Below are 66,074 nucleotides of genomic sequence, written 5' to 3' on the forward strand. Positions count from 1 at the left end.
TTTGGAAGGGATCAGCGTGCCCTGGGGACGCCGCCCCCCGCCCCCCCCCCCTCCCCCTAATCCCCTCTGCAGGCCCCAGCCCCCTCCTCCTCTTCCACCACCCTGCCGATAACAAAACGGCTGCTGCCCTCCAGACCAGCATCCCCCAGTGCCTGGCAACCGCCATTCAGAGGGACACAAAGGGGGCCGCAGCCTCAGCGCTAGGGACAGGGTGCCCAAGCAGGCAGCCAGGCTAGGGACCACCAGCCCTTCTCCAGGGCACAGTAACCCATGACACTGTGGGGGGTGGAGGCACCTGGGGGAAGAGAGCTGACCTCGTTCCCCCCCCAGCGACCCAAGGCTTCTCTGGAGGTGGCTGAAGCCCAGGGCTGCCCCCTGGGACACCCCTGAACTGCCTGACATAGGTGACAGCAGAGGCTTCTTGATCCCTCTGGGTGACACCTGAGCTGCTCTGCCTGGGAAGGGTTGGATGGGGAGGGCTGTCCTCGCCCTTCCCTGCACCCACAGCCTCCTTCCCTTCCCTCCATCCCTTCCCAGCCTCCCAGAGGATTGAGAACAAGCCGCCCCGCTGCCATGGTGACAGCCACCAGCCCCCCCTGCCCACCCACCTCGCCCTCATTACAGCCACCAGCCCCCTTCCCCCAGCACTGATCCCAACCTGCTCCACAACCCCCCGGGACAGGGGGAGGGCTGCAGGCAGCGCCGGGCAGGAGCTGCCAGGCCCTTTCTGGGTAACCGGAGGAGCTCCTGCGGCCGAGGGGCCCCAGTGCCAGGCTCAGGTAACAGGAGCCCAGCCCAGCTCTCTCTGGAAGGCAGTGGCCTTGGCAGCTCTGCAGGGGTTATTGTCACTGCCTGGGGTGGGCTGTGGAGGGAAGGTGTCCCCAGCATCAGGGGACACCCAGGGGACAGCCCCCAAATTGGTCTCCTGCATAGCCCAAAGAGGAGGCAGCAGCTGTGCCCCTGGCCAAGCCAGGTTCAGCCCTCAGCCTGCTGGGCACTTTTTGGGTGTTCTCAGGACAGGGCTGGTTTTGGCAGTGGGTCAGGTGCTTGATCTTGGCACCATCAGCCGGGCTCAGCCCAAAATGCTGCCAACCTGCAGCCCCTTCCTCTCCTCCCCTGCTGACCCCACCTTCGAGGGATGCTCTGTTGCCCTCTACTCCCTGCTCGCAGGGATCCCTCAAGGTCTGCTGCTGCCTCACTCTAAATACCCAGTAAAGAGGCCACGATCCCCCTCCCACGCAGCAGCCCTTCCCCAGCACAGCTTTGCTCCAAATCCCAGCCCCGGCAAATCAGCAGCTTCACCAAAACCCCCTCCTCAGGCTCAGCCTCCAAGCCACCAGCATGGGCTGAGACGGCGGCCAGGCAGCGCTCGGGCACCCACAACCTGTGGCACAGGGCACCCTGCTGTCACCAGCCTTTGTTTCAGGGCAGCACCAGGATGTCACAGCCTGGCGGGCACTTGGCTGCCTTGTTCAGAGCGAGTGGCGTTAGGGGAGGCTACGGCGCCGGATGAGTGCCAGGAGTGATTCTCCTCTCGCCATTCCGGCAGGGACCCCCGAGCCAGGCTGGGGACTGAGAGCTGAGTGTCTCCTGTGCCACCCCTGGAGCTGCCGCATGAGTTCTGCCGGACCAGCCCTGCCCCGGGAACTTTGCCCTGTCCCCCCGTGCTGCCCGGGGCTGGGGAAGAGCTCCCCGCCGCCCCGGGAGCATGATTAATGCGCTCTGACAGGGGCAGCCCTCGGCTGGGGCCCAGCAAAAGGAGAGCAGAGCTGGGGGGCAGCCCTGCCAGCCTCGCATCCTGCCTCGGTCGGGCACCCCCCCCCCCCCCCCGCCCAGGGCTCCGTACCCGCCCCAACCCCGGGGCTTACCGGCGTAGTCCGGGTCCACCCGCGGCGAGTAGAGCCCGAACTTGATGAAGATGGGGAGAACGAAGCCGAAGCGGACCCACTCGATCACGTAGAGCGGGGGACGAGCCTCGTGGGCGTCCAGCAGGTCGCAGCCCAGCACGGTGCTCTCCCCGACTCGCCCCACCGCGGCCCGGGACTCGCTCTGCCCGCTGCCTGAGGGACCGCGGCGGGAGAGCTGAGTCCCGCCACCGGGACCGGACCCTGCTCCAGCCCCCTCCCCAGCCGGCTGCCCCCCGCGCCCCGGGAGCAGCACCACGTGCGCGCTGCCACCGCCGCCGCCGCCACCCGCCGCCCAGGGGCCCGGCACCGGCCAGACCGGCCCCGTCAGCGGCGCGCCCGCCCCCGCCCTAGGCTCCCGCCCCGGTTGAACCGGCGGTGGCCCCTTACCCTCAGCGCCGGCGCCGGCGAGCAGGCTGAGGACGGCGGCGCGCAGCCACCACCGCATAGCCCACGGCGGGGGAACCGAGCAGCGGCGGCGGGTCGCCCGCCGGGGGCCAGCAGCTGGGTCGCTGTTGGGGGCCTGCGCGGTACCTGTGCCTTAGGGTCCGAGGACCCGCGGGCTCGGCCGCGCTACCCACGGCGCACCGGCCCCGAGCGGGGGGCGCTGGCGGCTCCGCGTCCCTCCGCTCCTCATCGCCCTCCCGCTCGGCTCCGGCCGCCGCCGCCGGGCGGCCACAAACAAACCCGCGGCCCCGCCCCCGCCCGTTGCCACGGCGACAGCCAATGGGAGGCGCCGCAGCAGGCAGCCAATCGCGGCGCAGGGCAGGGGCCCGCGGGGGCTGCTGGGAGCTGTAGTTCGGGAGGGGGGGCGCAGGCCCCAGGTGCGGGTTCGAGGCTGCGGTACCCACGGGAGGGGGGCACCGGCGGGCACCGGGCAGCGCTGCCGGCCTGGCGCACCCTTGGCAATGCATGGCCAAGGCTGAGCTGTGCCAAGCTGCTCAGAGTCCTTCCCTGCCATGTCAGAGCATGGCACAGCATAACAGACCAGGCCACGCGGCGCTGTGCCATGCCCAGCCCTCTCCTGCCATGCCACATCATGCCATGGCACCACGGCACTGTCCTGCTGCAAAGGCCCTCCAAGGCCAACACCGACCCAGTGCCCCCATGGGCACCAAACCCTGGCCCCAAGCGCCACGGCCACAGGGCTCTGGAGCAGCTCCAGGCGTGGGCACTCCACCACCTCTCTGGGCAGCCTGTGCCAGGCCCTGACCATTCTTGCAGGGCACAAATGGTTCCTCATGGCCAACCTGACCCTCCCCTGGCACAGCTCCAGGCCATTTCCTTTCCTTCTGTCACCTGAGTCCAGGCAGCAGAGCCCAACCCCACCTGGCTGCAGCCTCCTCTCCGGCAGCTGTAGAGGCCAATGAGGTCTCAGCCTCCTCCAGCCTCACCACCCCCAGCTCCCGCAGCTGCCCCTCCCCAGCCTCTTCTCCAGACCCTTCCCCAGCTTTGTTTGCCTTCTCTGGCCCTGCTCCAGCTCCTCAGTGTCCTTCTGGCAGTGAGAACCCAAAACTCAGCTCAGCACTCAAGGTGCAGCCTCCCCAGTGCCCAGCACAGGAGGACAATCACATCTCTGCCCCTGCTGCCCACACCATTGCTGGCCCCTGCCAGGCTGCTGGTGCCCTTCTTGGCCACCTGGGCACCCCCTGGCTCCTCTGCAGGCAGCCATCAGTCAGCTCCCCCCAGGGCCTTCTCCTCTGGGCAGCTCTCAGCCTCTCCTCCCCAAGCCTGAGGCTGCTGTGACCCAAGTGCAGCACTCAGCTCTTGCCCTTGTCCAGCCTCATCCTATTGGCCTCAGCTCACAGATCCAGCCTCATCCCTCTGGCCTCAGCTCATGGATCCAGCCTCATCCCATTGGCCTCAGCTCACGGATCCAGCCTCATCCTATTTGCCTCAGCTCACGGATCCAGCCTCATCCCACTGGCCTCAGCTCATGGATCCAGCCTCATCCCACTGGCCTCAGCTCACGGATCCAGCCTCATCCCACTGGCCTCAGCTCACGGATCCAGCCTCATCCCTCTGGCCTCAGCTCACAGATCCAGCCTCATCCCACTGGCCTCAGCTCATGGATCCAGCCTCATCCCACTGGCCTCAGCTCACAGATCCAGCCTCATCCCACTGGCCTCAGCTCATGGATCCAGCCTCATCCTATTGGCCTCAGCTCACGGATCCAGCCTCATCCCATTGGCCTCAGCTCATGGATCCAGCCTCATCCCACTGGCCTCAGCTCACAGATCCAGCCTCATCCCATTGGCCTCAGCTCATGGATCCAGCCTCATCCCACTGGCCTCAGCTCATGGATCCAGCCTCATCCCACTGGCCTCAGCTCACGGATCCAGCCTCATCCCACTGGCCTCAGCTCACGGATCCAGCCTCATCCTATTGGCCTCAGCTCATGGATCCAGCCTCATCCTATTGGCCTCAGCTCACGGATCCAGCCTCATCCTATTTGCCTCAGCTCACGGATCCAGCCTCATCCCATTGGCCTCAGCTCATGGATCCAGCCTCATCCTATTGGCCTCAGCTCATGGATCCAGCCCTGCCAGATCCCCCTGGCACGGTTCCAGGCCATGTCCTCTCCTTCTATCACCTGAGCCAAGGCAGAAGATTCCAACCCCCACCTGGCTGCAGCCTCCTCTCGGGGAGCTGCAGAGAGCAATGAGGTCTCCCCTCAGCCTTCCCCTCTCCAGCCTCACCACCCCCAGTTCCCTCAGCTGCCCCTCCCCAGCCTCTTCTCCTGACCCTTCCCCACCTTCCCTGCCCTCCCCTGGCCCTGCTCCAGCCCCTCAGTGTGTTTCAGCCTCTCCTCCCCCAGCCTGCACCACTCCTGCCGTTGTGGCCTCACTGCCTCCCATCCCATCAGCCTTGGTCCATGGCTCACATCCCTCTGCCAAGCTTCCTGCCCCCCAGCACAGCCTCCCAGCCCTGTGCCACCTGCAGACCTGCTGAGGGAGCCTCCATGCCCTCACCCAGGTCTCACTGATGGAGACATCAAAGGCACAGGTCCCAGTGCCCAGCCCTGGGGCACCACTGCTGACCGATCCCACCTGCAGGCATCTCCACCCCACCTTGGGCCTGGCACCAGCCTGCTCCCAGCCAGAGAAGTGCCCACAGGGCCAGGCCATGAGCAGGAGGATGCTGTGGCAGACAGTGTGCCATGCCATGCCACGTCATGTTAAGCTCTTTCCTGCCACACACCACATCACACCAAGCTATGCCATGCCATGCCATCCTGTGCCATACCAAGGTCTCTTCTGCAATACTACACCACACTGCATCAAGCCATGCCAAGCCATGCCATGCCAAGCTCTCTCCTGTCATGCCACACCACACCAAACCAAGCAAAGCCAACTCATGCTATGCCAAGCTAAGCCATGCCAGGCCAGGGTCTCTCCTGCTATGCCACACCACACCAAGCCAAACCATGCCATGCCATACCAAGCTCGCTCTTGCCACAACACACCAAGCGAAGCCATGCCATGCCAAGCTCTCTCCTGCCACACCAAGCCAAGCCAAGCCAGGCCATGCCAAGCCCTCTCCTGCCACACCAAGCCAAACCAGGCCATGCCAAGCCAAGCTCTCTCCTGCCACACCAAGCCATGCCATGCCATGCCATGCCATGCCATGCCATGCCATGCTCTCTCCTGCCACACCAAGCCAAGCCATGCCATGCCATGCTCTCTCCTGCCACACCAAGCCATGCCATGCCATGCCATGCTCTCTCCTGCCACACCAAGCCAAACCAGGCCACGCCAAGCCAAGCTCTCTCCTGCCATACCACACCATACCAAACCAAGCCAACCCATGCTATGCCAAGCTAAGCCATGCCATGCCAAGCTCTCTCCTGCTCTGCCACACCAAGCCAAACTGTGCCTTGCCAAGCTCTCTTCTGCCACACCACACCATGCCAAGCTGAGCCGTGCCACACCATGCACAGCCCTGCAGTGGGGAGTCAGCACACGTGTGGGCACCCCTGTGACCCCCCTCATGCCAGGGCTCCCCACTTGCCCTTCCCCACCCCAGATGCCTCCTCTCTAATCCCATCCTAAAGGCGTCCCTGGCACCGTGACGGCTGCCAGGGCAATGCCCCCACCCTGCCAGGCTGAGCCGGAGCTGGGCTGCCCGCCAGGCTGGGGGCTCTGGAAGGCCTCCTGGGACAGAGGTGACCAGGGAGGGGACATCCCCCACGTCCTGCCAGTGCCACGGGCCCTGGCATAGAGGATGGAGCATGGCCACGGCAGGGCATGGGTCCCAGGCTAGGCCCTGATCTGTGGCACTGCTGAGTCCTAGGAGCAGTGCTGAGTGCTGGGCATGGCTGGGCACAGCCCCCAGCCCTGGCCCCCTTGCCCTGGGCCAGGGGGTTCCTTGGTGCCCCCCCCCCCCGGGCCCGGCCTGGCCCGGCCTGCTGAGCCCAGGAGACTATTAAGGACAGAGCTAAAGTAAGAGGAGCTAAGGGCAATAATTCTGTGGGTAAGCTGCTTTGGTGCCCGCCTGGGCCCATGGGAGTGCTGCAGCTCCTGTGGGCTTAGCCACTGCGGCTGCACAGCGCTGCCCGTCCCCAGCGCCCCCTCTGCCCCCTCTGCCCCCGGCCCTGCCCCCCAGCACAGTGCTGGTTCACCTCCCCCCAGCCCCCTGTGCCTGCGGGCAGAGGGTCAGGCAGAGGTGAGCACAGCCTCACGTCCTCTTGTGCCACCACTGCCCACCAGGGCCATGGCACCGCTTGTGGGACGCAGGCACATCCCCAGTGCCCATCAGGGAAAGGCTGTGGGGCACTGGGCAGTGCTGAGCAGCTGGAGCCAGCCTGAGGCTCTCGGTCCCCCCCACCCAGCTCTCAGCAGGGCACAGTTTTGCCAGCGGTGCCAGGTGCTGCTGATTCGCTCCTGAAGGAAGGGGACAAGATTTGGGTGTTTGGGCAGCGTGGGGGCCACGGAGCTGCCTGGCAGAGGCAATGCACTGGGCAGAGGCAATGCACTGGGCAGAGGTAATGCCCCGGGCAGAAGCAATGCCCCTGCCAGCCCAGGGCGCGGGCACTGTGCTCGTGTCCAGCGAGCGCCAGGCGCTGCCGGCCCCGTGCCACGCGCCTGGGGACAGGACACTTGGGATTTAAATGCCACCAAGGTTAGGAGCAGCTGAGCAGAGATTTCCAGGATTGGGCTTTTGGATGGAGATGCCTAAATTCCATCTAAGCTGTGCCGTAAGCACCGATGCCCTGCGCCGGCCCTCGTGCGCTGCCAACCGCCCCGCTGGCATCGCCACTCTAGCGGGCAACCAGCTCTGGACCACACACAGAAGGGTCTGGGCTGGAAGGGACCTCCAGAGCCCACCCAGTCCAACCCCCTGCACTCAGCAGGGACATCCCCACCCAGAGCAGGCTGCCCACAGCCCTGTCCCAGCCTCACCTTGCCTATCTCCAAGGATGGGCCCCAAGCACCTCCCTCTGCAGCCTGCTGCAGTGCTCCAGCAGCCTCCTGCTGCACAACTTCTTCCTCACAGCCAACCTCAGCCTGCTCTGCTCTCACCACAAACCATTGTCCCTGCTCCTGTCCCTGCAGGCCTTTGGCAGCAGCTCCTCTGCAGCCTGCTTGGAGCCTCTTCAGGCACTGGCAGCTGCTCTGAGGTCTTCTCTTCCCCAGGCTGAACACCCTCAGCTCCCTCAGCCTGTCCCCATAGCAGAGCTGCTCCAAACCCCTGAGCATTTCCATGGCCTCCTCTGGGCCCTCTCCAGCAGCTCCAGGTCCTGCTTGTGTTGGGGTTCCCATGTCTGGCCCCAGCCCTGCAGCTGAGGTCTCCCCAGAGCAGAGCAGAGCAGAGGGGCAGGATCCTCTCTCTCCAGCTCTGCCCACACTGCTGTGGGTGCAGCCCAGGCTGCCCTTGGCCTGAGGTGCAGCTGTTTGTGTTCCCCACGGGCCGAGGTTAGGCACCGACCCCACAGGCCAGGATGTGGCTGCCCTCTGAACCAGGCAGCACAGTGGCCTGCCAGGGAGCTTGGCAGAGCCACGAGTGTCTGTGCTGCCCACCGAGTTCCCACAGACTGACCCAGAGAGATGCCACAGAAGAGACCTTTAATGCAGGAGGGGACAAGCAGGAGCAGGGCAGGGCACAGAAGTGCACCCTCAGGGGAAGGGCACTCCCAGGAGAAGGGCACCCCCAGGGGAAGGGCACCCCCAGGGGAAGGGCACCCCCAAGAGAAGGGCACCCTCAGGGGAAGGGCACCCCCAGGGGAAGGGCACCCCCAGGGGAAGGGCACCCCCAGCATTTCTTGGCAGCAGTCTCCATGGAGTCCATGTGGTACTTGTGCCAGGGGCACAGCCCTGCTCACACCTCCTTGCCGTCCTCTCCAGCGCTGGCACCGGGCAGGCTGCAGTGGCCAGGTGGGCTTCGGGAGCTGCACCTCCCCTCTCTGCGCCAGCCATGCCGCCAGCTGTGCCCCCCAGCCTGGCATGAGGAGGGGTGTGCTGGGCTGCAGCTACCCAGCGTGCTGGCAGAACTGGATCACTGCCTGCTCCTGCTCCTGCGTCTCGATGGAGCCAGGCCGCAGCCGCCGGATCTCGCGGATGGCATCGCTGCCACTCAGCCCCTCTGCCCTCGCCAGGTAGCAGGCCAGCATGGTGCCCGTCCGGCCCTGGCCCAGCATGCAGTGCACTGCCACAGCCTGTGCAGCACCACACGGTCAGTGGCACTGCCACGGAGGGACACAGGAGCCCTGCCGGGGGTGTCCTTGCCAGGGGTGCCCCCTTCGGGAGTGTCCCTGCTGGGGGTCTCTGTGCCAGGGGTGTCCCTGCCGGGGGTGTCCTTGCCAAGGGTGCCCCCTTCGGGAGTGTCCCTGCTGGGGGTCTCTGTGCCGGGGGTGTCCCTGCCGGAGGTGTCCTTGCCAGGGGTGCCCTCTTCGGGAGTGTCCCTGCTGGGGGTCTGTGTGCCAGGGGTGTCCCTGCCGGGGGTGTCCTTGCCAAGGGCATCCCCTTTGTGGGTGTCCCTGCTGGGGGTCTCCCTGCTGGGGGTGTCCCCTTTGTGGGCATCCCTATTGCAGGTCTCCCTGCCGGGGGTGTCCCCTTTGTGGGCGTCCCTGCTGGGGGTCTCCTTGCCAAGGGCATCCCCTTTGTGGGTGTCCCTGCTGGGGGTCTCCTTGCCAAGGGCATCCCCTTCGTGGGTGTCCCTGCTGGGGGTCTCCCTGCCGGGGGTGTCCCCTTTGTGGGTGTCCCTGCTGGGGGTCTCCTTGCCGGGGGTGTCCCCTTTGTGGGTGTCCCTGACATGGTCCCCCTCTGCTCCCAGCCACCCCCTTTGCCTGTGACAGGCGCTGCCTCCCTTGGCACTACCCCCTCGGTGTAGGTTCTACCTGAATGCCACCTCCTGACCCCGCCGCTGCCGCCCTCCCCCCCCCCCCCCCCCCCCCCCGGCCCCGCCAGGTGCCCACTGCCGTACCTCGCCGCGGGCGTTGGCATCCTCCACCAGCTGCAGGAAGCTGCGGATCTGCTCGGGGGCCGGGGGGGTGAAGTCCGGCACTCGGAGGCGGTGCAGGCGCAGGGCAGGGCAGCAGCCGTGGTGCGGCGGTGCCCGCTCGGTCAGCGACACCAGGTGCCGCACGCCCTGTGCCAGCAGGAAGCGGTAGTGCCCAGGCTGCCGCGGCATGCCCGTGCCCGCCAGCCGCCCCGCACGCACCCACGAGAAGTTGGGGGGCTCGCACGCCCCCATCGCCTGCGGGGACAGCACCGCAGCCCTGCACCGAGGCGGCCCAAGGGCACACGCATAGGGCTGCCGGCACCCCGGAGACCCCCAGGGCCGCCAGGACCCCCGGGGCAGGCCGCTCCGGACCCCCGCCCAGGCCCCCCCGATCAGGGCATTTCCACTCCCGGCTGAACCCCCCCCCCCCGGGGAGGCTGCTCAGGAGCCCTGGCCAGGCCCAGCGGAGTGCCCCCGGAATGCTCTCGGTGCCCAGAGCCGCCGAGACCCCCCCCCAAGCCCCCCTGGCCAGGCCCTTTACACGCCCAGCGGAGCCCCCCCGGGGCAGGCCGCTCCGGACCCCCGCCCAAGCCCCCTCCCGGCTGAGCGCCCCCGGAGCGCTCCCGAGTCCCTCAGGAGGCCATGCCCCGAGCCGCCGAGACCCCCCCCCAAGCCCCCCTGGCCAGGCCCTTTCCGCTCCCGGCTGCGCCCCCTCGGGACGCCCCCGCCCGGCCGCCGCCACCTCCCCTCGGCCCCCCGCGGTCCCCGGGCTCGGCCCCCGCCGCAGGCCCTGCCCCCGCCGCAGGCCGCACCGCCCGGGCCCGGCGCTCGGCTCCGCTCCGTGCAGGCTCGGGCCGCCCCCGCTGCGCCGTACCGGGGAGGCTGCGGCGGGGACGGAGCGGAGGCTCGGGAGCGTCTGCAAAGGGCGGCGGCACCGGCGGGCCCGGAACGGTGACCGAGGCGGAGCTGCACCTCCCGGGAGCACCGGAACTGCTCCGCGGGGGCACCGGGACACGGGGCTGGACCTCCTGGGGGCACCGGGACACGGGGCTGCACCTCCTGGGGGCACCGGGACACGGGGCTGCACCTCCTGGGGGCACCGGGACACGGGGCTGGACCTCCCGGGGGCACCGGGACACGGGGCTGAACCTCCCGGGGGCACCGGGACACGGGGCTGCACCTCCCGGGGGCACCGGGACACGGGGCTGCACCTCCCGGGGGCACCGGAACTGCTCCGCGGGAGCACCGGGACACGGGGCTGGACCTCCCGGGGTCACCGGGACACGGGGCTGCACCTCCCGGGGGCACCGGGACACGGGGCTGCACTTCCCGGGAGCACCGGGACGCGGGGCTGGACCTTCCGGGAGCACCGGGACACGGGGCTGAACCTCCCGGGAGCACCGGGACTGGTCCGCGGGCGCACCGGGACACGGGGCTGCACCTCCCGGGAGCACCGGGACACGGGGCTGCACCTCCCGGGAGCACCGGGACACGGGGCTGGACCTCCCGGGGGCACCGGGACACGGGGCTGCCCCTCCCGGGGGCATGGGGACTGCCTCCCGGGGCACGGTGTGCCGCAGCTGCTACTCTCGGCCGCGGTTCCCGTCCAGAGTTTCGCGCCCGCTGCAGGCCCCCTCCGTGCCCCGGGAGTGCCCATCCGCCGGGCAGAGGGTGCCCGCTCCGTGCCCTCTGCTGGGTCCCAGTGTCCGCAGCATGGCAGCCGGGCCCTGGGCAGGTTACTTTGTCCCTTCCCTGTCCCAAAGTGCCCAGGTTGGTTCCTTGGCTCAGGCTGAGCTTCGAGGGGTTCCCTGTGCCCTCATTGCCTTCCCTGTGCCCTCATTGCCTGCCCTGTGCCCTCATTGCCTGCCCTGTGCCCTCATTGCCTTCCATGTGCCCTCAGACCCTTCCGTGTGCCCTCATTGCCTTCCATGTGCCCTCAGACCCTTCCCTGTGCCCTCATTGCCTGCCCTGTGCCCTCAGAGCCTTTCCTGTGCCCTCAGACCCTTCCGTGTGCCCTCATTGCCTTCCATGTGCCCTCAGACCCTTCCATGTGCCCTCATTGCCTCCTGTGTGCCCTCATTGCCTTCTGTGTGCCCTCAGAGACTTCTGTGTGCCCTCATTGCCTTCCGTGTGCCCTCATTGCCTTCCGTGTGCCCTCAGACCCTTCCCTGTGCCCTCATTGCCATCCCTGTGCCCTCATTGCCTTCCCTGTGCCCTCAGAGCCTTCCTTGTGCCCTCATTGCCTTCCATGTGCCCTCAGCCCCTTCCATGTGCCCTCATTGCCTTCCGTGTGCCCTCATTGCCTTCCGTATGCCCTCATTGCCTTCTGTGTGCCCTCAGACCCTTCTCTGTGCCCTCATTGCCTTCTGTGTGCCCTCAGACCCTTCCGTGTGCCCTCATTGCCTTCTGTGTGCCCTCAGACCCTTCCCTGTGCCCTCATTGCCTTCTGTGTGCCCTCAGACCCTTCTCTGTGCCCTCATTGCCTTCTGTGTGCCCTCAGACCCTTCCGTGTGCCCTCATTGCCTTCTGTGTGCCCTCAGACCCTTCCGTGTGCCCTCAGCCCCTTCCCTGTGCCCTCATTGCCTTCCATGTGCCCTCAGCCCCTCCCGTGTGCCCTCGGTGCCCGTGGCTGCATCCTAAGCCCATGTCTGCGTTTATTTGAGGCTGGGTGGCTTTGGGTGGGGGTGTCACAGAACAGGGGAAGGGCTTGGGGGGGGGGACGGGACACAGACCCCCTGGCAATCGAGGCTCATCGACGTGCGCTGGCACAGCCCCGTGCCAGCCCGCAGCGCTTCAGGTGCACCTCACCCTCTGCCCGGCAGGGGAAGCTCCTCCAGCCGCCGACGGGCACTCGGTCGGGGGTGGTCTCCCATGGCCGGGGAGCGCCGAGTCGCGCAGGTACACGGAGGAGATCTCCCCCATGAAGGACTGATGAGGGTCGAAGCTGCCCCCGAGGGAGTTCTGCTCCTGCCCCAGCACCGTGGCTGCCTCCGTGCCCACCCTGTGGCCTTTCTGTAGCCCCTTGCTGGGCCAGGGCTTGCCGCTGAGCCAGAACCGACGGCACCGGGGGCTGACTCCCAGCTGGCACAGACGTGCTCGCTCCGCGCCGTGCTGCTGGCAGGGATGGCAAAGGTCGCAGGCTTGTCCCCGACGCAGAGCTTGTACTCGGTGGGCTTAGACTTGAAGAGGATCTCTTTGTCCTGCGCCTCGGTGCCGTAGGAGAAGAGTCTGGGGGGGGTGGGGGGGTGGGGTAGGAGTGAAGGCAGATGGTGAAGTTCTGCAGGGGCTGCCCAGGCTGTGCCCACACCATCGCGTGGGAGGGTTCCGTCTCTCGTGGGAGCACAAAGACCTGCACCCGCACCAGGTCTGGGACGGGGGAGAGAGGGAGAGTGGTGACTGCTGCCTGCCAAGGCAAGGGCATCCTGCCACAGCCCCCCGCGGGGGAAGCAGGGGGCACAGTGTGGCTGCCAGGGAGCCACCGCCACGCTGGAGTGGGCCTCTGGCATCGGGCCCAGGGGTGGCTTCTGACACCAAGAGCAGCCACACATGGGCTGTGACATGGGGTGCCATGGGCACAGGGTGGGAAGGACAAGCTGTGGGAAGGAGGAGAAGAGCCCTTGTCCCCCGGGCACCCCCTTGGTCCCCTCCCTGCCATCTCTCTGCAGGTCGTAGGTGGCCACGGCGGTGCCCCGGGGACCGGTGGCCGTGCAGGTGTAGGTGCCCAGGTGGCGCTCGTTGAAGGAGTGGGAATGCAGGACACTGCTGGGGTCTTCCTGCAGGGGGTTGTGGCTTCCTTCCTTGTCCCGTAGGAACTGCGGGGGCTGTGCCAGGCCAGGGGCCACTCAGGCAGGTGGACACCAGAGGGTAGCCATGCTGTGGGCTGGAGAGATGTGCAGGGACCATGATATTCCCTCCCCAGCGTCTTTTCCTCCTGCTGCCCATGCGGCTGGGGCTGCCAGGGCTGCCTGCCTCGCATTGATGCTGTGCCAGAGGCTGCCAGAGGGTGGGGAGCATCTTCTCCGGGGTCCCCCAGGATCATCTGGCAGGTCAGGGGGGGTGCTGGTTGGCAAGCAGGGCAGTCAGTGTTTCTGCAGCATCTGGAGGAAAGGGTCAGGTAGGGTAGGGGGAATCTCCCCATCCCCCTCTCCTGTGGGTGCCAGCTGTGCAAGCCTGTGAGAGCTCCATGTTGCTGCTGCCCTCCTGCCACACTGCCACCACTGCTGCGTGTCCCCCTGTCCCCACAGCTCCTTCCACTCTCCTCATGGGACCTGGAGGGGGGCCCAGTGCAGCCCCTTTGACCTCACCTTGGAGGGCAGAGAGGTTGAGAAGTGCTTTGAGGGTGCGGAGGCTGAGCCACAGCCACCCTATGGTGCTGTGGAGCCTGGCAGCTGGCACCTTGGTGGTGATGGAGAGCGGCAGAGCCAGCGTGCCCAGGCTCTGGCAGGGCCGAGTGTGACTGCACAGCAGTGATATCTGTCTGTGACCTTCATCCCCAGACGCCCATGGACACTGACCTGGGGCTGCTTGGCAATCTCAGGAGAGGCCTGGGGCTGGTTTGCCTGCCCGGGGGGACTGTTGGACCCAGCAGGCTGGCAGGGAGCCCAGGGATAGCTGGGGTGCCTGGGGATGGGCACTGGGGACGGGCACTGGGGACAGGTGCTTTGTGCTGTGCCCCTGCCTGCCCACCCCTGATCACTTCTGCTGCCTGCCGCGTGGGTGGCAGATGTTGGACACAGTGGTGGAGCTGCTGAGGACATGCAGAGCAGTGCTGGAGCCGCTGGGGACATGCAGAGCAGTGCTGGAGCCCCTGGGGACACGCAGGGCAGTGCTGGAGCCCCTGGGGACACGGAGGGCAGTGCTGGAGCCCCTGGGGACACGCAGGGCAGCGCTGAAGCCTGCCGCAAGGCAGCTCACAGGGGGTGAGGTGAGCGTCCCAGGGGACAGTGACAATGCAATCGCAGGTGCAGGTGCTCGAGGGGACCCTGCCAGCCTGAGCGGTGCCCCCAGCCCTCCCCAGTTCCACCCGAGGGGACCCTGCCAGGCTGAGCCGTGCCCCCAGCCCTCCCCAGTTCCACCCGAGGGGACCCTGCCAGGCTGAGCCGTGCCCCCAGCCCTCCCCAGTTCCACCCGAGCTTCATCGCAACAGGAGTTCCTCATTCGGGCCGTGGCGATGGCAGCTTCTCCTTGGCAGGTTGTGCAGGTGAAGATTGGGGTGTCGGTTGGGGCCAGGGAGGGGAGAGCAGGGGCCGAGGCCGCCTCCACCTTGGGTCTGGCTGTGCTTCACGGCGCCAGAGCCTCCCGCAGCCGAGCTTTCACCACTACGTCGCCCTTCACTTGGTAGCTGAGGCTCCTCCACGCCAGGGGGGCGGGCGGCAGGCGCAGGGACAGGTAGGCAGCTCGCATCTTGTCCGGGGACAGCGCCGTGTCCCACAGGTAGACGTCGGCCAGCTCCCCCGAGAAGGAGTTGTAGAAGTCGAAGCCGCCCCCGAAGGTGTCCTGCTCCTGCCCCAGCATGATGGCTGCCTCCACCCCCACCGCGTAGCCCCTCTGCAGCCCTTTGCGGGGCCAGGGCTTGCCGTTGAGCCAGAACTCGGCGACGCCGGTGGCCGACTCCCAGCCGGCGCAGACGTGCTCCCAGTCCCCGCGGCCCTCGGGGACGCGGAAGGTGACGAATTTGCCCCCGACGTAGAAGCGGTACTCGGTGGGCTTGGGCTTGAAGAGGAGGATCTCATTGTCCTGCGCCTTGGTGGCGTAGGAGAAGAGGCTGTGGGGCCGGGCGAGGTCGGTGTAGGAGCGCAGGCAGACGGTGAAGTTGCGCAGGGGCTGCTCCAGCCTGGCCTCCAGCAGCACGAAGGCGTCGCTGGGGTCCTTCCCGAAGACAAAGACCTTGCGGTAGAGGTCTGGGGGACGACAGAGGGGATGCGGTGGGAGGTTGGGAGTGTCCTACAGCCCACTCTGACTACCCCCGAGCCTTCCTCTGTCCCCTTCGGGTGACTCCGCGTCCCTGACGTCCCTTCTGCTGCCCCCAGCCTTGCTCCGGCGTCCTCCAGCGCCGCTGCCCAGGCTCTGGCACAAAGCAGAGGGCTCTGGCAGCTGCTGCCGCGTCCCCCCCGGCCCCGCCCTGTGCCAGCTGTTGTCCCCTGGCATCGCCCCTACCTTCCTGGGCCACGATCCCTGAGAGGACAGCGAGCCAGAGCTGCAGATGGGCCATGGTCCCGGGCACTGCCATGGTGCTGGGAGAGGAGTGCCCTGGGCACGGGGCAGCTGCCTGTGGGGTTTATGGGCTGGAGGGTGGGAGGGGAGCTGCGTCCCCCCAATCCCATCCCTGGCTGCTCGGCGTGCCCGGGGGCAGTAATTTCACGCTGTCATGGGGCCGTGCCACAAGACCCTGTGTCATCTGCCCACATGAGGCTCCCCCTTGGCACCCTGCTCTTGGAGCATGCCCACTCGGCTGGTGGGGGCACCTGGCCACGTGGCTTCATCTCTCTGCCCCTCCCTGCAAACCACCCACGGGGGTGACCCGGTTCGATCCCGACTCCTCCGAGAGGCACAAGGGAAGATGCCCAGGCCTGCCCTGCAGCTCCTGGGCACCTCCTCAGGCTCTGCTCCACACGTCCTGGTCAAAGGGCTGGAGCCTGAAGCCAGAGCTGTGGGCACCAGGTGGCAGAAGAAACCACAGCAAAGCCAAGTGCCAAAGGTCCCTCATCCTCTCAGGGTGTCCGTGTGTCCTGCAAGGCAGTGGGGCTGGTAGGCAGCAGGCTGTGTGCCCTGCCGAGGTGGGCGAGGGGCAGGATTTCGTCTGCTCCAGGCTGCAGCAGGATGGTGCTGGGTTAGCTGCTGGGCTGGGGGGGGTTCGAGGCTGGGGCTGTGGGGTAAGGGTGGGCTGAGGGTGACTCGTGGCAGGGCAACAGTGGGGTGCTCTTGGTTGCCTTTTGGGGGATGCTGTGGACTCGGTTCCCACCAGGTCAGTCCTCAATTCACCAGGGCTGAGCCTCCAGGTCCTGCAGGGTTGGCCCAGGTGGGGCAGCTCCTCATGGGCCACGGACTCCACGGGTGAGCAGGTCCCAGCCATGGACTTGTGCTCCTCCATCAGAGGGCCAAGAGGAGATCTCATTGATGTTTTCAAATGTCTGAAGAGTGGGATCACAGGATCACAGGACATTAGGGGTTGGAAGGGACCCAAGGAGATCATCCAGTCCAACCCCCCCTGCCAGAGCAGGACAATCCTATCTGACACAGATCACAGAGGAACACATCCAGACAGGCCTTGAAAGGCTCCAGAGGAGGAGACTCCACAACCTCTCTGGGGAGCCTGTTCCAGTGCTCTGTGACCCTTACAGTAAAGAAGTTCCTCCTTGTGTTGAGGCAGAACATCTTTTGCTGCAACTTACACCCATTGCTCCTTGTCCTATCCCAGGGAGCAGTGAGCAGAGCCTGCCCTCCCCCCCACCCCTCTCCTGGCAGCCCTCAGATAGGTATAAACATTCATCAAATCCCCTCTCAGTCTTCTCTTCTCCAGACCAAGCAGCCCCAGCTCCCTCAGCCTCTCCTCATCAGGCAGTGCCCTCCAGTCCCCTCATCATCCTCGTAGCCCTCTGCTGGACCCTCTCCAGCAGATCCCTGTCCCTCTTCAACTGGGCAGCCCAAAACTGAACACAGTATTCAAGATGAGGTCTCAGCAGGGCAGAGAACCTCCCTTGCTCTGCTGGACACACTCCTCCTAATACACCCCAGGATCCCATTGGCCTTCTTGGCCACAAGGGCACATTGCTGTGCCATGGGGAACTTGTTAGCCACCAGGACCCCCGGGTCCCTCTCCACAGGGCTGCTCTTCAGCAGATCACCTCCCAGCCTGGACTGGTGGAGTTTGTTATTCCTCCCCAGGTGCAGGACTCTGCACTTGTCCTTGTTGAACCTCATCTGGCTCCTCTGTGCCCAGCTCTGTCCAGGGCTCCCTGGATGGCAGCACAGCCTGCAGCTGTCTCAGCCAAGCCTCCCAGCTTGGTGTTGTCACAAACCTGCCGAGCAGCCTCTGTCTGTCTGTGCCCTCAGCAATGGCATTGATGGAGATGTTGAACAGGACTGGCCCCAGCAGTGACCCCTGGGGGACTCCACTGGTCACAGCTCTCCAGCTGGACCTGGCACCATTGGTCACCACCCTCTGAACTCTGTCTTGCAACCAGTTCCTAACCCACCTCATGTCTGCTCTTCCATCCCACACTGCCTCAGCTTGCTCACTAAAATGCCATGGGAGACAACGTCAAAGGCCTTGCTAAGGCCAAGGCAGACTTACAGCCACTGCTCTCCCTGAATCTACCCACTCAGTTATGGCATCATAAAATAGTTAGTGAAGCAGGACTGCCCCTTGGTAAATCCATGCTGACTACTCCTGATAACCTTCTTCTCTTCCAAGTGCCTTGAGATGCCCTCCAGCAGGAGCCACTCCACCATTTCTCCAGGGATGGAGGTGAGGCTGCCTGGTCTACAGCTCCCTGGAACCTCTTTCTTGCCCTTTCTGAAGACTGCAGTGCCATTGGCTCTGCTCCAGCCCTCAGGCACCTCTCCTGTCTGCCACCATTTGGCAAAGATGATGGAGAGTGGCAGAGCAATAACCTCAGGCAGTTCTCTCAGCACCCTTGGGTGCATCTCATCAGGGCCCAGGGACTTGTGAGTGTTCAATGTGTGTCACTGCTCCCTAGCCCAGTCTGCACTGACCAGTGGGGAGCCTTCCCTCCTCCAGGCTTCCTCTCCTTCATCCAGGGTCTGGAGTCCATAGGGAAGTTCAGCCTTAGGTGTAAAGACTGAAGCACAGAAGGCATTCAGCAGCTCTGCCTTCTCTGCACCCTCAGCTCTCAGGCTGCCTCCTGGCTCAGCACTGCCCCACACCTTCCCTGGGCTTCCTTTTGCTACTGGTGGATTTGAAGCAGCCTTTCTTGTTCTGTTTTGCTTCCTTTGCCAGCTTCAGTTCCAAGAGGGCTTTGGCCTTCCTTGTTGCTTTCTTCTTCCATGAATTGTAAGATTCCTTTCTCCCTGAGAGTTCCTCCAGCAGCTCCTTGCTCAGCCATGCAGCTCTCCAAGCACTTCTACCTGATGTTTCCCTCAGGGGCTTGGAGGAAGTGGTCTTTAAAAATCAGCAACCTTTCTTGGGCTCCTTTCCCCTCCAGAGCCTTGGCCCATGGGATTGCTGCCAGCATGGCCCTGAAGAGCACAAATTTAGCTCTGCAGAAGCCCAGGGTTGCAATTTCACTTGTTGCTCTGATTCTGTCCTGTAGAATACTAAACTCCACCATGTCCTGGTCACTGTCCCCAAGGCTGTTCCCGACCTTAGTGTCCTCAACCAGTCCCTCTTTATTAGTTGATACAAGGTCCAGCAGTGCAGCTCTCCTTGTTGGCTCCTCCACATCAAGAAGTTACCACTGATACACTGCAAGAGCCTTTGGGACTGCCTGTGCCTGGCTGTGTGAGCTGCCCAGCAAACATCAGGGTGATTGAAGTCTCCCATGAGCACCAAGGAGTTAGCTCTAGAGGCTGTCTGCAGAAGGCCTCATCAACATCTTCCTCTTGGTCTGGTGGTCTACAGTAGATGCCTACAACAATTTCATCTCCTTTCCCACATCCCCTAATCCTTACCCACAAGCTTGCAGCCTGTTCTGCCCCCTGCAGAGCTCAGCACGTTTCAGCTGCTCTCGCACATAGAGGGCAACTCCCCCACCTCGTCTGGCTGCTCTGCCCTTCCTGAGCAGTCCAGAGCCATCCATGGCAGCATTCCAGCCGTGGGAGCTGTCCCACCGTGTCTCAGTGATGCAATTCTGTCACAGTCATTCAGCCTGACACAGATCTCCAGCTCCTCCTGCTCAGTCCCCATGCTCCTTGCATTGGTGTGTAAGCATTTCAGGGAGGAAGTCAGTCCATCAGCTTCCACTCCTGCTGTCCTGCCATTCCCAGCCCCTGCCATGGCTCCTTGCATTGGTGTGTAAGCATTTCTTGAGGGAGTCAGTCCATCAGCTGCCACTCCTGCTGTCCTGCCACTCCCAGCCCCTGCCATGGCTCCCTGCATTGGTGTGTAAGCATTTCAGGGAGGAAGTCAGTCCATCAGCTTCCACTCCTGCTGTCCTGCCACTCCCAGCCCCTGCCATGGCTCCCTGCATTGGTGTGTAAGCATTTCAGCTTCCACTCCTGCTGTCCTGCCACTCCCAGCTCCTTCCATGGCTCCCTGCATTGGTGTGTAAGCATTTCAGGAGGGAGTCAGCCCATCAGCTTCCACTCCTGCTGTCCTGCCATTCCCAGCTCCTTCCATGGCCCCCAACCTAGCAGTAAGCTCTGCATGTGCTGATTCCTCATTGCTTAATCCCCGTGGACCACCTCTGCAAGATGTAGAGTTCTTGTGTGGGGGGCAGGAAGGAGGGACCAGGCTCTGTTCAGTGGTGCCCAGTGACAGGACAAGGGGCAGTGGACACAAAGTGGAACCCAGGAGTTTCCACCTGACTATGAGGAGGAACTTCCTTGGTGTGAGGGTGCTGGAGCCCTGGAGCAGGCTGCCCAGAGAGGTTGTGGAGTCTCCTTTCTGGGGACTTTCTCACCCTCCCTGGTGTGTTCCTGTGTGCCCTGCCCTGGGCAGCCCTGCTTTGGCACCGAGGTTGGACTGGATGATCTCCAGAGGTCACTTCCAACCCCACCATTCCATGATCACCCCCCAGCTCTCTATCCATCCACCCGTGGGCCTTGTGACCACACGTGTCTGTCCCTCGTGGGCCAGGCAGGGCTCAGCTGCCTCCAGCGCTGGGTGCAGCTCACTGCTGATGAGCAGCAGACTCTCAGGAGCAGCTTCTCCTACCAATGTACAGGCACAAGGAGGAGACACCTCCTGCTTCCCGGTCCTCAGCCCGCGGCAGCCTGGCCGGAGGTGATGAATTTCAGCCCTCCCCCCGCCCCTGGCACCTCCCAGCCCCTGCCATGGACGGATATGGGCGAGGCTCTGGCAGCTGGGGCCGTTGTGTGTGACTCCCGTGGGCTTATCCTGGACCAGAAGCTGACCTGGGTTTGGCAGGAGGTAGTGAACACCACCCCTCAACCATGATGCCCTCCCTGCCAACCCGAAGGTCCTCATGGAGCTGGGGGGGTGCTGAGCCTCGGGGTTGACACCCCCTGTGAGATGCTTGAGGCAAGCCAGCAAATTTGGCCTTCTGGCCCCAAAGAGTGGGGCTGAGACCCCGAGGGAGGGCTGGAGGAGGGAGAGGAACCGTGCAGGGCTGGTGAGCAGCAGTAGGGGAGAAATCACACCCCTGTGCTGGGCACTGCGGAGGCACAGCTGGAATCCTGGGGTCAGGTTTGGGGTCCTCACTGCCAGAAGGATTGGAGGGCTGGAGCAGGGACAGAGAACAGCAAAGAAGTTGGGGAAGGGTCTGGAGAAGAGGGCTGGAGAGGAGCAGCTGAGGGAGCTGGGAGTGGTGAGGCTGGAGGAGGCTGAAGGGAGAACTTAGTGCCCTCTGCAGCTCCCTGAGGGGAGGCTGCGGTCAGGTGGGGGTTGGGTAGGGACAGGCCAAGAGGAGATAACCTCAAGTTACCCCAAGGGAGGTTCGGGTTGAGCACCGAGAAAGGTTTCCCAAAGACTGGAGGAGGCTGCCCGAGGAGGTGGTTCCCTAGGGTGGTTTATTGCCGTGGAGGACCCGGGGGGGCATGAATCAGCTCCTGCCTGGTTGCTCTTTTCAACCACAACGAGTCGCTGATTCCGGGATTCTACAAGGGGCCCGCACTGCCCTCCCCTGGGTCCTGCGGGGCCAAACGTCAGCGCCGGGAGCCTCTCAGCGGCCGGAGCTCAGCCGCTGCCGCTGGCAGCTGCCCGCGGCTGGCAGAGCCGCAGGGCGAGCAGCGCGGCCGGCCCCAGGCAGCAGTGCAGCACCCCCAGCCCCTGGCTCAGCCCCAGCACGAAGTCGAAGTGCTGGAAGGTGCCGCAGGTAGGCTGCAGCAGCCGAGCCTGCAGCAGGAAATCCACGGCCAGCCCCACGCCGTAGGGCACCCAGAGCCCAAGGAAGAGCCAGCTCACGGCGATGCCAGGCTCCCAGCCTGCCTTCAGCTGTGGCACGGCCGCGGTCGCCACCACCAGCGCTGCTGGCAGCAGCAGGAAGAGGCAGAGGCAGAGGACGAGGTGCAGCAGGTACACCGGGGACAGGACGTCCACGCCCCGGTAGATGCAGATGGGCTCCGAGGCTGCCACCGTGCCGCTGCTGAGCGCCGCTGGCACTGCCAGCAGCAGTGCCCAGGCCCACACGGCCGCAGCCAGCCGCTGGCTCCGGGAGTCCCAGCGGGCCCAGGCGGTGCAGAAGGAGCTGGTGCCCACCAGCAGCCCCTGCGCGAACAGGCTCCAGTGCCAGAGCAGGTAGGTGAGCTTGCAGAGCACACTGCCCAGCCGCCACCCTTGCCCGATGCTCACCGCCACCAGCGGCAGCAGGGAGGCAAACAGTCCCGTCCCCACTGCCAGCTGGGCCACCAGCACTCGGCTGTGGGGCCAGCCCCAGGCGCGGGGCCGCTTGGCCAGTGCCAGCAGCAGCGCTCCAGTGCCCAGGGCAGCCGCGGCGCAGGTGACAGCCAGGAAGGCAGGAGCCAGGCGCTGGAAGTGGGCACAGTAGTGGTTGTGGCAGGGCACAGAGTCGTAGTCTGTGAAGGACTCATAGGTGTAGGAGAAGTTGAAGTCCACGTCCAACAGATCCAGCATGGTTTCGTTCTGCAGGGTGCTGGGGCTCTGCAGGTGAGACCAGTGGGCATCAAGCAGGTGCCCATGTCATCACTTGAGGCACTACCACCCCCACCACCCCCCCCCCCCATCCCCAGCATGGACCTGCTGCCCTGCCAGTGCCAGGGGATTCGGAGCCCTGGCACAGTCTGAGCCTGGCGATTTATCAGGCAGTGACACACGGCAGGGAGGAGGCCACCTGGGGGCTGCAGGACGGCCCCAGGCTGACACCGCAGCACAGGGAAGCACAAACTTCCTTACAGCCTCAAAGGAGGGCTGCAGAGCCGGGCAGGGGGGGATGCCAACCCCACAGCAGGTGGGTGCCAACGCTGCAGTAAGTGGGTGCAGACCCTGCAATGGGTGAGTGCAGACCTTGCAGTAGATGGGCACCGACCCCACCGAGCCATCTGCCACTGTCTGTTGGCAGCACCTACCATGAGCTGTGGCTCTGCTCAGCTCCGGGCATACACGTGGTGGTCACACACGTGGTGGCCGCAGCCCTCATGCCCAGGAGGAAGGGAAATCACTGGGCAGAAGGGGCAGAGGAAGCACTCACCACCGGGATGCAGTTGCCCATGATGTGTGTCCCAGGCTGGCACCCACTCCTCTGGCTCTGGTGGTCTCCGATGGGTGCTGTGTGTGGCAGAGTGCTGTGCCCAGTGGTGCAGGTTCAAGGGTGCCCACAGAAGAGTGCCCACTCTCCAAGAGCCGCGGTGCCTGTCAGAGCCTCTGCTCTCTCTGCCCCTCCCGCGGCGCAGGGGAGGGGCTGTGGTCGGCAGATAACAGCTCACCGCAGCCCCCCCGGGCCGGCAAGCCTCTGTGCCAGGGCCTGGAGGAAGCAGGCGGCCCCCGGGGCTGCCGGGAAAGGCGGCGAGAGGCTGGCACAAGCCGGGGGCTGCTCGGGAAGGAAGCAATCAGCTCTTGGCAGAGCACCTTGAGCTCATCACCAGCCTCATTTACCGGCACCAGGGATGTCCCGTGCGGCTGCACCGAGCTCAAGCGGGTGCAGCTCCAGGGGTGCCAGCCGTGCCCAGACTCGGCTGCGGGGCGGGATGGGGGCAGCAGGTGAGGGGACCCCCCGCGGCAGCACGGCCTGGGCACGGCTCCCGCAGGGCGAGGAAAGCTGCAGCCCTTCCTCAGGATGCCCTGGTGAGAGGCCATCAGGTCCTGCCAGCTCCCCCTGCGGCGTTGGGGCTGGGTCACAGCCTCCTTGGGCTGCAGCCTGCCAGCAGCTGGTGCCACTTGGTGGCTCTCATGCCTGGTGAGAGCGTTCCGAGAGGAGGAGTGGGACTGGGGAGGCCTCAAGGGATTAGGACTGATGATGTTGAGGCTGGAGGAGGCTGAGGGGAGGCCTCATTACAGCTTCTTGAGAGGAGGATGCAGTAAGGTGGGGGTTTGGCTCTGTCCCCAGTCTTGGGTGATGGAAGGAAAGGAAATGGCCTGGAATTAGTGCCAGGGGAGGGCCAGCTTGGCCACGAGGAATAATTTGTGTCCTGCCAGAGTGGTCAGGGCCTGGCCCAGGCTGCCCAGGGAGGTGGTGGAGTGCCCATGCCTGGAGGTGCTCCAGAGCCCTGTGGCCATGGTGGGGTGGGATTGATTGGACATAATCACCTCTGAGATCTCCACCCAGCACCTCTGGGGCTGATTCAGTTCCATAGGCTGGGAGGAGCTGAGACAATCTAGATCCCTGCAGTAGGGGGTGGGGGCTAGGTGGGGGCTGGGGACAGCGCCGTGGGCTCAGTGCCCTGGGCACTGTCCCCCCAACCCGAGGCTGAGCTCTGCCCCTTCCCCTGCCTGTCCCTCACCCTCGGGGGGTGGCAGTTGGTGCTGGAGGGGTGACAGTCGGCACGGGGGGAGTGGCAGCCGGGCCGAGGAGTGACAGTCGGGGGCCGAGGGGATGGCATCCCGGGTCGGGGGGTGGCAGGCAGGGCCGGGGGGCGGCGCAGGGGGGCGGCGCAGGGGGGGCAGGCCAGGGAGGTTTGTGTAATCCAGGTATATTTGCAGGATTCGTTTCCGAGATTAGCACAGGGATTATTAGAAAGGTTATAAAGTCACATCCACGGTCGCTGTCTCCCTTTTGTTTTCGTTATGTACAGACAAGAACACAGCACAACAACACAGCCCCTCCTCTGCCCTGCCCTGCCCCGCCCGAGCTCCCTGCGCCTATGGCTTTCTGTCTATTGAGCGTTCAGTGCCCGCCCGAGCCCGCTGCCTGCCAGCTCCCCCGCCCCAGCTGCCTGCTGCTTTGGATGCCCCGGACCCGGCGCTGAGCGGCACAGGGTGGATGGAGGTGAGGCTGGATGGAGGTCCCTGCCTGCGTGGCCAACGAGGACCTCCCCCCCACAACCTCTGCCCCCCGCGGCCACTCACGCCTAAAGGTGGGGGGTGGCTGTGTGCTGGGCTGTCCCCAGCCATGCAGTGCCAGCAGGGAAGGGCAGCAGCTCGGTGCCCTCTCAGCATGTCCCTCGCGTCGCCGCTGCAGCAGCACCACCTGCCCTGTCGCTTCTTCCCTCTGCGGTGCTGCTCATCTGCCAGCAGCCGCAGCGATGCCACCCTCCTGCCACCTCCTTGTGTGGTGTCACCCCCGGGCACCAAGGTGCAGCTTCTTGCTCCTCCACATGATCCACGTCACCTCTGGCAGGTGCCCAACGCCCTGCGGCAGCCCCGGGGCTCTGTCCCACGGTGCCACATGCACCTACAACGGGGGCCCAAGCAGGGGTCACTCCCTCGTGTCCCCCTCGTGGCGCAGCTGGTAGCTGACATCCATGGCATGCTCCTCTGCCTGCCTGTGCCACGGCATGGTCACCCCTCCAACACCTGCTACCCCCCAGCCTGCAACCAGGCTCCCCAAATCTTGCACCCATGGCACCACCAAAGCTGCAGAGTGGTTTCTGCATCCCCCTGCGTGCCCCACTGCTGCCCCCTCCCCACAGCGTGATGTGCCCCAACACCCCTCACCCCCTCCCTTGCCGCACCTGCTGGATTTGCCACTCCTCACACGTGGCACAGGGCTCCCATCGCCCCGTGCCCGTGGGGCTGTCGCTGCCTTGCCACCTTCTACAGCCCCTTGGCTCCTGCCCTGGCACAGCCTCATGCCCATGCCCTGACTGCTGCCAAGATCTGCAGAGCCTGTGTCCATTGCTCAGCCCCTGGCTGTAGGACACAGCACCCACCCGAGGTGGCACTTGGGCCAGCCTTTGCTTCAGGCAGGTCATGCCCCAGCACCCCGTGCCCAGTCCTTCCCTGTGCTACACCCTGCCAGGTCCTGTACTGCGTTGGCATCACAGAGAGACCAAACCCTGACTTCTCTCAGCAGGACAAAGCAGTGACCACCGGTGCCAGCCCTTGGAGCAGCAGCACTGGGGATAAACCAGCCAAGGCTGTGCCCATGCTGCCTCAGAGGGGCACAACGCTCCCTCTGCAGCCTCAGCTGCCAGGGGCCACTTAACCCCTTCCCTCCTTGGCCCCAGGCTGGGGCTTTACAAGGAGACTGAGCTGCAGTCACTAGCAGGTGCCTGCAGGATGGCTTCAGGAGCTGATGCATGGTGCCCAGGCATGGTGCCAGGCCTGGGCCTACGGGTGCTGGGTGCTTAGTGGCACCAGCATCTGCAGCCTTCTCTCTGCCAGCAATGGCTGCAGCCCTCCAAACCAGCCACAACATGAGATTTGAGGCCAACCTCCTCCTTCTTCTCCTCCTCCTCCAGTGATGGGCAGGGAGGAAGCACAGGGAGCAGTGCCAGGTTTATTCCTCACCTGCAAAGGCTCCACAGATGGCACTGGTGCCCTGCTGCCCACAGGCTCCTGACCCATGGAGAACCCACTCCTGCCTATGCACTCTCCAGGCCTGCCACCATACTCTGCCTCTTCTCTTGTGGTTGGCCCCAGCTAACTCCCAGCACCACCTGCTCTGCCACGGCTTCCCCACAGCCTCCTCCTTGTGCCATGTGCTTGCAGGATCTAGATGGCAGCGTCACCAACCTGCCCCATGGGCACCTGGTGCCCCACAGCAGAGGACATGAACTCTTCCTCCTCTATCTCCAAGGGCTTCTGCTCCTTCCCCTGGAGCTCTTCTCCTCCAGACAACCCAAAGGGGTGCCCCAGCCAATGGGTGGTTTCAGCAAACTCCTTGTGCCCACAGCAAGAGCTGCTGGGGTGGTGACAAAGCCTCATTCCGAGGTGAGAGGTGGAGTCTGGCAGCACAGATCCCTTGGCAGCCCCATCCTGTGGGTATGTGATTGGGGTGGGCCAACAGAACCCCTGGAAATGTTGGGAAAGCTTCTTGGTTTCACCTTGGAAGTGACAGTGCAGCAGGCAGGGCAAGCCCCCAGCCTCCTAGGAGACCCCTAAAGTGCTCAGACACTTGATCTGGGCATCTCAGGCACGTTGCTGACTGCAGCCCAGGGAAGGGGACCAGGCAGCCCCAAGCAAGCAGCAGACCTGGTGCAGCCCCTCCCTGCTGGAGAGCAGCAAGCCCAAGGCTCACGGCGCTCCGGGGCTGCCTGCGCTGGGGTCACCTCCTGTAGTGCCACCATCTCTGCCACCTCTGGCTGCAGCACCCTCAGGTCTAAAGCACCTTCCCAGAGGCTCGAGCCCAGAGCCAGTCAGGTGGAGGGATGTGGTGATGGATCCCCCCCTGCCTTGGCTCTGCCCTGTGCTGCCAGCACAGCTGCCCCCTGCACTGAACGTCTCAATAGATGACTTCAATCGATGTTCCCGACACAAGGATCTGTCACCTTGGGGCTTTGTCTCTGGACTCGCCCCCAAACCTCTGCCCTCCCCCCTCCCGCAGGGGTGGGACCGCGGAGCTGCAGCACTGGGCAGCTCCCAGGCTCTCTGGGGGGCCTCAGCGGTTCCCACCCTGGAAGCTCATCCCCCCCTTCACACATCTACGGCGGGAGGACAGCTCCCCCGCCCCGCACGGACACTGCTCCACGGCAACCACCAAGGACAAAATGAGGGCAGGGGCCTGAGCTCCCTCCCAGCTGCTTGCCAAGACCTCGGAGGCAGAGACGCTGCCTGCTGGCACCCCAGCCTCTGCCATGCTCCCTGTGCCAGCCAGGGCTGGGGCTGCCACGCAGCGGCCGAGACTGGAGGCAGCGATGGGAAGGCAGCTCTGGGCTGGCAGGGGGAGGCGTGGGGCCAGTGTTCAGGGACAGAGGTGGCCCCCCCGCCTCCCACAGCTGCCCTCGAGCTTGCACCAGGGCCTGGAGCTGATTTTATCCTTGGATGTCAAAGAAACCCAAAATTGAGAGAAACAAAGGAAAGAGCTACACCAACCCCAGCCAACATCCCAGCTCAGGGCCCAAAGCGAAGAGCAGCCACAAAACCGAAGCGGAGGTCCAAGGGAGGAGGGAGGTCGCTCGCTCACTGCAGGAGGTCGCTCGCTCACTGCAGGAGGTTGCTCACTGCAAGAGGTTGCTCACTGCAAGAGGTCGCTCACTCACTGCAAGAGGTCGCTCACTCACTGCAAGAGGTTGCTCACTGCAGGAGGTCGCTCACTCACTGCAAGAGGTTGCTCATTGCAAGAGGTTGCTCACTCACTGCAGAAAGTTGCTTGCTGCAAGAGGCAGGAGGTTGCTCGCTCACTACAAGAGGTTGCTCACTGCAGGAGGTTGCTCACTCACTGCAAGAGGTTGCTCACTGCAAGAGGTTGCTCACTGCAAGAGGTTGCTCACTCACTGCAGAAAGTTGCTTGCTGCAAGAGGCAGGAGGTTGCTCGCTCACTACAAGAGGTTGCTCACTGCAGGAGGTCGCTCACTCACTGCAAGAGGTTGCTCACTCACTGCAAGAGGCAGGAGGTCGCTCACTCACTGCAAGAGGTTGCTCACTCACTGCAAGAGGCAGGAGGTCGCTCACTCACTGCAAGAGGTTGCTCACTCACTGCAAGAGGCAGGAGGTCGCTCGCTCACTACAAGAGGTTGCTCACTGCAGGAGGTCGCTCACTCACTGCAAGAGGTCGCTCACTCACTGCAAGAGGTTGCTCACTGCAGGAGGTCGCTCACTCACTGCAAGAGGTCGCTCACTCACTGCAAGAGGTTGCTCACTGCAGGAGGTCGCTCACTCACTGCAGAAAGTTGCTCACTGCAAGAGGTTGCTCACTGCAGGAGGCAGGAGGTCGCTTGCTCGCTGCAAGAGGTCGCTCACTGCTCGTTCCGCTAGCGCCGGTGGCAGGGGTGAGGAGCAAGCAAGCGTGCGAGGCCGTGGCCGCGGCCGCGCTCTGTACAAGTCCAAGCAGCGTCGCCACCTTGTGGGGCTGGTTGCCCTCCGCTCTCCGTCCTGCCGTCCCTCATGTCCGTCCGTCCGCCTGTGCCGGGCGCCAGAGAAAATCCGTTGGGGTGTGTGGGGTTTGTGGTCTCGTTGCCGTTTCCATCGGGGTGCGGTGGCTCCGGTTCTGGCTCTCTCCCATGCTCCCCCCTAGATGAAATATTCCTTCTTGTCGTCGCCGCCGGCCTGGCCGCCCTCCGCGTTGATGATGGCAGTGTCGGCGTCGGGGGCGTCGTCAGAGCCCTTGGCCTCGTGGGTCAGGTAAGTACCTGGATGGGGAGAGGAGGAGGGGACGCAGCGTCACAGACAGGGTGGCCCCGCAGGCATCCCCACTCCCACGCAAGCAGGGGGGAGGTTGAGGCTGCCTGGAAAGCAGAGGTGAAAGTCCTCCGGGTCTGGCCTGCAAAGGAAAAGTCATCGGAGTCCCTGCCATGAGCTCTGCCTGGGGCCTCCCTGCTGGCAGGCAGCAGCTCTTGCCTGCGCTTCTGGGCAGGTCTCCCTGCACTCTCCCCATCTGCCTGCGCCCCTGTCCCCGTCGGGATGCTGGAGGCTTGTCCTGCACAGCTGCACCCGCAGGGAGGCTTCAGCTTGCAGCTGCCCTGGAGCCGGCTCGGCGCGGGGGCAGAGGCGGCAGCTCCGTGGGGCTGGCAGGGCAGGGATGGAGGCAGGGGTGGGGGTGGGGCTCTACTCACACATCACCTCTGCGGGGGGCTGCCGGTGTCTGGAGGTGATCGTCTGCCCGTGGCTTAGGCACAAACCTGCTGGGCGGATGAGAGGGCAGGGATGGGGAGATGGCAACGGCGGAGGGCAAGGAGGAAGACAAAGGTCTCAAGGGGCAGTGAAGAGGGCAGAGAGGGAGAAGGTGAGACCAGGCACAGGTGGAGATGGCATCGTGGGCAGTCCAGGGGCAGTGGGTGCCAAGTTGTGAAGGAGAGATGGAGAAATAGGGTAGGAGCTGCCTCCACATGGTCCTGCCCAGCTCCAAGGACTCACTGGGCCACCTCCACGCTAAGGCCAGCACTAGTGTGGGCATGGGCAGCAGTCCCTGAAACCCAGCAGGGCTGTGCTGGGCAATGCGGGCACGGGGCAGGTCTGCAGGGCACAGAGCTGCCTCCCTTCACCCCTTGGCTCCAGGGACCCTGCTCCTGAGCCCCTCTGAGCAGGAAGGGAGCCCTGCGCCGCCTGCTCCCACACGGCTCAGGGTGCCTGGCTGAGTGCCCTCCCCGTGCTGCCCCCTACCTTTGTGCCTGATCAGGTAGTGCCCCAGGACGATGAGGAGACTGAGCAGGAGGAAGACGATGACAGCCACCACCCCGCCGATCACCGCGTGGTAAGTGCTGGACGTGGAGGGCACTGGGCTGGCATCTGCCCAGGTGGCAAAGGGAGAGAAAACAGAGACAGGGAGAGGCTGCAGCTTCTTGCTCTGCAGCACAGGCTGCCTGCGGCTACAGCTGGGCACTTTGGAGGGCCCAATCCTGCTTGGCTTGGTGCCACCAACTGGATCCTGCTGCAGGGTTAAGAGCTGTTGAGGTGGGAGGAAGGAAAGGGAAGGCAGCAGGGGAAGCAAGGAGAGAGAAGCCAGAGCCAGTGGTACCAGTTCCTGTGGGGAGCTGAGCTGAGCCCCAACAGCTACCCTGGGAGCCCTGCCCGGGCGAGGAGGCAGCTGGGAAGAGCTGCAATGGGCAAAGCCACACCTTGTGCTCTGCTGCCTGTGATGTGCCCAGAGAACAGCAGTGCCAACGTGCCCCCTGCAGCCTGAGGTGCCTCTGCCTGCTTGTACAGCCAGGACTCCATCTCCTCATCCTTCCTGGGGGCATTTCTGCCCCAAAACAGGGGCTGAGCACGTGGCAGGGCTGTGCCGTGCCAGCAGGAAGGCAATACACAGATTGGCACGGCCACAACCGCTCCCCAGGAGGTGACAGCACCCCAGGGAAGGTGGCACCCCAAGGATCAGTCCCAAATCAGGCACATCCTGCAGCGCTGCCTGCGCCAGGATCCTCCTTGCTCCTCTTGCTGTGCCCTGGCAGCTCAGTGGGGTTTGGAGGAGGCATTGACACGAGGGGGTGGGAAAGACGACAGGACAGAGGGACAACATCTCACACGGACACAAGGAACAGGCTGCAGCAGCCACAACCTGCCAGGAAGAGGTGTGGAAGGACCTTCCTGCAGCCCAGGCTCTGCCACTTCGGCTCTCGGTCGCACAGCACCGCCCCGAAGCTCTGCGACGGTGGCTGCAGAGGCCACCCCTGCCCGCGGGCAGCCGCACAAGGCAGCCCCACTGGGCACCGCAGGTGCGGCAAGGATGTCCCTGGTCGAGGAGCATCTCCTGTGGAGCTTCTCCTGCCGTGCTGGGGTCCGTAAAGGCAGAGAAAAGGAGCTGAGGTTACGGTACCTTGGATGGGAGCTGGAGTGAAGGATGAAGCGGTGGCCATGGATGCATGAGAGGAGGGCTGGGAAGGGCCCGGCGGAGGGGCTGGAGTGGAGTGAACGTGTGGGGTGGGGAGCTGGGAAAGATCTGGGGAGGACAAAACACAGGCACACAAATCAACCCCGGGGAGGTGCCAGGGAGGCGCCCACGGAAGGGGACCCCAGCCCCTCCCCCAGCCTGATGGGAGCTGTTTTCCTTTCGGCTCCTTCCCTGAAGCATTTCCCAGCCACGGGTCCCACTCCTCTCCTCCTGCTGCTGTGCTCTGGGATGTGCTGCTGGGAGCAGCTCCCCCCAGCACCCTTCATGAGGGACCCCATTGAGACTCCCCTGCCTGGAAGCCCTGGCAGTGTGGTGGCTGGAGAGCATCACCCAGCGAGGGTGCCACCTAAGGTGCCACCTACACCCAGCCTCTGGGGCTGCTCCGTCCCTGCTCACCCTCACTGCCAAGCAAGGTGGTTGCTGGACAGGGAACCTACCCCAGAGATGGAGCCCAAGGCCAGAGTGGCTCCGAGGAAGAGATGTGGGAGCTGACAAGGAGAACCAAGCCCAGATGTGTTGCTCCTCTGCTGGGGCTATGACACCAGCTGCGTGAGGGACAGTGGCATTCTGGGTGCCATCTGCTCACGGATGGCATTGAGCACCCTGGCTGCTGCTGTGAGCCTGTGGGGGGGTGCTGAGCACCCTACGGGCTGCTGCGCTCCTGGATGGGACTAGAGGGCTCTGGGTGCTGCTGCCCACTCACAGCCATGCTCAGGAACCAGCTTCCCCTGCAGAGCCTGCATGGAGGGGGATGAGAGGGCACAAAAGGTGATGGATGACTGTGCAGGGCTGGGCACTTTGAGGCTCATCCTGGGCAGGCAGAAGAGGAGGACTGAGAGGAACAGGGTACCCAAGGTGCCACTGCTGCCATGTGTTCTGTCTACCCACAGCCACGATGCAGGGGCAGGATGCCAAGAGTGCCCAGAACAGGAAGAGAGGGAATGGAAATGGGAAAGGGAAGAGCTGGAGCATGTTGGAGTGCTGGAAGACAACAAGCCCAAGGCTGGCAGAGAGAAGAGAGATGGCAAAAGTCTGGGCAGAAGAGGAGGAAAATCTCACCCCTGATGCCAGCACCACAGGGAAGCAACACGGAAAAGCTGCTGAGCAGGGAGCCAGGGCAGCAGTGCTGGCAGCCCTGTGTGACACAGGTGGTGACACATGTCACAGTGACAGCAAACACGAGGGCATGGCACAGCCAGGTGGCAAGGGGATGGTGGTGGAGGTGTCCCATGCCAGGATTGGAGTGGCAGGCTCCAGGGACATGGCACATGAGGACAGGGTGAACCACTGGCCTCATCTCCAGGAGCCTGGCACAGGGCTGCCAGGGCACCTCATGGTTTGGAGAGATTGGCACCATCTGGAAATCCTCTGTGGCTCAGGGTGGGGACACACAGAGGCCTCTTGCCTGTGCCAGGCTAAGGAGCACAGGCAGCCTCTGCCCTCTGCCCCAGGGACCCCTGCAGAGCTCTGCTGGCAGCTTCCTTGTCGCAGCTTCTCCTGCTCCTCACCAGGAGCTCCAGGGGCTGAGCTCAGCCTGAGCCATGCCTATGTCCCCACCCTGACCCCCCCTCAAAGTGCTCTCTGCCCTTCTGGCCCCCAGGGCAGCAGCCCCACAGCGCACGGGCAAGGCTGGGGCTGCCAGATGTGCCTGGAGGAGCTGGGATGCAGCCAGCATGCCAAGCCCCTGCTGCATGCACCCAGCCACTCACCCCCACCCTGCCAGTACCACAGCCCCCACCCCATCCCCCCCAGCTCCCACCACAGCCCCCTTCAGGGGGAGATGCAAGATGCAGCTGGGAGAGAGGTGGCTGTGCCAAGCAGTGCCTGCTGGCAGGAGCTGGGTGCCACCAGGTGCCCTGCTTACCGCTGACGTCCAGATTGTACTTGGCCACCACACTGCCCATGGAGCTGGTGGCAGTGCAGACGTAGGTGCCACTGTCACTCTTGTTGAGGAAGGGGAAGAGGAGGACACTGTCGGAGCTGAGCTGCAGGGGTACGTCGCTGCCCTCCTTCTCCCACAGGAACTCCTGGGGGCTGTGGGATGGGCAAAGGTTGGGCACTGCTGTCTGCTCCCCTCAATGCCCTGGGGCAGAGCAAGTCCCACACCCCCCCCCCACGGCTGGGTAGTGGAGGGGACAAGGAGGGGACAAGGAAGGGACAAGGAAGGGACAAGGAGGGGACAAGGAGGGGACAAGGAAGGGACAAGGAAGGGACAAGGAGGGGAGGATTCGAGGAGAAGGGAAGAAAGAACATTTAGGGATGAGCCATGAGGAATTTACTGCTCCTGGGAGAGGACAGAGGCTTGACCTGTTCTCCACAGCCTGGCATTGGAGACCAGTTCAGGCTTGGGCTCCTCAGTGCCAGGACATTGAGGAGCTGGGACAGGGCCAGAGGAGGGTGACAAAGGTGGGGAAGGGTCTGGAGAAGGGCAGCTGAGGGAGCTGGGGGTGGTGAGGCTGGAGAAGAGGCTGCTGAAGGGAGACCTCATTGCTCTCTACAGCTCCTTGAGAGGAGGCTGCAGCCAGGTGGGGGTTGGACTCTTCCGCCAAGGAAAGAGATGGCACAAGAGGAATGGCCTCAGGTTGCCCAAGGGTATGTTCAGGTTGGCTACGAGGAACAATTTCTGCCCCTTAAGGGTTGTCCAGACCTGGCCCAGGCTGCTCAGGGCAGTGCTGGAGCACTCCATGCCTGGAGGAGGTTTCCAAGCTGTGGAGATGTGGTGCTGAGAGCCATGGTGTGGCGATGCCCTGGCAGTGCTGGGCTGAGGACTGCACTCATCTCCTCCAGCCCAAACGATCCCACGGTGCCAGGCTGTGCCCGGCCCCGAGCCCACGCAGTGCTCCCTGCCATGGTCCTGCTCCGGGGAGGGCTCAGGGGCGAGCTCGGGAGCCTGGCAGCGGGAGGCTGAGCTGGCAGGGGCCGTCGGGGCGGGCATGGGGAGGCTTACATGGGGTTGCCCTGCCCATCGCACTGCAGCTGCAGCTTCTCTCCCTCCCGCGGGTACTGCGGGTGTGGCTCGATCTTCGCCGTCGGCTTGTCTGAAACAGCAGAGGAAGAGCTGGGTGTGGGTGCCCCTGTGCCTGCCCCCACTGTGCAGGGGGGCACCCCAAACCCTGACCATACCCCTGGCTCTGCCTCGGCATGGGGAGGGTCGCTGGGGGCATTGGGGGGCAGCACTCTGCAGTGCTCAGGGCAGCTCCTGTGTCCCTCACATTTGGCACCAGCTGGGACGTGGGGGATAAGGGGAGTGGGGACAGCAGGATGGGGGAGAAGAGGACAGACAGGGCAGAGGAGGCAGGCAGGGCAAACCCAGGGTGTGCAGCAGCAGCTGTGCCACTGGGCAGTGGCCCTGCAGTGATAGGGCCACCAAGATGCTGTGAGGGCTGCAGCAGCTCTGCTCTGAGGCCAGGCTGAGAGAGTTGGGGCTGTGCAGGCTGGAGAGGAGAAGGCTTCCAGGAGCCCTTGGAGTGGCCTTGTAGGATCTGAAGGGGGCTCCAGGAGGGCTGGGGAGGGACTGTTGAGAAGGTCTGGGGATGAGAGGAGGAGGTTTGAAGTGGCAGAGTGGAGATTGAAAGTGGATGTGAGGAAGAAGTGAGGGTGGTGAGAGCCTGGCACAGGTTGCCCAGGGAGGTTGTGGAGCACAGAAGCACCCAATGTGATCTTTGATCACATTGGGTGCTTCTGTGCTCCACAACCTCCCTGGAGGTGTTCAGGACCAGACTGGATGAGGCCTTAACTGACCTGTTCTCGTGGGAGCTGTCCCTGCCTATGTCAGGGGGGGGTTGGCACTAGATAAGCTTCAATGTCCCTCCCATCCTAAACCACTCTCTGATTCCCTGTCCTGCCTGCAGCTCACATTCACACTCTGGAGGAACACAAAAGCCTCCTGGAGTTCCCTTTCCACCCAAAACGAGCTGGAATGAAACGACCTCAGTTGTGGCAGTGCTGAGGTCTCTCCTTCCCCTCTCCGGTTCTGTGCCCTCCCTCCCTGCCCCGTGTGTGCCCTGTCGTGCCTGCTGTGCCACGTACAGTGGACCTGCAGCTTCTGGGTGGTCGACCTCTCAGCGTTCTGCAGGGACTCGTGGTCCACAGTGCAGGTCACCTCTGCCTCGTTGTCCTCCTTGGTGACACGGAACTCCACGCGGCTGCTGACGGTGAAGGTCTTCCCGTTGGGGTCCTCCTCCACCTGAGTGCCCTCAGCTGTGGGGACAGGAGCCCATGAGAGCTGCTGGAGACAGGAGCCCAGCAGAGGCTGCTGAGCAGGGTAGTGGCAGTGCCAGTGCAGCTCCCAGGTGTGCTGTGGAAGCCACCACTCAGCCGTCTGGCACCGCTGGATTTGGAGACAATGCCCAGGATCAGGCACTGCAGAGCTGCCCTGCCGCATGCCCAGACGGTGAGGGGAGGCACTGGCACCGCTGCCACGGCACAGGAGCTCTGCTGCTGGCCCCACTGTGCCCCAGGCTTTGGCATGGGTCACGATGCCAGAGGTGTCTGCTGGCAGCTTGGTCTGCTGCAGGAGAATCCCCCCCCAGAGTGGGGCCAACCCTGGTGACTTCATCACCAAAAGCCAAAGCTCTGGCGAGGGCAGAGGGCAGGGCACAGCTCAGGTCACCCAAGTGGTTTGCAGACCCTTGGGGAGGTTCTTCTGACCTCACAAGCACCACCTGCAGTGGTGCCAGTCTTGGAGGGGGCATCACAGGGACCAGCTGGCTTGGGGGAGAAGCAGGGGGAGCAGCAAGGCTGCTGAGCACCTCCCAGGTGCAGCTACCTCTCCTCTGCGAGGAGGTAGAAGGAGGCACCCAAGCAGCCCAGGATTCCCTGCTCGTGAGGTCTCCTCCCTGCTAGGCGCTGCCCCTGCCCCCTCTGCCCTGCCCCCTCGCCGTGCCAGGGCTCTGGGAGCTGCCAGAGGAGCTGGAGGCATCGACACCTGGGTAGCCACCCTGGTGCTGGCATGGACGGGCATGGAGCCAGCTGGAGGGAGCTGCGCAACAGCCGAGGTTTGGGTCTGCTCTTTGCTGGGTAGGCTTGAACCAAGCTCTGCTCCAGCCCTGGCTGTGCTGGGACCAGTTGGGTGCTGGCAGGAGAGGAGCTGTGAGAGGGAGGAGGCAGTGCCAGGCTGTGAGCACGTGGCCAAGGTGCCTCTGGTAGTGGCAGTGCAGTGTGGAGGGCTTGGGGGGCTCCACGTGGGCTTGTGTGCTGCTGGACTTGTTCCCCTGGCACCCAGAGCACTTTCCATGTGTTGGGTAAGTTGTAGAGGGTGGGAAGAAGTCAATGGCAGCTTGAGAAGGTCTCTGGAGGGACCTTAGAGCAAGCTTTGAAGTGCCCTGGGCAGAGCTGGAGAGGGACACTTGTAGAAGGGCCTGGAGTGACAGGGCAAGGGCTGGTGGCTCCAGGCTGGGAGCAGCTGAGCTCAGCCGAGGCACTGGGAAGGAATTTCTTCCCCACGAGGGGGGTGAGGCTCTGGAACAGGTTGCCCAGAGAAGCTGTGGAGGCTCTGAGCCTGGAAGTGTTCAAAGCCCTTTCTGGTCAGCAGCACAGGATGCCAGTGCTGGGCACATCTGCAACCCCTGGTGCCCTCTTGCCTCCACGGTGTCCCCCAGCCACCCCAGGGCCCCCACTGCTGCTCGGGCACCTACCCATCAGCTCCTTGTTGCCCTTCTTCCAGCGGAGCTGGGCTGCAGGCTTGCTGCCAGAGGACCTGCAGGTCAGCCGAGCCATCTTCTCCTCGTCGATAGGCTGCTCGTGGCCGAAGATTTGGGGCTTCTGGGGGATTCCTGCGGCAGGAGAGAAGCAACACAGCAGATGCTGAGCCGCGCGGGTGCTGCCACCCAGGGACGGACGCAGGCAGAGAGTCACAGCAGTGACCACGGCCAGGACGGGCTGCGGGCCAGAGCCAGCGGCAGAGCTGTAGGCAGGAGATGGAGAGAAGAGGAGGAGGAGGAGGAGGAGCAGAGGTGCAGGGAAGAGGCAACGGCAGAGCTGCAGCAGCGGAACCGCAGGACCAAGAGGCCGCGGGCAGGGGGCTCGGGGGGGCAGCAGAGCCGCAGGCAGGGGGCTCGGGGCGGCAGCAGAGCCAAGAGGCTGCGGGCAGGGGGCATGGGGTGGCAGCAGAGCTGCAGGCAGGGGGCTCGGGGCGGCAGCAGAGCCGCAGGCAGGGGGCTCGGGGCGGCAGCAGAGCTGCAGGCAGGGGGCTCGGGGCGGCAGCAGAGCCGCAGGCAGGGGGCTCGGGGCGGCAGCAGAGCCGCAGGCAGGGGGCTCGGGGCGGCAGCAGAGCCGCAGGCAGGGGGCTCGGGGCGGCAGCAGAGCCGCAGGCAGGGGGCTCGGGGCGGCAGCAGAGCCGCAGGCAGGGGGCTCGGGGCGGCAGCAGAGCCGCAGGCAGGGGGCTCGGGGCGGCAGCAGAGCCGCAGGCAGGGGGCTCGGGGCGGCAGCAGAGCCGCAGGCAGGGGGCTCGGGGCGGCAGCAGAGCCGCAGGCAGGGGGCTCGGGGCGGCAGCAGAGCCGCAGGCAGGGGGCTCGGGGCGGCAGCAGAGCCACGGGCAGGGGGCTCGGGGCGGCAGCAGAGCTGCAGGCAGGGGGCTGGGGGCAGCAGCAGAGCCAAGAAGCTGCAGGCAGGGGGCTTGGGGCGGCAGCAGAGCTGCAGGCAGGGGGCTCGGGGCGGCAGCAGAGCTGCAGGCAGGGGGCTCGGGGCGGCAGCAGAGCTGCAGGCAGGGGGCTCGGGGCGGCAGCAGAGCCAAGAAGCTGCAGGCAGGGGGCTCGGGGCGGCAGCAGAGCTGCAGGCAGGGGGCTGGGGGCGGCAGCAGAGCCAAGAAGCTGCAGGCAGGGGGCTTGGGGTGGCAGCAGAGCTGCAGGCAGGGGGCTTGGGGCGGCAGCAGAGCTGCAGGCAGGGGGCTCGGGGCGGCAGCAGAGCCAAGAAGCTGCAGGCAGGGGGCTCGGGGCAGCAGCAGAGCTGCAGGCAGGGGGCTCGGGGCGGCAGCAGAGCTGCAGGCAGGGGGCTCGGGGCGGCAGCAGAGCCAAGAAGCTGCAGGCAGGGGGCTCGGGGCGGCAGCAGAGCCAAGAAGCTGCAGGCAGGGGGCTCGGGGCGGCAGCAGAGCCAAGAAGCTGCAGGCAGGGGGCTCGGGGCGGCAGCAGAGCTGCAGGCAGGGGGCTCGGGGCGGCAGCAGAGCCAAGAAGCTGCAGGCAGGGGGTTTGGGGTGGCAGCAGAGCTGCAGGCAGGGGGCTGGGGGCGGCAGCAGAGCCAAGCGGCCGCGGGCAGGGGGCTCGGGGCGGCAGCAGAGCCAAGAGGCCGTGGGCAGGGGGCTCAGGGCGGCAGCAGGGCCAAGGGGCCGCAGGCAGGGGGCTTGGGGTGGCAGCAGAGCTGCAGGCAGGGGGCTCAGGGCGGCAGCAGAGCCAAGGGGCGGCAGGCAGGGGGCTCGGGGCGGCAGCAGAGCTGCAGGCAGGGGGCTCGGGGCGGCAGCAGGGCCAAGGGGCTGCAGGCAGGGGGCTCAGAGCAGCAGCAGGACCAAGGGGCCGCGGGCAGGGGGCTTGGGGGGGCAGCATGGCCAAGGGGCTGCGGGCAGGGGGCTCGGGGCGGCAGCAGAGCCACGGGCAGGGGGCTCGGGGGGGCAGCATGGCCAAGGGGCCGCGGGCAGGGGGCTCGGGGCCGTACCCAGCACGGTGACCAGCGCCTTGGCGGTGCGCACGGGCATGGTGAAGATGGAGCAGGTGTATTCGCCCTCGTCCGCCAGCACCACGTCGCTGATGCTGATGGTCAGCTCGTTGGGGGTGGACCTCTCCAGCTGGATCCTGTTGTCCCGCAGGGCTGGAGGCACAGAAGCATCTGGGCTGGAAGGGACCTCCAGAGCTCATCCAGTCCAACCCCCTGCACTCAGCAGGGACATCCCCACCCAGAGAAGGTTGCCCACAGCCCTGTCCCAGCCTCACCTTGCCTATCTCCAGGGATGGGCCCCAAGCACCTCCCTCTGCAGCCTGCTGCAGTGCTCCAGCAGCCTCCTGCTGCACAACTTCTTCCTCACAGCCAACCTCAGCCTGCTCTGCTCTCACCCCAAACCATTGTCCCTGCTCCTGTCCCTGCAGGCCTTTGGCAGCAGCTCCTCTGCAGCCTGCTTGGAGCCCCTTCAGGCGCTGGCAGCTGCTGGGAGGTCTCCCTGGAGCCTTCTCTTCCCCAGGCTGAACACCCTCAGCTCCCTCAGCCTGTCCCCATAGCAGAGCTGCTCCAACCCCCTGAGCATTTCCATGGCCTCCTCTGGGCCCTCTCCAGCAGCTCCAGGTCCTGCTTGTGTTGGGGTTCCCACGTCTGGCCCCAGCCTTGCAGCTGAGGTCTCCCCAGAGCAGAGCAGAGGGGCAGGATCCTCTCTGTCCAGCTCTGCCCCCTCACTGCTGCTGTGCCCCCCCAGCTCCTGCACCCACCTCGTTTTTCTCCAAAGTAGAGAGTCTGCTGAGCAGGGTTGGACCACTGCAGCGAGGAGTCGTCAGGATCCTCCACCTGGCACTTGAGCACCACGGTGCCGCCTGCCACCACCGTCTCGTCTGACGTCGTGGGCTGGCTCTCTGCGGGCAGACAGGAGGGGTCAGCAGCGGCCCTGGCACAGCCTCTGCCCACGGGTGCAGGAGCATCACCGAGCAAGCAAGGGAAAAGAGAGAGGGGGGGGGGCACACAGTGGTGCCCACACGGCCCCGGGGGCAAGCTGGGAGCCAGTGCTGGGTGAGCACAGCTGGTGTGGGGCAGGCGATTTGCTCCCTGTCTCCAGCCCTGCTCAGCTGCTCTGGGTGCCAGCACAGAGGGGTGGAGGAGACACTGCCAGGGTCCTGGCTGGATCCAGGGAGCCTGCAGCTGGGCACAGACGTAAGGATAGCAGGGGGCAGGGTGGCAGGAGTGGGCACAGAGTCATGGAGTGGTTTGGGTCAAAGGCACCTTCAGAGCTCACCCAGCCCAAGCCTCTGCAGCCAGCAGGGACAGCCCCAACCACAGCAGGTGGCTCAGAGCCCCCAACCACCTGCCCTAGAGTGGCTGCAGGGCAGGGGGGGGGGGGCAACTCCCAGTTCTCTGGGCAACCTCTGCCAGGCTCTCTCCACCCTCAGCACTGGGAAATTTCCTCCTCCTCTCACTCTGAGTCTCCTCCTCACAGTTTAGAACCAACCCCTGCTGAAAAGCCTCTCCCCAGCTTTCTCCTGAGGCTGAGAAGGTCTCAGGAAGGCTTCCCTGGAGCCTTCTCTTCTCCAGGCTGAACCCCCCCGCTCAGCTCTCCTGGCCTGGCAGAGAGGACTCCCAGCCCTGCCAGCACCGCTGTGCCCCTTGGCACCGGCTCCAGCACGTCCCTGGCCGAGCTGAGGACCCGGAGCTGGCCGCGGTGCTGCAGGGGAGGCCTCAGCTGAGCAGAGAAGCGCAGCTGAGCTGTGCCCTCCGCAGGGACCTGCCCTTGCCCAGCAGCCCTCTGCTGTGCCCCAGAAACGCGAGGGACCTGCCCGCGGCCATGTGCCAGCCCCGGGGGCGCTTCTGCTGCCATCTCACCCCCTGCAGGGAACAGCTCCCCCATAACCAGCTGCAGGAGCAGGGGCAGGACCCATCCTGCTGCCCACCCTGGGGGGTGGCTCCAGGGCCACTGCAAGCCCCAGGTTCAATGCCAACATGCACAGACATCCGCACCAGGCCTGGCTGCAAGCAGCTGGCGCCTGCCAGGCATGAGTGGGTCTGGGCAGGAGCAGGACTAGGCTGGGAGGCAGCTGGAGAGCTGAAGGCACCTGGGGAAGCAGCAAGCTCTGCTCTGTTGCCCTGGCAGTGCCAGGGAGCTGCGGCTGGCACCGGTGGTGCTTCTGTGCCAGGCTGCTCTGCTGACCCTCTCCATCCCTGCCTCTGGCCAAAGCCTGCACAGCCCTTCCAGCATGGCCCAAGGGCTGCAGCTGGTGGCACATCCTCGGCAGGATTCTCTCCTGCTTGCTGGGCTGGGCAGGGTCAGGCAGGGCCAGCTCAGGCACCACACCAAGAGCCATCCCTCACCCTCCGTGGGCACCTCAGTACCAGGCAGCCCAAGGGCAGAAGAGAGCAGCACCAGGGGCAAAGAAGCTCCTGCCTGCCCCAAGGACAGCTCTGAGGGGTGCCAGGGAGCAGAGCTGCGTGGGCAGGGGGCCAGGCTGGCTCACCCAGCTGGGAGCTGCACCCCCACCCTCACCCCCCTCACCCACCCAGCTGGGAGCTGCACCCCCACTCTCACCCCCCTCACCCACCCAGCTGGGGGCTGCACCCCCACTCTCACCCCCCTCACCCACCCAGCTGGGAGCTGCACCCCCACCCTCACCCCCCTCACCCACCCAGCTGGGAGCTGCACCCCCACTCTCACCCCCCTCACCCACCCAGCTGGGAGCTGCACCCCCACTCTCACCCCCCTCACCCACCCAGCTGGGAGCTGCACCCCCACTCTCACCCCCCTCACCCACCCAGCTGGGGGCTGCACCCCCACTCTCACCCCCCTCACCCACCCAGCTGGGAGCTGCACCCCCACCCTCACCCCCCTCACCCACCCAGCTGGGAGCTGCACCCCCACTCTCACCCCCCTCACCCACCCAGCTGGGAGCTGCACCCCCACTCTCACCCCCCTCACCCACCCAGCTGGGAGCTGCACCCCCACTCTCACCCCCCTCACCCACCCAGCTGGGGGCTGCACCCCCACTCTCACCCCCCTCACCCACCCAGCTGGGAGCTGCACCCCCACCCTCACCCCCCTCACCCACCCAGCTGGGAGCTGCACCCCCACCCTCACCCCCCTCACCCACCCAGCTGGGAGCTGCACCCCCACTCTCACCCCCCTCACCCACCCAGCTGGAGGCTGCACCTCCACCCTCACCCCCCTCACCCACCCAGCTGGGGGGCTGCATTCCCCCCCCCCCCCCCCACTTCACCCACCCAGCTGGGGGCTGCACCCCCACCCTCACCCCCCTCACCCACCCAGCTGGTGGCTGCACCCCCACTCTCACCCCCCTCACCCACCCAGCTGGGAGCTGCACCCCCACCCTCACCCCCCTCACCCACCCAGCTGGTGGCTGCACCCCCACTCTCACCCCCCTCACCCACCCAGCTGGGAGCTGCACCCCCACCCTCACCCCCCTCACCCACCCAGCTGGGGGCTGCACCCCCACTCTCACCCCCCTCACCCACCCAGCTGGGGGGCTGCATTCCCCCCCCCCCCACTTCACCCACCCAGCTGGGGGCTGCACCCCCACCCTTACCCACCCATCTGGCTCCACTGGGGTCTGCAGCTCTGGAGCAGGCTGCCCGGGGGTGGGGGGGAGCCTCCATCCCTGGAGAGATTCCAAACCCACCTGGACAGGTTCCTGGAGACCTCCTCCAGCTGCCCCTGCCCTGGGACTCAGCCTCCAGAGGTCCCTTCCAGCACCACCACTCTGTGCCCTGCCTGCTGCTCCCCACCAGGCAGCTCTGCTCTTGTGCTGCTGGGGGCCAAACTCAAACCACTCCAAGCCAGCTGCAGTAGAGGACAGGGCCTGAAGCCCCCAGAGCAGACCTGAGCTCCTCATTAGGTCACACAATTAGGGAATCAGCAGCCCCAGTGCTGACCTCAGCAGTCCTGTGGGGAGGGCTTAAACAGACCCAAAGCCTCAGCAACCTCCTCCCTGCACAGCTCACACTGAGCACCTGCAGAGTCCCAGGCTGGGGGCATCAGGGGAGGGCACCGAGCCCCTGGCAGAGCCCGAGCCACACATGGCTGCCTTAGGCCTGTGCTGAGGGCTTGTGTGGGGTGGGGGCACAGCCCCTCTGGCACGACCCAGATCCTCCCTGCCATGCCTGCCAGTTGGCAGCAGCAGATGGGCATGGCTATGCCTCTGTGCCCATAGGCTTTGGTTTAATCATGCCCTGCTGGCCCTTGACAGAAGAGGGGCACAGTCACAGCAGAGAGGGGGCAACACGACCCCCTGGCCAAGAGCAGTGGTGCCCACCATTGGCAGCTTCACTCCATGCCCACAAGGCCCTCCACAGCCTCATTCTCACAGGCAAGACCCTCGCTGGCAGGGCAGGCAGAGGGGCACAAAGGGGCAATGCTGCCATGGCATGGCTGGGGACAGTGGCACACAGAGAAAGAGCCTCCTGCACTGTGACTGCTCCCAAATGCAGCTGCTGCAGCCTGGCATGGCACACCCAGCTCAGAGCCTGAGGAGGGGCCTCGAGCAGGAGCCTGGCAAGGAGCAGCTGCGGGCACTGGGGGGGCTCAGCCTGGCAGCAGGAGGCCAAGGGGAGGCCTTTTGGGTCTCTGCAACGCCCTGAGAGGAGGCTGGAGCCAAGGGACAAGAGATGGCACAAAAGGAGGTGGCCTCAAGGTGCCCCAGGGGGAGGTTCAGGTTGGCTATGAGGAACAATTTGTGCCCCTTGAGGGTTGGCCAGGCCTGGGTCAGGCTGCCCAGGGCAGTGCTGGAGTCTTCCTTCCTGGAGCTGTGGTGCTGAGGGCCAGGGGCAGTGCTGGGTGAAGGCTGGGCTGGACCTGCTGCTGTTAAAGGTCTCCTCCAAGCAGAGCAGCTCTGAGCTGTGCTGGCTCCCAGGGAAGGGCATCTTGGGGCACACTGCGGTAGCCTGGGAGCAGCAAGCACTCAGCACCCAGGGGACCTTGGGCAGCACCCCAGGGCTCAGAGGCAGGCTGGGGAGCAGAGCAAGGTGGCTGCAGAAGTTGGCAGGCCTGCCTGGCACAGCCCTCAGCACAGCTCCTGCCAGCCTGGGCACAGGTGCTGGGCACTCAGGGAAGCATCCGTCCTGGCCATGCCAGTGCCTGCTGCCAGCACGGAGATGCTGTCACCTGCCAGCCTGGGCTGGCACCATCCCCTCACCTGCCCTCTGCCACACAGTGCCATGGCTAAAGCAGCCCCTGGGGCTGAGGGGGCTGTGCAGCTCCAGCCCCCACATGCCAGCTGGGCAATGTCTCCTGTCCCTGGGCAGAGGAGATGAGAGCCCAGCCTGGGGAGACTCTCAGATAGCTGCTTCAGTTGGAAGAGACCTCCAGGATCATCCAGCCCAACACCACCATGGGCACCAAACCCTGGCCCCAGGTGCCATGGCCACAGGGTTCTGGAGGATCTCCAGGCATGGGTACTCCACCTCCCTGGGCAGCCTATGCCAGGCCCTGACCACAGGACACAAATTGTTCCTCAAGGCCAACCTGAACCCCCCCGGGGTAGTTCCAGGCCTTTTCCTCTCCTCCTATCACCTGATCCTAGGAAGAGCATCCTGGAGGACATGAGGAGGATCCTCATGAAGGCTCTGGAGCAGGCTGCCCGGGGAGGGTGGTGGAGTCCCCATCCCTGGGGAGATTCCAAACCCACTTGGCAGTGTTCCTGTGAGACCTCCCCCAGCTGACCCTGCCCTGGCAGGGTCCAGAGGTCCCTTCCAGCACCACCACTCTGCCACGGCGCAGGCAGCATCACTTGTGCTGCTTTTAGCCTGCTGCCAGCAGCTCCCTACCGGCACAGCCCCCCCCCAGGCACAGCCCACCCGAGCTCCCTGCCAGCACAGCCCCCCCCAGGCACAGCCCACCCGAGCTCCCTGCCAGCACAGACCCAACCCCCCCTCCCCAGCTCCCTGCCAGCACAGACCCCCCCCAGCTCCCTACCGGCACAGCCCCACCCCAGGCACAGCCCACCCGAGCTCCCTACCAGCACAGCCCCCCCCAGCACAGCCCCCCCAGCGCCCTGCTCTCCAAGGGCTCGACCTGAAGCCCTCCCCCGAGCTGCTCAGCTCCGTTCCCAGCCGCTGGCATCCTGCCGAGGCAGCAGCCTGGAGCTGGGCTCAGACATCTGCTGAGCAGAGCTGAGCAGGCTGCGAAGGGCACCCAGAGCTCAGCTCCAGGCTCCTCCTGGCCCGTGGCTGACGTGCTCCAGATTTTGTTAGAAGGGGGAAACCTGCTCCTGTTTCCCTGCATCTGCTGCATGCCACTCGGTGCCCACCTGTGGAACCAGGCTTGCTGGCACCCTCCTGCTCTTGGAGAGAGGGAAGCATCCCTCTGGGAACCATAGCAGCTCCAGGGCTGGCTTCCTTCTCCAGCCCTGCAGCCTGGGACAACTCTTAGGGCTGCAAGGCTTGGCCAAGATGGGTCAGGTCTGTGCCAGCCAAGCAAGAGCAAGGCAGAGGAGGACACAGGCAGCAGGAGGCGAGGAGCAGATGGACTCAGGCTGCAGGCTGAGATGAGAAGGTGGTGGTGGGAGGGATGCAACAAGCCAGGCAGAGCCAGGAGAGGACTTGGAGTGCAGATCTTGAGCTGCTCTCTCAGGCTGGGCTCTCCCCAGCACAGAGAGGCCACAGGGGCTGCAGCACCCAGGGGCTTTCCTGGGTTTTCCTTCCCACTACCCACCCAGGATCCCTGCTTGCAGCCTCTGGTGCCAAATCCTCCCCATCTGGCCCCTCTGCCAGCTCCCACCTCTGTATGTACCTCCAGCCTCTCTGACCCACCCCTCCCCCAGCACAAGGGCTGCGACCCAAGGGGCTGCTGCAGGACTGTCACAGCCACACAAACACTGCACAACCCCTGAGGAGTCCTCCCTGAGCTCCAGACCTCAGCCCTGCAACAGCCTCTGCTTCCAGGGCTTGTGACCCAGGGGTGAGATCCAGGAGAATGGGGAGGGGCAGTGAGGAGGGGACCTGCTGCCCAAGCTCCCAGGCCGGCAGCAGCAATCCTGCAAGTGGAGTGGTCAGGGGAATGCAGACAGCTTCACACCTTTGGATGTGGGCTACATGAGAAACCTCCACTGCCTCCAAAGCACAGCCTGCTGGAAGCAGAGATGTGCAGGAGGCTTCTCTGGGGATGGCAGAGCAGGAGGCTCCAGCTGCTCATCACAGCTTGCTCTCAGCCCCAGGCCTTTGCTGGGCTCCTCCCAAGACCATGCCAGAGAAACTGATGAACCTCTTTGATGCTCTCCAGCAGCCTCAATCCCCCCACGGGGTGAGAGCAGCAGGGTCCTGCTCCAAGGGCACCAAGACTCAGCTCCAAGTACCAGCAGCAAATTGCAGAGCTTGGGGCTGGGGACAGCTCCCTGACAGACCCTGCCCCAGGGTACTCAAGAGCTGACAGCTGCTGGTGACACCTTGACCAGGGCTCAGCAACTGAGACGTGGCCAGCAATTAGCAGTCGAGCAGCAGCCAAGACAGCAGCAGCTGCAGGGGCTGGCTGCAAGAGCTGCTGAAGCTCTGGGCTGCCAGGCTGCCCTCCTCTAGAACCAGGCAACAGATCCCTCCTGCCTGCCTCTGGGTCCATCCTCACCATGCATCAGAGCCCAGCTGGGGAGCAGCCTCTCCTCCAGGACCAGCAGGACTGTTTCTGCCCCACAAGCACCCAGCTAGGGCCACCCCAGATACCAACTGCTGCCCTCAGCTGCCCCAGGGCCAGGCAAGGCTCAGCAGAGAGCTGGATGGGGGCTGGGGAACCCCTCGGATGGCAGCAGCAGCTCCTGGCTGCAGCGTTGGCAGCCACACAAAGGCAGGCTGCTGCTGGCAGCTCTGCTCTCCTGTTTGCACATCCACACCAGCCTGGTGGCCAATTAGCTCAGCAAAGGCAGTGGCAGCAGTTGGCAATGCCAGCACTGGGCACTGCCAGCGCCTCCTCCCCAGGCTACCAGCAGCCTGGTGCCTGAGGGCACCTTGTGCCACCCTGACCTGCAAGGCACCAGCCCAAGCCCAACTAAGCCTGCTTGGGGCCAGCCCAGACTCCAGCTCGGGCACATGCCAGCCTGTCCGGTGTGGGCACATCCTTGGAGGAGGCAGGACAGAGATGAGATGAAAAGCCCTCCCCGGGTCCCCAGGAGCCACCCTGCCCAGCAGCAAAGCCTTGGAGTGGTCCAGGAAAAGGGGACTCAGCCCTTGCCAAGGCTCAGTGAGCTCCCCCAGACCCTCCTGGCCCCAGGCAGCAGTGGGCAGAGCCAGGCAGGGTGCCCCTCTGGCAGGGCCCTCCTCGGTTTGACAGCAGAGAACTGATCCCTCCTTTTTTTTGAGCTTGTTTTTAGCTCCTACCCCGAGGCCAATCTCGGCACGGCTGTTGCCAAGGGAACCAGCTCCTAGCTTTGACAGTTGTGTTTTAAGGATCTCCCTCCTGCCCAGCGAAGGTGGCTGGGAAATGGTTGCTTCAGCTGCCCTGCTCTGCTCCTTGCTGCCTTGCAGCAGAGCCCTGCCCAAGCTGGCACAGCAAACTCTGTCCCCACTGTCCGAAGATTAAACCCACACAAGGTTGTGTGAGAGGAGATTTAGACCAGAAAGGAGAGGTGGGGGAAGCCTGGCAGCTCTGCCCATGCCTGCTGGTGGGCACCACATGCCCACAGCTCCTTGTGGCTCCACAGAAGCACAGGAGGGAAGAGTTAAAAAGATGAAGGTTCCCCAAGATCAAAGCCTGGGTTCAATCCTGCTGAGCTTGCAGGGGGCTGTGCTGGATGCTCTCTGGTGCTCAGCTGCAGCAGCAAGTCCCCACAGCCCACCACATGCCCAGGGGGAAGTGCAAAGCTCCCAGGTCCAGACAGCTCTGGCGCTGCTTGGTTCGCCCCCAGCACCACAGGGAGGCAAAAAGAGCCAAGAAACCAAAGCTGGCAAAGTGCAGAGCCCCTCGGGAAGGTGCTGAGCTGCTGCCCTGTTCCTGTGCTCACTTGCTTGGGGAGCAGCTCAGTGCAGAGCCCTGTGGCAGGCAGCTGAGGCAGGAGGACTGCCGGCTGCAGGTGGCATCACAGGGGCTGTGCCAGCACAGCTGCCACCGCGGGCCAGCCTGGCAGGGGAGCTGGGCTCAGCTCTGCTGGCAGCAGAAAGGAGCTTGAGGAGCACAGCAGCAGCACAGAGCCCACCAGACACATGCCCTGGAAAGGTGCCCAGGCTGCATGGGGCAACAGAGGTCCCACAAGCTCTGCCTTCTGGCGTGCTCGACCCTGCACTTGTCTGCTCACCAAGGACATGAACCCAGCTCCCGGCTGGCCCCAGGCGCTGGCAGCAGAGCAGAGGTGCCAGGACTGGTGGCAAAGGGCCCCAGGGCAGCAGCAGTCGTCTGGAGAAGCCAAGGCCCCGCAGCAGGCACGCAGCAGGTGTGGCCTCTGGAGGGCTGTGGAGCAAGGAGGAACATCTGTGCCTGCAGCACCACCCGAGGCAGGAGCAGATCTCCACAGCCACAGGCATGTCCCAGGGGCACCTACAGAGATGCTGCTGTCTGGCTCCACGGTGAGCACCGCTGCCCTCTGGCACAGCCCAGTGCCACCAGGGAGCTGGGCAGCGTCCAGCACCTGCCTGTATCCACACCAGCCCAAGGGCACACAGTGTGACACTGGGCAGGTGACTGGCACAGTTGAGCTCCTTCCTGCCCGGCCCTCACCGCACATCTCTGCTTCACCTCCCCCTGCTGTGACAACCTGATTTAGGGAGCCTCAGATGAGGTCAGTGCCACTGGCACCAGGGCTGCCCAATCACCCACGGGCATTGCTGCCTCCCACCCCTGCCTAGCTCCTCTCCTGTCCTCCAGCCAGCACGGCCCTGGCTCTGGCATCATCCACCCCAGTGCAGGCTGGCAGCAGGAGAGGAGCCACTGCCACCTCACCACCACTGCCACCTCACCACCACTGCCACCTCACCACCACTGCCACCTCACCACCACTGCCACCTCACCACCACTGCCACCTCACCACCACTGCCCAGCGAAGGCTCTGCTGCTGCTCTTCAGGGCTGCAGGTGCTTGGCCAGGAGCAGAGGGGAGAGAAGTGGAGCAGATGGCTCAAGCTGAGCTGACCCAGAAATGCAGAGGAGGAGGATCAGATCCATTGACTCTGGCAACACAGAGGAGGAGGAGGATCAGACCCATTGACTCTGGCACTGTTATGGCACTGCCATCACCTGCCAGCTCCCACAGAGCTACTGCAGAACCAAGCAAGGTGGAGATAATTCAACCAGGTGATGACCTGCACAGCCAAGCTGCCCAGAGGGCAGGGCAGGTAGAGTCAAGGGTGGGCACAGGAGGCACAGGGAGCAGAGCACTTCCTAGGAGCCACTTGTACAGGAGACCAAACTGCAGCAGCTCCAGCACAGAGCCAGAGACTGGTCTGAGTCAGAAGAGACCTGAAAGAACACCCAGTGCCAGCACCTCCTACCAGCCCAGGTTGCTCAAGGCTTCAACCAACCTGGCTATGAACACTTCCAGGCTCAGAGCCTCCACAGCTTCTCTGGGCAACCTGTTCCAGAGCCTCACCCCCCTCGTGGGGAAGAAATTCCTTCCCAATGCCTCAGCTGAGCTCAGCTGCTCCCAGCCTGGAGCCACCAGCCCTTGCCCTGTCACTCCAGGCCCTTCTACAAGTGTCCCTCTCCAGCTCTGCCCAGGGCCCTTCAAAGCCTGCTCTAAGGTCTCCCCAGAGACCTTCTCAAGCTGCCATTGACTTCTTCCCACCCTCTACAACTTACCCAACACATGGAAAGTGCTCTGGGTGCCAGGGGAACAAGTCCAGCAGCACACAAGCCCACGTGGAGCCCCCCAAGCCCTCCACACTGCACTGCCACTACCAGAGGCACCTTGGCCACGTGCTCACAGCCTGGCACTGCCTCCTCCCTCTCACAGCTCCTCTCCTGCCAGCACCCAACTGGTCCCAGCACAGCCAGGGCTGGAGCAGAGCTTGGTTCAAGCCTACCCAGCGAAGAGCAGACCCAAACCTCGGCTGTTGCGCAGCTCCCTCCAGCTGGCTCCATGCCCGTCCGTGCCAGCACCAGGGTGGCTACCCAGGTGTCGATGCCTCCAGCTCCTCTGGCAGCTCCCAGAGCCCTGGCACGGCGAGGGGGCAGGGCAGAGGGGGCAGGGGCAGCGCCTAGCAGGGAGGAGACCTCACGAGCAGGGAATCCTGGGCCGCTTGGGTGCTTCCTTCTACCTCCTCGCAGAGGAGAGGTAGCTGCACCTGGGAGGTGCTCAGCAGCCTTGCTGCTCCCCCTGCTTCTCCCCCAAGCCAGCTGGTCCCTGTGATGCCCCCTCCAAGACTGGCACCACTGCAGGTGGTGCTTGTGAGGTCAGAAGAACCTCCCCAAGGGTCTGCAAACCACTTGGGTGACCTGAGCTGTGCCCTGCCCTCTGCCCTGCCCTCTGCCCTCGCCAGAGCTTTGGCTTTTGGTGATGAAGTCACCAGGGTTGGCCCCACTCTGGGGGGGATTCTCCTGCAAGCAGACCAAGCTGCCAGCAGACACCCCTGGCATCGTGACCCATGCCAAAGCCTGGGGCACAGCAGGGCCAGCAGCAGAGCTCCTGTGCCGTGGCAGCGGTGCCAGTGCCTCCCCTCACCGTCTGGGCATGCGGCAGGGCAGCTCTGCAGTGCCTGATCCTGGGCATTGTCTCCAAATCCAGCGGTGCCAGACGGCTGAGTGGTGGCTTCCGTGCTCCCGCCCAGCTCTCGGCTGAGCTGCTCCCAGCTCATCCCCTGGGCAGCCGAGCAGAGCTACCCAGTGCCAGGCCAGGCGGGCAGCTGGTGACGCAGGGCGGTCACACCTCCCCCCCAACCTGTGCCCATGAGCCATCAGGGATGGCACTGCTGCTTCTGCTCCAGTACCAAGGGCTGGTGCTGGCACAAGGTGATTCTGGAGCATATGGACAGCCCCAGCCACGTGGGAAGGGGGCACTTGCAGGTGCCCGTTGGGTGCCAGCACTGCTGCAAGCAGCCCTCTAAGGACCATGCACGCTTCAGACATCTCCTGGGCTGTCACCACCGCACCTCTGTGCCAGGGCTCCCTCCCCAGGGTCTCACCGTGGTGGGCTCAAGGCCAATGCTACAGGCTGGAGGTTGCACCCAGCCTCCTGCAGCCTGGCTCAGGACCAGCACTGACCTCTCCCCACAGCTCCTCCGGAGGGAGCAGAGCTGCAAGGCCTGCAGCCAGCAGCTGCTCCACGGCTAGAAACGAGAGCCCTGCAGGAATTCAAACCTCATCCCCGGCCCCACCTGCCTACTGCCAGACACCATCCCCGCACCAGCCAGCAGGGCGAATGACTTCATAGAGAAAGGACACCAGCGGGAGGCACAGGGCACTTCCTCCAGCCAGAAAGAGCTCCTCCTGCCTGCTCTGGCTGAAGACAGCTCCAGCAGCTTCAGGTGATGCCACCTTCCAGAAAGGAAGAGCTTCCTGAACCTGCCTCTCTGCAAACAGCAGGCAGGAAGCTCAATCTCACCAGGCCCTGGGCATCTCAAGATGGTCTCCAGGCTCTCCTCAGCCAACAGGGTGGACACAGCCACCCAACCAGCCCCAGCAGGGAAGCAGGGACACAGCCACCCAAGACAGGACAAGGCAGCCCTGCTGTGGCATCTCTACCTGCCCAGGCAGACTCAGTTCTAAGACCCTAACACTGAAGCTCCTCCCGGCCAGAGCAGCATGAGCAGAGCAGTTCTGGTACAGAGGGAGGTAACTGGGCACAAGCCCGAGCTCAGCTCCCTGCTGTCCCTCGCAGGACAGTGCTGCTGCTCCTTGTGCTGCACACCGAGGGGTGCCCGGTGCCCGCCAGTGCCCGCGCCACAGCTGGATGTGGCTGCTACCAAGCGCGGAGCAAAACAGCCCCAAGCAGCCCACTTTTCAGTGTCACAGTATCACCAAGGTTGGAAGAGACCTCACAGATCATCAAGTCCAACCCTTTACCACAGTGCCCAAGGCTAGACCATGGCACCAAGTGCCACATCCAACCTTGCCTTGAACAGCCCCAGGGACGGCGACTCCACCACCTCCCCGGGCAGCCCATTCCAGTGCCCAATGACTCTCTCAGGGAAGAACTTTCTCCTCACCTCCAGCCTAAATCTCCCCTGGCACAGCCTGAGGCTGTGTCCTCTCGTTCTGGTGCTGGCCACCTGAGAGAAGAGAGCAACCTCCTCCTGGCCACAACCTCCCCTCAGGTAGCTGTAGACAGCAATAAGGTCACCCCTGAGCCTCCTCTTCTCCAGGCTAACCAATCCCAGCTCCCTCAGCCTCTCCTCGTAGGGCTGTGCTCAAGGCCTCTCCCCAGCCTCGTTGCCCTTCTCTGGACACGCTCAAGCATCTCAATGTCCCTCCTAAACTGGGGGGCCCAGAACTGAACACAGTACTCGAGGTGTGGTCTGACCAGTGCAGAGTACAGGGGCAGAATGACCTCCCTGCTCCTGCTGACCACACCATTCCTGATGCAGGCCAGGATGCCACTGGCTCTCTTGGCCACCTGGGCACACTGCTGGCTCATGTTCAGGCGGGTATCAATCAGTACCCCCAGATCCCTCTCTGTCTGTCTGCTCTCAGCCACTCCGACCCCAGCCTGTATCTCTGCATGGGGTTGTTGTGGCCAAAGTGCAGCACCCTGCACTTTTGGCACGTTGAGGCTTCCCATGGACCGACAGCAGGGCACTGTTCAAACAAAAGGGTTACACAAGCCTGGAGTGGAATAACCCCGTGGGGAGAACAATGCTCCCAGCAAGGATAGCCCCGGGGCCAGCCCCGGCACGCAGGAATCTGCCGACCCCAGCACGGCGCCGGCCAAGCGCACAAACAGAGCCCTGGTGGGAAGCAGCCTCAGAGCTGCCAGCTGCAGGCAACCTCGCTGGGCTCTGCTGGCTCCCACCAGGGCTGGAGCTTTGGAATCCAGAGCTCTGGAGGAGCACTCCTGCAAGGAGAGGAGAGGGAGACTCCATTCCTGCCCCCGAGGAAGGTGCTGGGGAGAGGCTTTCCCAGCCACACAGCCAGCAGCTCCTCTCGGAGCATCTCTCCCAGCCATTCACACCTGCTCTGCTCCCCGAGGTTATTTTGGGGGTGCCCTATTTATCTCACTACACCAGGGAAGAGATGTCCAGGGCTGGGCCCCAGCAGCAGGCCAGTCCCGGAAGAAATCTTGCAGTGTCATCATCCGGAGTGCATCCTGCCCCGAGGACCACACACAGCTTCAGGTCACGACCACCCCCTCCTCCCGTGTGCACCTGCTGGGCTGCTCGGCCACCCCCTCCCGCTCGGCTGCGACCCACGCACCGAGCATCACCAGGACATCCCTGTGCCGTGGGCCTCAGCATCACCCACGCCCAAGTGACTCTTTTGGGCTCCCGTGGGAGGACCGTGGCTACAACCAAAATAAACCCCGAGAGTCGTGGATGGGAACGCAGCCACCAGCCCACACCAACGCCCGGAGCGGCTCTGCCGCTGACAGCGACCTCCTCCAGCCCCGCGATGAGCCATGGGGAGGCAGTCGGAGGCTCCCTGCTCTGCCGTGGGCAGGAGGCTGCGGGGCTCAGACCTCTCACCCTCTGTACCTCGACAGCAGCCCTTGGGACCCTCGGGTCACACCAGCATCACCTCCCTGCTTCTGACGAGCCCTGGGTGGGGACTCGGATGGAGACCAGACCCTCTCCCGCTGCCATCCTCCACAACACCCCCACCCTAAGCACAACATCGATCCGGGGCAGAGGCATCGCCCCACGACCTGCCCCCAGCCCCCCGCTCCGTCCCACCACAACAGCGCCCAGGAGCTCCTGACACGGCCACCGCCGCTGCCGGCGGGAACGCCAGGCCCTACACGGCGAGTGCCCGTGCCCCACGACGGGGGCATCGTGAACGACCACGGGAAACGAGAGGCGGCCACGGACGTGCCGGAATGACACGCCGTGCTGCACCGGGCGAGTCGCCTTTGTCTGCGGGGCCGATGGCTCCGGCCGAGCCCCGTGCCGCCGGCACTGTGCTACCGAGGAGCCAGCAGACACCGGGATGCCATCAGACACCCCGGAGCAGCGGCGGTCAGCGGGATAGGAGCGACCGCCCCTCCCCATTGCCCCAGAGATGCGGGGCGGGGGGAACGACTCCGACCGGGTAGCTCCTACCGAGGGTTTCCCCTCTGCCGGGGGAACCCGGGGTCCCGCCTCATCCCGGGGGAGGGTCTCCCCACAGCGGGAAGGTCCCCTCCGTTTCCCCGGGGATGTCTGTCTTCCCTCCCGGAGGTCAGCATCCTCTCGATGGGGGACGGCTCTACCCCACCGGGGATTCTCCATCCGCCGGGGGCCCCCCCCGCGGGCACCGCCGGGAGGGGCCGGGCGCCGCCGCCGCCCGCCGAGGCCTGTCTGGAACCTTCCGCCGCCCCAGCCCCGCCCCAGGCGGTACGCGGCGGCGGCGGGGGGACACGGCGGGCAGCACCGGAGCCGCTGCCGTGACCTTGAGCCCCGCCAGCCACCCAAGGCCGCGACAGTCGCACCCGCCCGGGGACTAGCGGAGCGGGCGGGCCCCGAGGGCAGGGCCGGGGCGGGGCGGGCGGCACCTGCCGGGCCCCGCCGCATCTGACCCACATAACGGAACGCAGCCGATCCCGCCCGGTGCTCCCCCTCCCCGCGGGGCCGCTCCCATCCAGTGCTTTCCCTTCCCGCGGGCGCACCCCGTCGGTCCCCGCCGCGATGGGTTGAGTGATGGCGGCGGCCCCGGTATCGTCACTCACCGTCGCGGGAGAGGTTTCCCCGGGCGGCACCGAAGCAGGCAAGGAGCAGCAGGAGACCGAGGGGCAGCATGGCGGTGGCGGCGATGATGATGGTGGCGGCGAGGGGACAAGGGTGCCGCCGGGGCGAGCCGAGCCGCAGCGCGGAGGCGGCGGCACCGGGCGCTGCTCTCGGTCTGGAGCCGGCGGTGCGGCAGCGGCGGGGATTAAATAGAGCGCGAGGGAGAGACCATTCGTGCGGCGGCGGCGGGGGGGGGGGGGGGGGGCCGCGCCGGTGCCGCCCCTCTCGGCCCCCGTGTAAACAGTGGCGCTCCGGCCGCCGGCCCCCCCCCCCGCGCCCCCGGCCGCCGTGGTGCGCTCCGCATGCGCGGGCCCCGCGGGAGGCAGGTGGGCGCGGGGCGGCGGCGGCGGCCGTGGGGGTGTCTCGGTGGTCGCCGACGTCCCGGTTGTCGCGTTGGTCCCAGTGGCCGCCGTGGTCGCCGGGGTCCCAGTGGTCCGGCTGGGTGCCCGCCGCCCCGGCTGTGTGGATTCCTATGGACCCGGTGGTCTCTGCCCGGTCCAGCGGTGTCCGTCCTGCCCCCAGGCTGATGCCGCCCGCCCGAGCCCGGTCGCGATTCACCGACCTGTCGCCCCTTATCACGCCCTGGGAAGCTGCCGGTTTGGGAAGGTCCTGCTCGGCCTGCCCGGGAGCTTCCTCGAGGGCGCGGTGCCCTCCCCGTCAGAGCCCGGAGAGGCGTCCGGGCAAGCCGGGCACAGCTGCCATGGCTCTGCCCCGGGCACAGAGGGCACAGCCTGTAGTGTCCCCTGGGGCTTCTGATTCTATGGGGTGCCTGCCAGGCCTGGTGACTCCCCAGGGGAGTCTGAGCAGTGCATGGCAGAGCCCCAGTCTGAGGTGGCCGTTACAGGATGGAGCCTGCAGGATGGGCACTTTGGGGAGGGGGCTGGGGGCAGCTGCCATGCATTGCCCCCCTCAGCCTGGCCTCGCTCTCGCCTGTGGCTGCGGCTGTCGGCGAAGCAGCCCCCGTGGCTGTCGGGCAGCAGCCTGGGGTTGGCTCTGCCCTCCGAAGGTGAGGCAGGAGCGAGCAGCCCGATGGATGCCAGGCAGCCTCCTCGGTGCTCCCTGGGGCTGGGTGGAAGGACTATGGCTGAAACGTTGCTGTGCCCCACGCTGCGTTTGCCCCTTGGCAGCCAGTCCATGGAAATCACCACCCAGCTTTTGCTCTCCTGGGGCATCTCCCAGACAACTCTTTGGCCCACCTTTGCCCACTCGTGGTCGGATGACAGCACCCAAGTGCTCCCTCACAGCTCCTGCAGCCCCAGAGCAGAAGTTAACCCCCCCTGGCAGGGCTGGCACCAGCCTGTGCCTGCGTTCCAGACCTCAGCTCAGGCTCCTCACGTGCCGTGTGCTGAGCTGCTCCGCACCCTGGTGCTCTCCTGATGGCTCCCTTAGTCATCGTCTCCGTGGGCAGGGGCTGTGGGAGGAAGAGCTCTCTGCTGGCCACACCAGATCGCTGCTCTGCCTCCATCTCCATCCCGGCTCTGGACCTGCTTGTAAAGGTGCTGCTGCTGTGGCCTCATCCAGCTGACCTTGGAGGGGCTGCAGATGGCCCCAGATGGGACTTGAGTGCTCAGAGCTGTGGCCTGTGGGGCAGCAGGAACCAAGTGAGGCCATGGGAGGCTTTCATAGAGTCGCAGAGCCATAGGATGGTTTGGGCTGGAAGGGACCCCCAAGATCAGCCAGCTCCACGCCCCTGCCATGCCCAGGGACACCTCCACCAATGCCTCATCCAACCTAGCCTGGGACACCTCCAGGCTGGGGGCAGCCACAACCTCCCTGGGCAGCCTGTGCCAGGCTCTCCCCACCCTCACTCCAAGGAATTTCTTCCTCCTCCCCACTCTCAATCTGCCCTCTCCCAGCTCAAAGCCATCAATCCCTCCTTGTCCTGGCACTGCCAGCCCTTGTCACAAGTCCCTCCCCAGCTCTCCCCCAGGCCTTTAGTTGTAGAAGTGGCTGCCTTTGGAAAGCAGCTCTGGCAAGCTGGGAGGTGTGAGAGCAGCTCACATGAGGTCTTCTTCTGGAGGCAGAGTGAACCCCAGCAGAGCTCCTCTGAGCCTCGTGTGCCAGGGAGGCTCTGGTGGGATGGGGCAGGGAAGCTGGAGAGGGTGGTGTGGGATGGCTCGTGACAGGGAACCATGTCCAGTTGGTCCCTGGGAGGGTGTGGGTGGCTCCTGGCACTGCATGCAGCAGCCGAGGGGAGCAGCTTCCTCTGCACAGGAGGTTTCTCGGGTGGCAGTAGGACTCTTTCGTGGTGCCTCAGCCTCTCCTCGGGTGGCATCGCTGGAGGGGGACGTGCAGGAACATGGCGTGCCCCTGGGCTGTGCCAGGTCCCCGGGCGGTGGGCAGGACATGCTGCCTGTCACAGTGCCGACCGAGCCCTTCACCCCCTCCCCAGCCTGCTCCCTCCAGCCTCTCGCCTCTCTCTGCTGGCTCCAGGCGGTGGTTTGCCCCTTTCGGTGTCTCCAGCAAGCTCTGTGCGCTGCGGGAGGCTCCGCTGCCAGCTGTGCCCTGCCGCCACGGGCGCAGCCCCAACGCTCTCCATCGCGGGCGGCTCCAGGTCGCTGCCGGCCGCAAAAGCGCCGAGCGCCCGGAGGCAGAGGGCGAGGGAAGCGCTCGGGAGCTGCTCGGGAGCTGCGCAGGGCTCAGCAGGCGCCGAGGCGACGCTCGCCACAACAGATTGCTGGGAATCAGCCCCGGCGCAGCTGCCACCGTCGGGGATAACGAGCGGCTGAGGGGGGCTGGTGTCACACAGCTGCCCGTGCCGAGGCGTCCCCTGCAAGGATTCACCCTGCTGCTCCTCGGCTCTGCTTTGCCTGAGGGACCCCCACCAAGAGCCCCTGCCAGCCCCTCCTGACGCTTTCTTGCTGATGCCACCACGAAGGAAGGCGTCCGGAGAAGGGCCACGAGGACGAGCAGAGGGCTGGAGCTGCTCTGCTGTGAGGAGAGGCTGAGGGAGTTTGGGCTGCTCAGTCTGGAGAGGAGAAGGCTCCCAGGAGACCTTGTGGTCTTTCAGTATCTTAAAGGGGCTTCAAGAAAGCTGGGGAGGGACTTTTTCAGCTGTCAGGGAGTGATAGGAGTGAGGGGAATGGAACAAAGCTGGGAATGGGGAGAGTCAGACTGGAGGTTAGGAAAAAGTTGTTCAGCATGAGGGTGGTGAGAGCCTGGAAGGAGTTGCCCAGGGAGGTGGTGGAAGCCTCATCCCTGGAGGTGTTCAAGGCCAGGCTGGATGAGGCTGTGGACAGCCTGAGCTGGTGTGAGGTGTCCCTGCCCATGGCAGAAGGGTTGGAACTGGATGGTTCTTGTGGTCTCTTCCAGCCCTGACTGATTCTATCATTCTATGATGTTCAAAGCAGTGTTGGCCTCTGGCTCATAGAATCAACCAGGTTGGAAGAGAGCTCCAAGATCATCCAGTCCAACCCAGCACCCAGCCCTATCCAATCAACCAGACCATGGCACTAAGTGCCTCATCCAGTCTTTTCTTGAAGACCCCCAGGGACAGTGCCTCCACCACCTCCCTGGGCAGCCCATTCCAATGCCAATCACTCTCTCTGTGAAGAACTTCTTCCTAACATCCAGCCTAGACCTACCCTGGCACAACTTGAGACTGTGTCCCCCTGTTCTATTGCTGGTTACCTGGGAGAAGAGGCCACCCCCCACCTGGCTACAATGCCCTTCAGGTAGTTGTAGACAGTAATAAGATCACCCCTGAGCCTCCTCTTCTCCAGGCTAAACACCCCCAGCTCCCTCAGCCTCTACTCATAGGATTTGTGCTCCAGACCCCTCACCAGCTTTGTTGCCCTTCTCTGGACATGTTCCAGCACCTCAACATCCTTCTTGAATTGAGGGGCCCAGAACTGGACACAGCACTCAAGGTGTAGCCTGACCAGTGCTGAGTACAGGGGAAGAATAACCTCCCTTGTCCTGCTGGCCACTCTGCTCCTGATGCAGGCCAGGATGCCATTGGCTCTCTTGGCCACCTGGGCACACTGCTGGCTTATCTTCAGCTTACTGTCTATCAGTACCCCCAGGTCCCTTTCCTCCTGGCTGCTCTCAGCCACTCTGTCCCCAGCCTATAGTGCTGCTTGGGGTTGTTGTGGCCAAAGTGCAGAACCCTGCACTTGGCCTTGTTAAATCTCTTCTTGCTCTCTGGGAAAACATGGAGCATATGGAACCTGTGGAGCATCTGCCTCACCTGGACTGGGCTGTTCAGGTCCTTCAGACGCCCCCCACATGTTCCAGCCTTGGTCAGGCAGCATCCTTCAGCCAGGTGTGAAGAGCTGGGCAAGGGATGGGTGTAGGGGCTGTGGGTGCAGGACTTTTCTTCTACTCCACTTAGGCAGAGCATTCTTGGGCAGAAGTAAACCAGACCTCACTCACCTCCCACTGACATTCCAAGATCCACCAGCCCTGATCACCTGGAAGGCTTTTTCCAGCCCCTTGTCTAGCTGGATGTTAGGAAGAAGTTCTTTGCAGTAAGGGTGGTGAGATACTGGCACAGGTTGCCCAGGGAGGTTGTGGAGCACAGAAGCACCCAATGTGATCTTTGATCACATTGGGTGCTTCTGTGCTCCACAACCTCCCTGGAGGTGTTCAGGACCAGGTTGGATGAGGCCTTGAGCAACCTGTTCTAGTGGGAGTTGTCCCTGCCTATGGCACTGGATGAGCTTTGAGGTCCCTCCCAACCTAAATCATTCTTCCCACTTAAATCATAGAATCAACCAGGTTGGAAGAGAGCTCCAAGCTCATCCAGTCCAACCTAGCACCCAGCCCTGGCCAATCAGCCAGACCATGGCACTAAGTGCCCCATGCAGGCCTGGCTTGAACACCTCCAGGGACTGCGACTGCACCACCTCCCTGGGCAGCCCATTCCAGTGCCAATCACTCTCTCTGCCAACAACTTCCTCCTAACATCCAGCCTGAGCCTGCCCTGGCACAGCTTGAGGCTGTGTCCCCTTGTTCCATTGCTGGCTGCCTGGGAGCAGAGCCCAACCCCACCTGGCTACAGCCTCCTTTCAGGTAGTTGCAGACAGCAATAAGGTCCCCCCTGAGCCTCCTCTTCTCCAGGCTAAACACCCCCAGCTCCCTCAGCCTCTGATTCTGTGTCCTGCCTGCAGCTCATATTCATGCTCTGGAGGAAGACAAAAGCCCCCTGAGGTTCCCTTTCCACCCAGGAGCAGCTGGAACGAAACAACCTCAGCAATGCCTGTTGCAATTTCTCTCCTCCTTCCAGATCTAAGCTGTCCAAAGTGTTTGACCATTGCCTACCTCTGGAGAAGATTTTCCCCTCTGGTTCCCTGAATTTGGCCTTCTCCTGGACCAGGAGCTCCTGCTTTCCCTTGGAGCCCCCACCCGTGGATATTCTCTCTGCAGGTGGGGTTGGAGGATGGGATGAGAATGAAGCCTCTAAAGCACCAAGTGGCCTCTGCACTGCCCTTTTAGCAGCTGTTTCCTAGCCTGTGTTTGCTGTTGCCCCAGCCATGAATAGGAGCCCTTGAGAGACTCTGCAGAGGCAGAGGAGTCTCCAGGGAAGGTGTGGAGGAGGGAAGGAGAAGTCACTCAGCACCTCTGGGCTGCACTCATCTGGCTCTGACAGCCTGCATGGGTCTTCCTGGGGGGTTTCTGACACGCTCAGCCCTGTTGTTTGTTTTCAGCCCTTTAATGATTTGTTTTCCAAGTCCCCTTTAGGCTTTGCTCCATTTGCCCCTTGCTGTTTTCTGGCTCTGGCTTCTGTTTTGTGCCACTCTGTGCCCTTTGCTCCTGGCTGACCCACACAGTGCCCAGCCTAGCTGCTGCTCCACGGGGGTCAGCCACCACTGCCTGATCAATTCACTTCGTGGGTCACTTTCATCACAGAATCCCAAGATGGGTTGGGTTGGAAGGGAGCTCAAAGCTGATCCAGCTCCAACCCTCTGCCATGCCCAGGGACACCTCCCCCAGCCCAGGCTGCTCAAGGTCACATCCAGCCTGGCCTGGAACACCTCCAGCTTGGGAGCAGCCACAGCCTCCCTGGGCAGCCTGTGCCAGGCTCTGCTCACCCTCACTCAACAATTTCTTCCTCCTCTCCACTCTCCCTCTCCCCTCTCCCAGCTCAAAGCCATTCTCCCTCCTCCTGGCACTGCCAGCCCTTGTCCCAAGTCCCTCCCCAGCTCTCCTGCAGACCCTTCAGGCACTGCCAGGCTGCTCTAAGCTCTCCTGGAGCCTTCTCCTCTCCAGGCTGAATGGCCACAACTGTCTTAGCCTGTCCCCACATCAGAGGTTCTCCAGCCCTCTGCTCATCTTGGTGGCCTCCCCTGGACCCTCCCCAGCAGCTCCAGGTCCTTCTTGTGTTGGAGGCCACAGAAGTGGCTGCAGTGCTCCAGGTGGGGGTCTCACAAAGCAGAGGGGCTCTGCTGCTCTCACACTGCCCTTGATGCAGCTCAGGACATGGTTGGCTTCTGGGCTGCAAAACGAAGCCCACTGCTTCCTGCTCATCTCCAGGCTCCAGGTGAGTGTGTGGAAGGTGCTGATGCCCTCTGAGGAGAGATGCTGAGGGAGCTGGGGGGGGTGCAGCTGCAGAAGAGGAGGATCAGGGCAGAGCTCATTGCTGTCTGCAGCTGCCTGCAGGGAGGTTGTGGCCAGCTGGGGTTGGGCTCTGCTGCCAGGCAGCCAGGGCCAGAAAAAGGGGACACAGCCTCAAGCTATGCCAGGGCAGGCTGAGGCTGGGTGTGAGGAGGAAGCTGTGCCCAGAGAGAGTGATTGGCACTGGAATGGGCTAACCAGGGAGGTGGTGGAGTGCCCATGGCTGGAACTATTCAAGCCAAGCCTGGCTGGGGCACTGAGTGCCATGGTCTGGTTGATTGGCCAGGGCTGGGTGCTAGGTTGGACTGGATGTGCTTGGAGGTCTCTTCCAACCTGCTTGATTCTATGACTCTTATGTTCTGCCTCTGGACCGTGTCGCACCCTGCTGTGTGTCTGCCTGTGGGGGGCTCAGGTCCCTCCTCGCCATCCGCTGCTGCCGCCGAGCCTTTGCTGCAGCCTCTTTGGCCCTTTTGATCTCTCTCATCAAAGCTCCGAGGCTGCCACATCCCCGCAGCGCCTGGGGCGGGCAGATGGAGGCTGCTGGGGCTGGGGCTGGGCTCCTCTGCGGCTCGCTGGAGCTGTCCTGCAGAGCTTTGGGTGTTCCTCTGACTCCCTCAGCTCCTTTCACACCCAGCTGCAGCTGGGGGCAGCTCAGCCACCGCTTGCCTCTGCCCGGGGGGTTTGTGGTGCCTGCTTCAGAGCCCTGCAGGCTTCTCCTGAGCTGGCAGAGCTGCAGGAATCCTGAGTGCAAAATGACCTTGGCCTTGGTCTGCTTGTGGCAAGGCTTTGGCAGGGACTCTTGAGCCACCTTGCTGAGAGTCAGGAACCAGGACCCAAGGACCCTGCTTGGGGTTCCCTGCTGGGGGCTTCCTGCCAGAGCTTCAGTGCTGCCCACTTGGAGATTCTCCACAGGTTGCAGGAGGCTGGGAGGGAGCCTCCCAGCTCCTCCTGCCCAAGCCCCCTGCAGCCACAGGGACACCTCCAGCTGGAGCAGGCTGCCCAGGGCCACTGCAGGTCTGACCATGAGTGTCTGCAGGGCTGAGGCCTCTGCCACGTCCCTGGGCAACCTCTGCCAGGGTCTCAGCACACTCTGCAGAACGTCTCCTGCTCTCCAGGGCTCTCTCCTTTGGAGCCTTCTCCATCTGGGTGGGGTTTATGCAGGGCTGACTGCAGCGAGGCCAAAGCAGCAGAGACAAGAGGGGGCAGGGAGTGCAAAGCCCACATGGGGCAGGCTGGCATGGGGAGCCCAACCTGGCTCCTGCCAGCTGCAGTCTGCTCTGCTGCAAGTCCTCAGCATCTCATGGCACAGAGGTCACAGAACACAGAATGGAGCATCTGAGACCCTCGAGTCCAACCTCTCACCCAACACCTTCTGCTTCCCTGAGGCCTGGCACTGAGTGCCTGCTGCAGCCTCCTCTGGAACAGCTCCAGCCATGGGCACTGCACCACCTCCCTGGGCAGCCCATGCCAGTGCCAATCACTCTCTCTGGGCACAGCTTCCTCCTCACACCCAGCCTCAGCCTGCCCTGCCACAGCTTCAGCCTCTGTGCCCTTCTTCTGGCCCTGGCTGCCTGGCAGCAGAGCCCAACCCCAGCTGGCCACAGCCTCCCTGCAGGCAGCTGCAGACAGCAATGAGCTCTGCCCTGAGCCTGCTCTGTGCCAGGCTGCACCCCCCCAGCTCCCTCAGCCTCTCCTCACAGGGCTGTGCCCCAGGCCCCTTCCCAGCCTTGGTGCCCTGCTCTGGGCACCTTCCAGCACCTCAGCAGCTCTCTTAAATCGAGGAGCCCAGAACTGGACACAGCACTCAAGGTGTGGCCTGACCAGAGCTCAGCACAGGGCAGGAGGACTGCCCTGGTCCTGCTGGCCACACTGTTCCTCATGCAGACCAGGATGCCATTGGCCTTCTGTGCCACCAGGGCACACTGTTGGCTCCTGTTCAGCTGCAAAACAGCACCCCCAGATCCCTCTCTGCCTGGCTGCTCTCAGCCACTCTGTCTGCAGCACTGCATTGGGTTATTGTGCTCTGGCACTTGGACTTGCTAATATTGCCCCAAGCCCTCAAGATGCCATCTGAGGAGAGGCTGAGAGCTGAGGTTGCTCAGCCTGGAACAGAGAGGACTTAGGTTAGACCTTCACTCCACAGACCAGGACACCAAGGGTGGCTACCAGGAGGCTGGAGACTGCCCTTTGGCAGGGGTCCCATGGAGAAGAGCAGGGCTGCTGGGGACAGATTACTGCAGAAGGAAATGATGCCCACGGGCACAGCTGGGCACTGGAATCATCTCCAAGGGAAGTGGTGGATTCTCCTGCAGTGGGCAGCTGTAAGACTCAGCCTGGCAGGCTGCTGGGCCAGTTCATTTGACCTCCACCTGGAAAGGTTGGAGCAGATGGTCCTTGGGGTCCCTTCCAACCTGGCACTCTGGGATCTCCTTTACCCAACCCTCAGCCTTTCCAGCACTGTCTTTTGCCTCTGTAACTTGTGGAGCTCACAGCCTGCTCCGAGTGCAGAGCCTCAGGAGGCTGCTGCTGCACTCCATGCCCCTGCAGGTCTGTGCCAGCTGAACCACTTCACTCATTCTCTCAGTTAATTCCTTTAGTTGGGCACCTGCAAGGTTCTGGAGGACACTGCCAGGGTTTGGCAAATACTCTTGACCTTGGGAGGACAGAGAATCCCTTTGCCAGCAGCCCAGGTCCCTCTCTTGTGTCTCTGGTGAGGAGCTTTGGCAGGTGTGTTGTGATCTGGCTGCATTCAACACCTGTCCCACAGCCAGCAGTGAGGCCTTTGCTGTGCTGGGTGGGTGCTGCAGCAGGGTAGGGCAGGGCTGGTGGCTGCCAGGCTGAAGCTAAAGAGATGCTTTACAGCATCACAGCATCACAGCATCACAGCATCACAGCGTCACAGTGTCACAGTGTCACAGTGTCACCAAGGTTGGAAGAGACCTCACAGACCATCAAGTCCAACCCTTTAGCACAGAGCTCAAGGCCAGACCATGGCACCAAGTGCCACGTCCAGTCCTGCCTTGAACAGCTCCAGGGACGGCGACTCCACCACCTCCCCGGGCAGCCCATTCCAGTGCCCAATGACTCTCTCAGGGAAGAACTTTCTCCTCACCTCCAGCCTAAATCTCCCCTGGTGCAGCCTGAGGCTGTGTCCTCTCGTTCTGGTGCTGGCCACCTGAGAGAAGAGAGCAACCTCCTCCTGGCCACAACCTCCCCTTAGGTAGCTGTAGACAGCAATGAGGTCTGCCCTGAGCCTCCTCTTCTCCAGGCTAACCAATCCCAGCTCCCTCAGCCTCTCCTCGTAGGGCTGTGCTCAAGGCCTCTCCCCAGCCTCGTTGCCCTTCTCTGGACACGCTCAAGCATCTCAATGTCCCTCCTAAACTGGGGGGCCCAGAACTGAACACAGCACTCAAGGTGTGGTCTAAGCAGTGCAGAGTACAGGGGCAGAATGACCTCCCTGCTCCTGCTGGCCACACCATTGCTGATGCAGGCCAGGATGCCACTGGCTCTCTTGGCCACCTGGGCACGCTGCTGGCTCATGTTCAGGTGGGTATCAATCAGCACCCCCAGATCCCTCTCTGTCTGGCTGCTCTCAGCCACTCTGACCCCAGCCTGTATCTCTGCATGGGGTTGCTGTGGCCAAAGTGGAGCACAAGCTGCTGAGGAGCAGGTGATGGATGGTGCTGTTCAGAGGCACAGTGACCAGAGAGGACTTGGAGGTCTCTGGAGTATCAGATAACCTTTATCTCCTTTAACTGCTGGATTCCTAAGAGCATTAAGGGCTTACTTAGCCATGGCACTAATTGCCTCAGCAAGGAATCCTGCTCTGCTCCCAGGGCTGCCAGCCTGGAGGACAGCAGCAAGCAGAGCATGGATCCAGCAGCTGGAAGCTGGCAGAGGGTGGCTGGGAGGTGTAACAAGGTCCTGGGAAGAGGTCAGAGAGCTGTGGTCAGTGGCATGGAGTCCAGTTGGAGGCCTGTGACCAGTGGAGTCCCAGAGGGGTCAGTACTGGGACCAGTTCTGTTCAATAGTTTCATCAATGACCTGGCTGAGGGCACAGAGGACACTGGCAGCAAGTTTGCTGATGGCACCACCCTGGGTGGAGTGGCTGCCACAGCAGGAGGCTGTGCAGCCAGACACAGGCTGAGGGCTGGGCAGGGAGGAAATGAATGAACTTCAGCAAGGGGACTGAGTGGCTGGAAAGCAGCCAGGAGGAGAGGGACCTGGGGGGTACTGATAGATAGAGGCTGAAGATGAGCCAGCAGTGTGCCCACGTGGCCAAGAGAGCCAATGGCATCCTGGCCTGCATCAGGAACAGTGTGGCCAGCAGGACAAGGGAGGTTATTCTTGCCCTGTGCTCAGCACTGCTCAGGCTACACCTTGAGTGCTGTGTCCAGTTCTGGGCTCCTCAATTCAAGGGAGATGTTGAGGTGCTGGGAGGTGCCCAGAGAAGGGCAACGAAGCTGGTGAGGGGCCTGGAACACAAAGCCTATGAGGAGAGGCTGAGGGAGCTGGGGGGGTGCAGCCTGCAGCAGAGGAGGCTCAGGGGTGACCTCATTGCTGTCTGCAACTACCTGCAGGGAGGCTGTAGCCAGGTGGGGTTGGGCTCTGCTGCCAGGCAACCAGCAACAGAACAAGGGGACACAGCCTCAAGTTGTGCTGGGGGAAGTACAGGCTGGATGTTAGGAGGAAGTTCCTGGCAGAGAGAGTGATTGGCATTGGAATGGGCAGCCCAGGGAGGTTGTGGAGTTGCCACCCCTGGAGGTGTTGAAGCAAAGCCTGGATGAGGCACTTAGTGCCATGGTCTGGTTGACTGCATAGGGCTGGGTGCTAGGTTGGACTGGATGAGCTTGGAGCTCTCTTCCAACCTGCCTGATTCTCTGATTCTATGATTCTAAGGGCAAGGGGAGAGTCTGGCACCTGGGAAAGAGCAGCCCCAGGGAGCAGAGTAGGTTGGGGACTGAGCTGCTGGAAGGCAGCGCAGGGGAAAAGGACCTGGGGGTGCTGGTGGGTGGGAGGGTGAGCATGAGGCAGCAATGTGCTCTGGGGGCCAGGAGGGGCAATGCCATTCTGGGGTGGGTTAGAAGGGCTGTGGAGAGTAGGTCGAGAGAGGTTCTCCTGCCCCTCTGCCCTGGTGAGGCCACATCTGGAGTACTGTGCCCAGTGCTGGGTCCCTCAGTTCAAGAAGGACACAGAACTGCTGGAGAGAGCCCAGCACAGAGCCACAAAGATGCTGAAGGGAATGGAACAGCTCTGTT

General features: G+C 64.1%; 6 protein-coding genes across 16 annotated transcripts in view; all 6 read right to left on the reverse strand.

The window, feature by feature from the left end:
* IGSF9 (immunoglobulin superfamily member 9) overlaps positions 1-2,568 on the reverse strand; it is a 15,439-nt gene extending 12,871 nt beyond the window's left edge. For 3 of the 4 annotated variants that reach the window (XM_064175780.1, XM_064175778.1, XM_064175777.1), the window contains exons 1-2: positions 2,295-2,568; positions 1,869-2,060 (exon numbers count right to left, since the gene is read on the reverse strand). In XM_064175780.1, the coding sequence (XP_064031850.1) occupies positions 1,869-2,060; positions 2,295-2,352 (250 nt within the window). In that variant the 5' untranslated portion in view covers positions 2,353-2,568. The remainder of the gene's footprint in view (positions 1-1,868; positions 2,061-2,294) is intronic. The other variant, XM_064175779.1, reaches the window with a different exon arrangement.
* Positions 2,569-7,952: 5,384 nt separating this feature from the next.
* On the reverse strand, positions 7,953-10,355 carry DUSP23 (dual specificity phosphatase 23). Of its 2 annotated transcripts, none has more exons than XM_064176033.1 (3): positions 10,219-10,355; positions 9,327-9,599; positions 7,953-8,559 (listed from the first exon to the last, which is right to left on the reverse strand). In XM_064176033.1, the coding sequence occupies exons 2-3, from the start codon at positions 9,594-9,596 to the stop codon at positions 8,374-8,376; spliced, it is 456 nt and encodes a 151-aa protein (XP_064032103.1). In that variant the 5' UTR covers positions 9,597-9,599; positions 10,219-10,355; the 3' UTR covers positions 7,953-8,373. The 2 variants fall into 2 exon arrangements, with proteins under 2 accessions (XP_064032103.1, XP_064032105.1); XM_064176035.1 differs by having other exon boundaries at positions 10,157-10,355.
* A 1,782-nt stretch (positions 10,356-12,137) lies between these two features.
* On the reverse strand, positions 12,138-14,501 carry LOC135192663 (mucosal pentraxin-like). The gene is given in 5 exon segments (XM_064175935.1): positions 12,138-12,403; positions 12,406-12,588; positions 12,591-12,710; positions 12,997-13,165; positions 14,472-14,501. Coding segments are annotated over 5 exon segments (768 nt in total).
* Positions 14,502-14,624: 123 nt separating this feature from the next.
* Positions 14,625-15,555, reverse strand: LOC135192664 (serum amyloid P-component-like). Its single transcript, XM_064175936.1, has 2 exons — positions 15,501-15,555; positions 14,625-15,244 (listed from the first exon to the last, which is right to left on the reverse strand). Exons 1-2 carry the CDS (start codon positions 15,553-15,555, stop codon positions 14,625-14,627), a joined length of 675 nt encoding a protein of 224 aa, XP_064032006.1.
* A 5,420-nt stretch (positions 15,556-20,975) lies between these two features.
* Positions 20,976-23,807, reverse strand: ACKR1 (atypical chemokine receptor 1 (Duffy blood group)). Its single transcript, XM_064175975.1, has 2 exons — positions 22,631-23,807; positions 20,976-22,083 (listed from the first exon to the last, which is right to left on the reverse strand). The coding sequence occupies exons 1-2, from the start codon at positions 22,649-22,651 to the stop codon at positions 21,160-21,162; spliced, it is 945 nt and encodes a 314-aa protein (XP_064032045.1). The 5' UTR covers positions 22,652-23,807; the 3' UTR covers positions 20,976-21,159.
* A 245-nt stretch (positions 23,808-24,052) lies between these two features.
* Positions 24,053-54,489, reverse strand: CADM3 (cell adhesion molecule 3). Of its 7 annotated transcripts, none has more exons than XM_064175962.1 (11): positions 54,204-54,437; positions 39,211-39,351; positions 38,450-38,602; positions 36,442-36,579; positions 34,835-35,005; positions 33,753-33,843; positions 32,670-32,839; positions 30,731-30,853; positions 29,578-29,703; positions 29,031-29,096; positions 24,053-28,607 (listed from the first exon to the last, which is right to left on the reverse strand). In XM_064175962.1, the coding sequence occupies exons 1-11, from the start codon at positions 54,271-54,273 to the stop codon at positions 28,489-28,491; spliced, it is 1,368 nt and encodes a 455-aa protein (XP_064032032.1). In that variant the 5' UTR covers positions 54,274-54,437; the 3' UTR covers positions 24,053-28,488. The 7 variants fall into 7 exon arrangements, with proteins under 7 accessions (XP_064032032.1, XP_064032036.1, XP_064032035.1 ...); XM_064175964.1 differs by having other exon boundaries at positions 28,498-28,607; positions 29,038-29,096; XM_064175966.1 differs by lacking the exon at positions 29,578-29,703 and having other exon boundaries at positions 54,204-54,436.
* Between the last annotated feature and the right edge of the window lie 11,585 nt (positions 54,490-66,074).

This window comes from Pogoniulus pusillus, chromosome 43 (assembly GCF_015220805.1).
Source record: "Pogoniulus pusillus isolate bPogPus1 chromosome 43, bPogPus1.pri, whole genome shotgun sequence".
In the NCBI taxonomy this organism is placed as follows: domain Eukaryota; kingdom Metazoa; phylum Chordata; class Aves; order Piciformes; family Lybiidae; genus Pogoniulus; species Pogoniulus pusillus.

Coding starts and splice junctions, on each gene's coding strand:
- ACKR1 (XM_064175975.1), bottom strand. CDS start 22,651: ATGGGCAACTGCATCCCGGTG. Junction 22,084..22,630: donor TGGGCAACTGCATCCCGGTG/GTGAGTGCTTCC, acceptor TCTCACCTGCAG/AGCCCCAGCACCCTGCAGAA.
- DUSP23 (XM_064176033.1), bottom strand. CDS start 9,596: ATGGGGGCGTGCGAGCCCCCCAACTTCTCGTGGGTGCGTGCGGGGCGG. Junction 8,560..9,326: donor ATGCCAACGCCCGCGGCGAG/GTACGGCAGTGG, acceptor GGTGCTGCACAG/GCTGTGGCAGTGCACTGCAT.
- CADM3 (XM_064175962.1), bottom strand. CDS start 54,273: ATGCTGCCCCTCGGTCTCCTGCTGCTCCTTGCCTGCTTCGGTGCCGCC. Junction 33,844..34,834: donor CCAGAAGCTGCAGGTCCACT/GTACGTGGCACA, acceptor CTGCTGTTTCAG/ACAAGCCGACGGCGAAGATC. Junction 29,704..30,730: donor CACTCCAGCTCCCATCCAAG/GTACCGTAACCT, acceptor CCACCTGGGCAG/ATGCCAGCCCAGTGCCCTCC.
- LOC135192664 (XM_064175936.1), bottom strand. CDS start 15,555: ATGGCCCATCTGCAGCTCTGGCTCGCTGTCCTCTCAGGGATCGTGGCC. Junction 15,245..15,500: donor AGGGATCGTGGCCCAGGAAG/GTAGGGGCGATG, acceptor GTCGTCCCCCAG/ACCTCTACCGCAAGGTCTTT.